Source organism: Anas platyrhynchos, chromosome 5, assembly GCF_047663525.1.
Source record: "Anas platyrhynchos isolate ZD024472 breed Pekin duck chromosome 5, IASCAAS_PekinDuck_T2T, whole genome shotgun sequence".
NCBI classification, from domain to species: Eukaryota; Metazoa; Chordata; class Aves; order Anseriformes; family Anatidae; genus Anas; species Anas platyrhynchos.
Genome location: NC_092591.1, coordinates 19,442,817 through 19,514,079, shown reverse-complemented (window position 1 = coordinate 19,514,079; position 71,263 = coordinate 19,442,817). Strand labels below are relative to the sequence as shown.

General features: G+C 46.8%; 3 long non-coding RNA genes across 11 annotated transcripts; 1 reads left to right on the top strand and 2 right to left on the bottom strand.

Annotated features, from left to right (window-relative positions):
• Positions 1-20,922: 20,922 nt before the first annotated feature.
• LOC140002589 (uncharacterized) lies at positions 20,923-29,006 on the bottom strand. Its single transcript, XR_011809558.1, has 2 exons — positions 26,898-29,006; positions 20,923-21,663 (listed from the first exon to the last, which is right to left on the bottom strand). It is a non-coding gene; the product is annotated as an uncharacterized lncRNA (long non-coding RNA).
• An 8,839-nt stretch (positions 29,007-37,845) lies between these two features.
• On the top strand, positions 37,846-53,138 carry LOC113843835 (uncharacterized). 9 transcript variants are annotated; one of them, XR_011809556.1, is made up of 9 exons: positions 37,846-37,916; positions 38,473-41,046; positions 41,224-42,482; positions 42,660-44,612; positions 44,796-46,054; positions 46,232-48,184; positions 48,368-49,626; positions 49,804-51,756; positions 51,940-53,138. It is a non-coding gene; the product is annotated as an uncharacterized lncRNA (long non-coding RNA). The 9 variants fall into 9 exon arrangements; XR_011809552.1 differs by lacking the exon at positions 37,846-37,916 and having other exon boundaries at positions 37,993-41,046; positions 41,227-42,482; XR_011809551.1 differs by lacking the exon at positions 37,846-37,916 and having other exon boundaries at positions 37,993-41,046; positions 42,663-44,612.
• An 862-nt stretch (positions 53,139-54,000) lies between these two features.
• On the bottom strand, positions 54,001-60,206 carry LOC140002588 (uncharacterized). The gene is made up of 2 exons (XR_011809557.1): positions 59,374-60,206; positions 54,001-54,741 (listed from the first exon to the last, which is right to left on the bottom strand). It is a non-coding gene; the product is annotated as an uncharacterized lncRNA (long non-coding RNA).
• Positions 60,207-71,263: the final 11,057 nt, after the last annotated feature.

Here is a 71,263-nt window from a genome sequence, read left to right as displayed (position 1 = left end):
ATCTGTCCTGAAGCAATCTAAGCTGGTTGATGCTGAGCCTCAGGCAGTGACTGACAGTGCGTGTGTATATGTATTTGTGTGTTCATGTATTTTCTCCCAAGAGGAAACTAAATTTCACCCTGAAGCTCTGCCTAGTCAGTACTTCAAGCGACTGTGATATATTTTTGGCAGGAAAATATGAAATAGAAAAGGACAGCTTGTTTACTAAAAGAAAGCAAGCAGAAACAAGATACATTTATACAGGGCTGAAAATGACTATACACAAGGTCCTCACTTTGTAAAAGTAGCTCATGGTGTGATATCTTAATGAAGTGAACTGTGCAAATAAACAACCAATTGAGTGGTAACCACAGGGTATGATCTGAAAAGGTTAGACTTGACTTGAGGATACTGACTGATTAGTAGGAATATTGCAATTTTTCTGTACAGCATGTCTAAGTAACTTTTGTCCTAAAACAGATTATTTTTCCCACATGCACCTGTGGACTTTTAAAATAAAAAGTACATCTTGCAATTGCTTTATCAGTTCTCTCCTGCACCTTATGCAATGTGTATAAGGGGGGGAACCAAGGTGAAAGTAACAATCTAGCAGTGTGATTCATCACAGAGCAAAAACTCTCAGGATGCTGAGTTTCTCAGAATCTTTTAATTTCTATGATTGTTTCATAATTCTTATAAACCCCACACAATAGCACACTTTCTTCACTTGTTTTTATGGCTTTTCCATTTTATAACATTCATGCTCTAAATTGTTTTCATTGATAAATGTCAGTTCTATTTGTGCCTTTATATGCAGGCAAAAACTTCTGACTGAAGCTGTGTGAGTCAAGATCTGTGCTAATCTAGCTTAGACCAACAACATGATTTTTGCTGCTTTATTCAATACCTTTTGTTCTCCACTGTCCATCTCTGTTGACAGTCAGATCAACATGTCACTTTATATCACATTCTTTATATTCTGTGAGTCACAGTCTTACTCCCTCAGGAGAAGAGCCGTATGAGCCAAACCCTAAATGGTTCCAGTTCCACAAACAGGACCTTGAAATTAGTTTATCTTAAGAGTATAGGCTGTCTCTGTATATGTCTTTGTGCAACACAAAGACCTTTATTCTATTAAAAGTAATAGTAGCATTAAACACGAGAGAAGCCTTTTTGACCATTCTTAACACATGAAAATCTGACCAGTAGAGAGAAATGAATGGTGCCAATACTGATAAGTTATCAGAGAAATACTTGTCACTGATTCCGTGATTTAAGGAAGCTTTGTCAAGACAGCAACAGTAAGCAGTATTTGTTAGTAACTGAAAATAATAGAAAAGTTTAGGTTGGAAATAGCCTCTCTGAGGCATGTAGGCCAGCCTCATGCTGGAATCAGATACAGTCTTTATCTTAGATCTTAATGCTTTCTTTCAACTTAACAGTTCTGTGTACATACATGTGTATATCTACATGTATATGTATGTCTATGTGTAAGGAAGGTTTTGACTAAGGAACTACAGAAAAGGTACTAATTTGAACTTCTCTGGTGCACCAAGTAGAACAGACTGCTTAGACAGAGCTTAATCCCATGTTGTGATTATTCTAGACACTGGCTAAGGTACAATAATGAGATCAGTTGAAAGCTTTAGTTGTGTCTTTGCTGGAGGCGATTAAATGATATGGTTTCTGTAATTGCTAAATAAGGCATTTTTACACATACATAAAGCTACAACAAACATATAGCATTTAACAATACGATATGAAAAAAACTGCTGAGAAAGACAAGAATCGCAACTAAACGTGCTTGTACTGCAAAAGCTTGGGCAATGTGCTGCAGCAAATAACTCAGTTTTCTGTATTTACTGAGAAAATTATGGGGCACTGAAAAACAAAAGGCATGCATAATCTAGTTACAGTTGATTTAGTCTGCAATGTCAATGGCAGAAAGTGTGAAAACTGTAGCAGACTAGCAAGAAATTAGAGACATTCGTGAATGGAGCTGACTGCTGACACCCACTGCTGTCTTTGAAAGAAATATTACTATTTAGCAGTGGGATAATGATTTTTGGTCATGTGTAAGGAAGAGGTTGTTGGATTCAGGAAGAATGCAGCAAGGGTCATGATGAAAAAGTAGAGACCAAATTAGTTTCTCCTGAGGCAAATCACAGTTTGGACTGACCAGTTAATTACCCTAACCTTATCCCAGAGGGGGAGTCTGACTTCTCAATAACTTACAGGTGATTCACTCTTTTCCACTAGTTGAGCTGTGCGTTTTGCCTCCTGAAACTAAAGCAATCCATTTGGATCAAATTATGCATGACAATTTTGGGATGTAAGTTAAGAAATGAATAGGAGCCAAGTTAAACCTTTCTTTTTGACAACACAGACTGAGGTTTCACAGGTGAAAGAGTTTATTTCCCCTCTTTATTATTTTTTTTCTCTTCAAGATTATCCTTTGCATTTTTGTTTACACAGTTGCTAGAAATTAAGAGAAGTTGAGATCACAAATGTTTATTAAAGTGGAGTGATGACATACAACATCCGCACAAATGGTGAGATATGAGATGTGATTCTGAATACCAAGCAGGTAGTAATTGAGAACTGGATAAATCAGTTACTAAAAAAATAAAAAAAAAATCTAAGTATCCATCCTGATTGCAAGCTGACCCCACCAGCAGTTCACTTAAGTATTTTTAAAATAGTTACACCTGGGCCTGGGTAGCCTGCTTAGTTTCTGCCTACAGCATTAATGAGATTTCCAAAATGGGGGACTCTCACCTGAGGAAAGATTATTAGTAGGAAACTAAGTTGTTCTAGTTAAAACACTTAGGAAAGTTGGAAGACCTTAAAAAATAAATAAAAGACTATAAACATTTAAGTTCTTCAAAGGACCCAGAAATGCTTTTAATTTAAAGAACACCTTCTGTGTATATTTGGTGAGTTTTGATAAAAGCAATAACTTATCAGCAGTGCTTTGTTCATGAAATGTTCAGAAATTATTTTGTTGTATTACTCCTTAATTTGCAAAACTTTGAAATATATCTAAACATGGACATTGCAAAAACATGTTGCAGAAAATCTGTAAAAAATTGTCTGTATTTTTACAGCAAAAAGTAATCCTAACCTCAGCAACTATCATTTTATGTTGCCTACTAATGAACTAAGTGCACAATTAATACTATCCTTTAGGCAAATTCTTTTATTTATTTATTTATTGATTTATTGATAGGTGATTTCTTTTGTGTCTAAGAAATTATTAAATTGATTTCACTTTTGTGCCACATATATGATGGCTATTTTATAACTATATCTTCCAGTAAGTGAAAAACATGAATAAGAGGGGGGGGAAGAATGATGTCCTGAGAGCTCTACATGAATATTTAGGTTGAAAACTGGCAAATTAGGTATGATGGCAGGACCTTTGTAGCTTGGGCACAAAATATTCCAAGAATGACAATATTTTTTAAAGAAGGAATAAAAACTATTTAGTGTTTAGTGTTGTTTTGGTCTATTCTGATCTTTGTGTCAGGAAGATACTGGAAACTGCAGTGGCTCATAGCAGTAAGTCTATAAATAGGCTATATCTAAACTCATCTACGTGCTTTTACTGAAAGACATGGCTGCAACTCTTCCTCATTTCTGCAAGAAACAAACGTTCCTTAATTTTGCTTTGGGTATACAGTATACCTATAGTCAGGCATACTGAAAACTGGCAGGTCTGTTGAATCAATTTATTGTAGAAACCTAGTCAAAACACAAATTCACATTTTAGCAAGGGCAATTCAGAATAGTAGTGCAGCTGAGATTCCAGTGGAGATGCTGGTTCCAAGTCTATGACACTCACAAATGAACAAAACTCAAGAAGAACCTTCTCATTTAAAATAAAGTAGTGCTCATACTTTCTTTGTTTCCAGTTAAATTTCAACATATCAACCTAAGCAGGATCAAAATTCTTATTTTATTAAACTGTCTCTGTGCATTGCATTTTAAGCTGTATATTTTATTTACTTTGTTACACAGAAAAGAGAAAACAAACAAAAAACACCATATGATGCAATATTTGTTAATCTACTGTTTATTGTTTTAGGAATCAAAACTCTTAAATCAGGCTGATGATATTTACTTTCTTCCTTTACTGTGAAGTATATTAGTTAAAGGATCTTTGCACTGTCCTCTTGAAATATCTAAGATCTTGCAGTTTTTATTTTTTCGAAAATCACCCTCTAGCTTCAATGTAGCAAATTTCAGTCTCTTTTGTGTTTTCATTAACCTCGTTAGGCTATTTAAACGATTCAACTGACTAAATGTTCCTTGAATGTTAATTTACTGTGGACACTGCAACATTTGAGCACTTTTATCTTGTAGATTTAAGATGCAGGGAGGCATGGGGGTAAATTACAAATCTTTTGTTTTGCTGTCTATAGTACTTCCTACTGATTAGGCAGCACTAGAGGTACTGGATGTCAGCTGTTTTGCCTAACTAGGAATCTAGGCAAAGTATAATTTTGCTTTTTAGATGAATTAAAAACAAGCAAATAATCAAACAAAAGCAGCTTTGTTCTAGGTCATAAAATGAACAAGCTCAACTTTGGGCTAGATCATCAGTTTATACAGATCAGCATAACGCTAAAGTCAGTTGAACAACATTGATTTACTTCATCTGAGAAGCTATCCCTTTATGGAAAACTATATCTTCCCATCAGAATGCAAAAATCAATATGGGTAAACTAAAATCAGATCTACCTGGAAGTCAAGCCAAATGCAAGTTTAAACTGCTGAGACAAAAATAAAAAATAATAAAATAAAAATAATAAAGAAATAAATCCCCAAACTACCTGCTCTAACTACTTTCTATTTTTGAGGATTCTAGATGGAAGTCAGCAATGACAAAATAATATCAGAAAAGGTTCTTTTGAAAATTTTACTCTGACCCCAGTCTCCGCCAGCCTTCCTCCCCCCTCCGCCCCCCCAAAAAAAAAAAGAAAAAAAAAAAAGAAAAAAGCAACTTCCAGAAATATCACAAGGAAGCCTAAGGTAATACATAGGATACACGTACAGTTTATATATCATCAGAGAAATGAGTGATTCTTTAAAAATAATAATAATAACATGAAACCTTCTAAAAATATTCATTTTAAGTTCAAGAGCTTTCATTACTCCTTTGTGGAAAAAGAAATACATACATTAATATATATATACATATTTAAATCCAGAACTTTCACTTTTCTGTAACTCATTGCTCACTGAATAAATCTTCTCTGCAAAGTTTTAACATTTTAGACGTATAAGGAGCAGATAAAGTCACTTGGATTGTTCAGCCTAGAGAAGAGGAGACTGAGGGGAGACCTCATTGCAGTCTACAGCTTCCTCATAAAGGGGAGTGCAGAGGCAAGCACTGATCTCTTCTCTTTGCTGACAGCAACAGGACTGGAGGGAACATCTCAAATCTGTGACAGGGAAAGTTCAGGCTGGATATCAGGAAGAGGTTCTTCACCAAAAGGGTGGCTAGGCACTAGAACAGGCTCTTCGGGGAAGAGGTCATGGCACTGAGTCTGCTGGAGTTAAAGACACATAATCTGATTTTTTGTTTGTTCATTTGTTTTTTGAGTGGTCCTTTGGGGACTCAGGAGTTGGACTCAATGATCCTTGTGGGCCACTTCCAACTTGGATATTCTATGATTCTATGATATATATGAGTTGCAGGCTCAGGTTCCAAAAGAAATAGAAATCTCTGATCCTCATAACAAAATCTGCATTCTTTGAATGAATTACCTGGGGTTCCCCATTAACCCATTCTGTGAATGGGTCCAAAAACACATAGCTTAGGAAACTTGCTAAACCAGCATACAGAGAAATCTAAGGAGAGGTTGTGTTAAATGTATTCAGTGTTACTGAGAAGCGTTTGTGTTCACCAGGCCCTCTTGCTGTACTTGGCATTTTTCACATCTTTTTCTAAATGGAACATGAGTCACTTCTTTCTGTAAGAGACAGCTGGAGGAGGCTGTGATACTGTGATGCTTTCATTTCCTACTGGAGCATCAGATAAGAGAACATCCTTATATAGGTTGTGGGAGTCCGGGGCACCAAAAACGGCATTTCACCTCCCACAGGAATGCCCTAATCAGCAGATTAAAGACAAGGATGTGAGGAGGAGCATTCTAACTCCCATTCCTTTCTCGTGATGCTGTTCTGCTTCAAGATTCACAGTGCCCAGAACTGCCTATCTGTCTGGCTTAGCTTTTAGTACCATTCCTCCTGCTGCCTCCTACACACACCTCATTTCCTCTGAAAAGAGTGGATATATATTTTGCAGGAAACCTTTTCTGTAACTATTTCACCTTTGTAACAACTGCATTCATCACTCAAGCCAGTGACTTTGACCTAGTGACTGCAGAGTTCTTTACAAGAATGGTGGATGATCCATTCCAAAATAGCTTAATACCTCATGGTTATGATGATCTTCTAGCTGAACCTTGAATTAAAAAATTCAGACTTGAGCCCATTTCTCTAAAATTAACACCTAAACTTTAAAATGCCAGGGAGAAGATAGAAATATGTTCTCTTCTAGTCCTCTTTTACATAATACATTTGCATAAAAATCCATAGTACAAATACATGCCATAACTTCTGTCCATCTGTAAAATCTCATTTTTTTTGGAGGGCACAAGGTTTAAGTACAAGTGCCACATTATTTGGTATTGACAGTCTTCCTTCATAATATCTTGAAGAAAACCTTAAACCTGGTGTTTGTATAAAAGTTAACTGCTGTCACTGAATCTGTGCACTTATGCTGTGTGGAACTTTAGCAGTAGTTTTGAGAACTGTAGCTTGGCATTTAACTGCTGATGATCACTGTGTCACCAACAATCCTCCAAAATCCTTGTTCCTTCTATATGACGTAAGAATAAATTTGGCTTAGGGAGGAATGGAAAGCCTATCTTGGACCTGTGTGTAAATGAAAGTCTGCAGGTGTCTTTCTGGAGCTTCTAATTCTGACGGACTAAGAAAAATTAGGTGAGCCTTTTCTGTTAGCTGTCTTGCCTGTAAGCAATAGTACAATTACACATTGCCATGCTACCTTAATTTAATTCTTTTCATTCAAATAGTTGTTTATACTAACTCTACCAACTAGCTGGAGTAAAGCCAATCCAGAGTCATTGCCAAATTTCCCAACCAGCATTTTTCTGATCAGAATACCCCATAGTGCTTCTTCATACATAAAAGGGCAAACAACATGTAACAGAAAGTAATATGCTCCCTCTCTATATATGTATACGTATATATTATATATATATATTGCTTCATATGTTTACCATTCCCATCAAAGAATTTTATTAATGAAAAACAGTGTGCCAGAAATTGTTAAAACGGAGCTGGGACTGATCATTTCAAATAAATATAACTTGTTTACTGAGGACTCTGGCTGAGACCTGCTAAGGGCGGTTTGTAGACATGCAAACAGCCTTGACTTTAATTTCACTCTGGAGACAGAAGCAGCCATCAAAACCCTGCAAACAAGCTATGAAGTATCTTCTCATCAGATCAATACTGAAATTGTGATAGAAATCAGCGTGAGCTATATCATTTCAGAAATAGATCCTGCCCTGGTCTCAAGTGTGTATTGATCTTGTATAATAGTATATGATGTCCTTTAATTACTTTGCAGCATGCAAGCTTATAGTGTTATCTACTTAAAACAGCACTTCCCCATTTATTCAATCTTATGGTACATTTATCTTTGTGGATGAAAATTTTACATGGGACAAAAACTATATTATTAAGCAAACCTTTAGTGATAGCTATTGCCTGTTGTTTGTTTGTTTTGTTTTGTTTTATAAATAAGGTTAGCAGATCAAGCCTTTGTGATAGACTCACTAGAGATGAATTCAGGGATTTATTTTAGTGACTTGCCCTTTACATTTTCTTCTACATAGTACATTTTCAATAAAGACATTTGGCAGACACCTTTGGGGTCTGGTAGATATGAAAGTGTTCAGGTTTACAGAGTTGCAAATGCCAGACAGCAGTTTATCTAGCTCTTGATAATTGTTCAATCACAAATCAGACCATGTCCTTGCTTTGCACCATTTTATCATACTTACCCAGATTCAGAGCTCTTTTCATTTTTCTTTCTTTCCTTTTTCTTCTATAGCTTATTCACTTTTTTTTTTTTTTTTTGCATCCCATCTGATAAAAAGGTAAACAGCACATGAAGTCAATGCAATTTTAACCCTTTCTGTACTTCAGGTTTTCTCAACATATATGTCTGTGGAGCAAATGCATTTTATCAAAAAAGCTGAGTAATCCACTTTATATCAGCCAGTGGATTAATGGACAATCCTGCCCCACAGAAACTTTAAAGTTTATATATAAACTGTAAAGTTTGTATTAAATGCACTGGTGACTCTGCAAAAATGGCTACAAGACTAGGTAGCAATGAAAAGCTGTAAAAAAAAATAATAATAAAAAATTAGAGAATTAGAAATAAGGTTCAGTTGCAAGACCCTAAAAATATCTTAGTGGCTGCAATGAAACAATGGCCTTTGCTCTTAAGTGCAGGTTTCTGCAGAATGTTAGGTGGTAGGGAATGGTCATCTATCCATTGCATGTAAGAAATCAAATTAATTGTTTGGAGGAAAAACTCTGATCTGCATTCTCAAGAAAAATAAATAAATAAATAAAACCTCCAATGCAATGCACAATATGAATACCAGCTCACAGAACTAGCTGAGTGAAGAGCTGTCTCAGTCAGATGTTATATCATTGCTATTTGATTTGAAACAACTAACATTTCTTCTCTGTGGCTCCTGTGATGTTGACGTATTTGGTTGGGAAAGATGTATTCAAACATGCCAACATGAAACGTTGGCATTACATATATAAAAGCACTATTTTTATGCTGCTGCTAACAGATTACAGAACTGAGTATCCAGATATTACTTCTCTATTCTTATGACAAATACAAGAGTAATTCTATTCAAATCACTATCTAAAATACATTCTTCTACATAAAAGAATGGGATAAAACCTCAGTTAATAGGAGATGGCAGAAGGACTTTAACTGTCAGATTTTGATTAATGTACCTTTATCGATATGTTAAACATTACCCTGAATACAAACTCATGAGAGAAAGATGTTGGAACAAAATGAAACAATCAACAAGATGAAAACCAAACCAAACCAAAAACAAGCAAACAAAAAAAAAGCAAATAATCATTTTTTTCTATCCTGTAATGCACATGAGTCTACTTCTGGCTACCTCCTTAAAAATCAATCTGTAATTTTATGTCACTAAAACTAGATAGACATTGAGGTTGTGTCCACACAGAGGCTTAGTAGGTCTATGAGAAAGCTAGCTTAGACTTAGCTAGGCAGGAATACCCAAAATGTGATTCTGTAATGACATAGACCTGAGCGTAAAATGCTAGCCTAAACACTTGTGCCAGACAAGTATGCCCAATTCATACCTGTGATCTTACTTTTCCTGATACACAAGATATTAGACTGGAAGGAAGTCAGGTTTATATCATGACTCTGCTTTTAGTATATCCAAATGTTGCGAAGCACGGACGAAAGCACGACAGACACCAGCAGAGTCAGATCATGCTTCACCATTTTATTGCCCGAATAGCCCAACTTTTATAGTGAATTTTACAGGGGTGGACAGTGTTTCACACAAGATTATTGGTCAAAAGCACCCAGACAAACCTTTAAGAAAATAACACCACCTTTTGATTAGAAATTAGGAAAACAACCCCCTTTGTGCTTAACGGTCGCGTAGGCCTAGTCCTTGAGGCCAGCTGCTGATAACAATATTTTCTGAGTTCCTTAATTGGGTGATGTGGGAGTCATTGCTGTGGGAGCTTCTCACAGTTACTCTGGCAGCTTGGTTTGCTCAGCTACAGCAGGCCCTGAGATTTCTAAGGCCTACCCCTGGTTGCTTAAAGCAAGCTTAGATCGAACAATTATGCCAATTCCCAACACCCCACCTCTGTCAAAAAGCACTGAAATGGAAAATTTCTAAGTAAACATTGTTATCATGTTATTATTAATGTGATATCCATGATTTCTCACTCCCACTTTCCTTCTCCCTTTCACCCCAACCTCATTCAAAAATGTCATATAAGCATTAAACAGGTGTCTTCCTCCATTTGGCCTTCTTTGAAGTTAAGTTGAATTTAAATTGCAACCAGTGGGGAATATCTAGGGCCTGATGTCCTCTATGCTGCTCAGATAATAACAGCAATACAGTTGTAATTATGGTGATAATGTTCAAAATTCATTTGCGTTTGCCTGAGTTGTGGTGATTTATTGTTTGATGATTATCTTGCTAGAATTTTGTGGATGGAATAATCTCCCTTATTTACATAATCAAGGCTTCAAAATCTTTACAGCAGGGCTTGCTATCAGCAGCTGGCTCTGCCATGTATCGTAGGATCCCTTAGTTTTTACACCTTGTGTTGCAAAGATCTCAGTATTCATTAGACTATACTGAAAATTTACTGTTTTCTACAACTTTTGTGTAAATCACATTAATATAAGGAGTTGCTCCTGTATTAGTGACAGCTACTAAAGGCAGTTCTGAGGCAGAATGTGTGTGCTGTTGCAAGGTAGAGCTGAGAAGGACAGTTGGAATGATACCTTTGTCAAAAACCAATAAACAAAGAAAAATACACAAAGCATTAAATTCGCAGGCAAGAACTGATATGTGGATATGACTTGTAATACGTGCTTTTGTGCAAGTTGCTGAAACATTAGAAACCATGTGGTAAGTGCTGACTTCGCCTGGGGGATATGCTCCAGGCTCCACAATCCACAGAAATCCTTTGGAACCCCCTGAAAAGCTCTTAGACCCCCTCTCTCCCAGTACAAGCCACAAGCTGTCATCAGCTGCAGGACAAGAAAACCAGGTACATCAGAATTTATGGGGGTGCAGCAACACCACCACATTTGAGAGGCTGCACGGCTAAAATCTACCCTGACCTGGGCCTGTTTACTTCAGCTTAACCGAAGCTTACCATTTTTCAATCAGTTACTTTTATAAAACCTTTAAAATTATTTGTATTTCTCATGACAAGTAGATAGTTAAAATACTCGTTTTCATTAACATGTTTGTAAAATGAAGTGCATTTTAGTATGCCTTCCACTCAAGAAAAAAGAGTCAAGAGCTAGGGATGCACAGCTGCCAAATAGATCTCAGCTGAGTGCTTTTTGCCACAGCTGAGCTGCTCAGACACTCTTGTGACCCTGGCAGTAAAAGTTCAAAAACTGCAGCCTGAAATTAAAGAATAAACTGCTGTGGTAGGATATGATATTTCTTTAGAGTTTTAAGAGCAAGTTGGATCAGAGTCTGTAAGAAGATTTGAGAAAGGGCTACCTGACATCAGGCTTCTTTTTTTAACTGTTTTCCCTGTAATAATATTCCCTTTTCTCAGAAATATTTCTGAGGTCAAAGGGATTTTTTTTGTGGAGGCAGTGATATTAGAAATTTCTGTGGAAAATTTATTAACCAAAATATGTATTTTTAATTAATTTGGGGCCACCTATTTCCTGGAAAGGGATGTATAACATGTTCCCGGACAGAACACTTGCAAACAGGCGGTTTTTAGCTTTTTATTTGGCCGGGTGCGCACGGGTTTTCCCAGGGCCCCTCCGCAGGGCGCGGGCCGCTGTGACGGACACAACCCCCTCATAATTGACAGAGTGACGGGCAGGGCCGCGGGCACCTCGGCGCCGCCAGCAACAGCCGTTACCCTCAGAGGCCTCGACCAATCAAAGCCGGCCGCGAGCCCATTTCCACCAATGGGCGGGCGCGATTGCCAAGGCAAAAGTGGCGGGTGCCGTTCCGCGTTGCTATTGGCTGGTGGGCGGGCCGGGCGGGTATATAAGGCTTTGTGAGGTAACCCGTCTGGTCAGTGCCTGAGCGGACGGTGGATGTGCTGCAGCTGCGCGCTCTGCCGGCCTGTCCTCCTGAGGAGATCGCGGTGCGCAGCCCCATCGGGGGGCGGTGAGGTGTCGGTACCGAGTGGGAGTGTGGTGGGGCGGTGTCGGGGGGCTGCACGGGACGATGTGGGGAGAAGAGGAGACGGTGCTGAGGAGCCCGCCTGGGCTGAGGTAATGGAGGGGGGGCGAGCGGTGAGTGAGCAGGGCCGTGCTGAGGGGACTGGAAGGGGCGGCAGCATGGAGTCGGTTTGGGATTTTTGGGTAGGCGCTAATACAACCAATGTCTGTAGGTGTGGTGGGATGGTTGATGGAGGCTTTATTTTTAATTCTCCTGATGAGGTTGTGAGAAAGTTGGAGAAAGCCTTGTTCAGATGTCCCTATTGGCTAACTCTCAGCGATAGCGTGGAGGAATGGATGATGTAAAAAAAAAAAAACAAAAAAAAAAAACAAAAAAAGAGTATATGAAAGAAGAAAAACAAGAATGCTAAGAAAAATGCAATGTGTAGTAATTTTTATTTGCTAGATAGCTGGTCTTTAGGAGCAGATACTGGTAGACAGTAATCTCCATTTAAGCTGTATGTTGTTCCTTTGGCAGCAGGTGCTAGGGGAAAAAAAACACAACATAAATCAAAGGGAATGAACAGTATGAATGAGTAAGAAGAGGAGAGTAGCAGCAATGATGAATGAAGGAAAAAACAGCCTGGACAAAGGTACTGCCCTGTCAACAGGTAAGGACTTCAGCTGGTAGCAGCCAGTGCACAAGAAAGAAGACGTGTCATGTGGAACTGTGACGCAACAATGGGTGACAAGAAGACCACCAGAAGACTGAAGAGGGGGAAAAGTAAAGGCACTGCCCTGTCAGCAGGGCTACAGTAAGCAGAACAGCGCTGGCACATTAGGTGCCCGGGTTGGTTTTCTACTGTGTGACCACTCTGTAAGCAAGGGTGCAGGTGCTCAGGCTGCTTCTGTGTGCGCCCTACCCTACTTACCCAGGGTTGGAGCCGCACGGCAGAAGTAGCTTGAGGAGCTCTGTGCCTCAGGATGGTGAGAAAAGTTGATTTAAGTTGGTGTTGGTAAGACAAAGCCAGGGATCCAAACGCAGCTCCTCAAAACAACCACCCTAATGAACACAAACTTGAAAGTCCTCCCCATTTCTTTCTGGCACAGGAGGTGGAGCTTCAAACCCATGTCTAATGGCTTGTGCTTTGTTTGCAGCAGCCAGCGCAGAAGAAGGAGGAGGCGTCGTGTGGAACGGCGAGGCAAGAGCGAGCGGGAAGAGGGAGCGGCAGATGGAAGACGGGTAAAGAGGAGGACACCCTGGGCAAAGGCTTCGCCCTGTTAGCGGGGCTGTAGGTAGAGGAGAGCAGTGCTGGCACGTGAGGTGCCTGGATTGTTTTGTGCTGGGCGACCTCCCTGTAAGCAGGGCTCGGGTCTTTGCGATTGTAATCGGCCTTTTGCCTTGTTGCTCCTTTGGCTGCCTGGGGGGAGCGGCCCCCTGTAATCAGGGGCACAGCTGCTCTCTCCGCACCCGGGAGGACTGTGGAGCTTGCCGGACCCCAGGGCCTCCCTGTAGTCAGGGCAGAGCCAATTCCCCACCCCCTTAATTTTAGCCGTCTGGCTCTTTGTCTAAACTATTTGTCTAAACGTGATGGGCTATGGAAACTTAGTATATGACTGATGCCTATGATATAATGCCAACTATTGCATAAAAAGCAATATAAAAGCGATATATATATATATAATATGACCTATATGAATACAGTGAAAACAGATTCTCTAAAGGAGATGAACGATAAATTCTGATGCATGCTGTGTTTCAGCACGCCGTAGCTGGGGTGCATTGTCCAATTGGGTCTCGGCAGAAGCCGTTTCGGCTTCTGGACGTCTCTGGCATCACTGTAATTTCTGGGCGGGTCTGAGATTCTCGCCTTATGCTCGCGGGTGGCGTCTTGCTGCCCTGTGGTTGGCTGCGCTGGTCTCCTTCCCCACAGGGACGTTGTCTGTCCCTTTTCTCTGTTCTTTGCTCCTTCTCCAGGTGCGTGTGAGCGAGCGATTGAGTTTTTCCTTAGGGCTCTCCTAGAAATTGCTGCAGCTTAGCCCACACTTCCCTGGGGGGACCGAGGCCTTGCAGCAGCCTGAGCACAGAGAATTTGATAGGGACGGCGGAGTCCGGGCTTGGCCCTTTTTTTATGGCATTCAAGCGACACAAGAGTAGGATGGGCGGCGGCACCCTGTAGTCAGGGCCTGGGTCTGCGCCCGTGTGCTTGTGTGTCTGCCGGAGACTAGTGCTCGTGACAACCCCGTCGTCGGGGTCTGTGTCACGAGGTGCGGAGCCCTCTGTCCCCGCGAGCAGGGCCGGCCTGTAAGCAGGTGCCGGAGCCAGTTGCTCTAGTCAGCCAGCAGGAACGAACAGCCCCCTCGCGGCCCTCTAGAGGGTGCGGGCTGGGGTGCTGCTGTTGTGGTCGGGGATCTGCTTGGAGTCGGTATTGCGTGGGCTTAGTCTGCCCGTAGGGCTCCTGAAGCGGTGGAGTTGTGGCACAGCCAGGCGGGCCGGTCCGGTCCGTGGGTGGGAGCCTCGTGCTCCACACAGTGTTGTGGCGCTGCTGGTGCATGGGGTACCGCCCTGTAAGCAGGGTCAAGCGTAGCCCCGTGTCTCTCGCTGCAAGGAGCCCCCAGTAGCCAGGTGGGTCTCCGTGTCCCCCGCTTTACATGGGCCTGGGGCCTCTAGAAGCAGGGCCGGGTTTTCACCCTCCCTGTAAGCAGGGCTTGGGGCCCGAGCCTCGGTATTTAGCCATCTCGCTCCGCTGGCGGGGGAAAGGTTGAGCTCTGCGGTTCCATGGGTGTTGCGGACCCGCCTTAAGCAGGCTTTGGTCCGGAGCCTTTTGCTCCGCTGGCAGCTGTGGGGTGCCTGACCCGTTAGCGGGATGCAGGCTTGTGGATTCCCCACTTTGGGGAGAAGGAGCCTCCCGCGGCCTCTGGGCCCAGGGCAGCCCTGTAACTCAGGGTGCTGATGCTCTGGTTCCCTGGGCACTTGAAATTGTCAATGGCTCCTCGGAGCCCCCCTGTTAGCCAGGGGTCCAGGCTCTTGGGCTGTTGCTGTGTGTGCCCAGCTTTCATTTGCCCTTGGTGCCAGCCTTGGAGCCCTGCCGCAGCGCCGCATGAAGGTCCTCTGCGTGTACAACACGGTAAGAAAAGCTGCTTTTGGTTGGCCTTGTTACTGCAAAGGGGGAGGAGGACCTCTGAGGCTCTCCTTGTCTGGGGGGTGGGTGGAGTGGGGCCCTGCCTTAGGGTCTTGGGTTCCATGTTTCTGTCGGGCACAGGAGCTTCGAACCCATGTCTAATGGCTTGTGCTTTGTTTGCAGCAGCCAGCGCAGAAGAAGGAGGAGGCGTTGTGTGGAACGGCGAGGCAAGAGGGAGCGGCAGATGGAAGACGGGCAAAGAGGAGGACACCCTGGGCAAAGGCTTCGCCCTGTTAGCGGGGCTGTAGGTAGAGGAGAGCAGTGCTGGCACGTGAGGTGCCTGGATTGTTTTGTGCTGGGCGACCTCCCTGTAAGCAGGGCTCGGGTCTTTGCGATTGTAATCGGCCTTTAGCCTTGTTGCTCCTTTGGCTGCCTGGGGGGAGCGGCCCCCTGTAATCGGGGGCACAGCTGCTCTCTCGGCACCCGGGAGGACTGTGGAGCTTGCCGGACCCCAGGGCCTCCCTGTAGTCAGGGCAGAGCCAATTCCCCACCCCCTTAATTTTAGCCGTCTGGCTCTTTGTCTAAACTATTTGTCTAAACGTGATGGACTATGGAAACTTAGTATATGACTGATGCCTACGATATAATGCCAACTATTGCATAAAAAGCAATATAAAAGCGATATATATATAATATGGCCTATATGAATACTGTGAAAACAGATTCTCTAAAGGAGATGAACGATAAATTATGATGCATGCTGTGTTTCAGCACCCCGTAGCTGGGGTGCGTTGTCCAATTGGGTCTCGGCAGAAGCCGTTTCGGCTTCTGGACGTCTCTGGCATCACTGTAATTGATGGTGCGTGGGATACCGCCCTGTGAGCAGGGTCAAGCGTAGCCCCGCGTCTCTCACTGCAAGGAGCCCCCTGTAGCCAGGTGGGTCTCCGTGTCCCCCGCTTTCCATGAGCTTGGGGCCACTAGAAGCAGGGCCGGGTTTTCACCCTCCCTGTAAGCATGGCCAGGGGCCCGAGCCTCGGCATTCGGCCATCTGGCTCCGCTGGCGGGGGAAAGGTTGAGCTCTGCGGTTCCATGGGTGTTGCGGACCCGCCTTAACCAGGCTTTGGTCCGGAGCCTTTTGCTCCGCTGGCAGCTGTGGGGTGCCTGACCCGTTAGCGGGATGCAGGCTTGTGGATTCCCCACTTTGGGGAGAAGGAGCCTCCCGCGGCCTCTGGGCCCAGGGCAGCCCTGTAACTCAGGGTGCTGATGCTCTGGTTCCCTGGGCACTTGAAATTGTCAATGGCTCCTCGGAGCCCCCCTGTAAGGCAGGGGTCCAGGCTCTTGGGCCGTTGCTGTGTGTGCCCAGCTTTCATTTGCCCTTGGTGCCAGCCTTGGAGCCCTGCCGCAGCGCCGCATGAAGGTCCTCTGCGTGTACAACACGGTAAGAAAAGCTGCTTTTGGTTGGCCTTGTTACGGCAAAGGGGGAGGAGGACCTCTGAGGCTCTCCTTGTCTGGGGGGTGGGTGGAGTGGGGCCCTGCCTTAGGGTCTTGGGTTCCATGTTTCTGTCGGGCACAGGAGGTGGAGCTTCGAACCCATGTCTAATGGCTTGTGCTTTGTTTGCAGCAGCCAGCGCAGAAGAAGGAGGAGGCGTCGTGTGGAACGGCGAGGCAAGAGGGAGCGGCAGATGGAAGACGGGCAAAGAGGAGGACACCCTGGGCAAAGGCTTCGCCCTGTTAGCGGGGCTGTAGGTAGAGGAGAGCAGTGCTGGCACGTGAGGTGCCTGGATTGTTTTGTGCTGGGCGACCTCCCTGTAAGCAGGGCTCGGGTCTTTGCGATTGTAATCGGCCTTTAGCCTTGTTGCTCCTTTGGCTGCCTGGGGGGAGCGGCCCCCTGTAATCAGGGGCACAGCTGCTCTCTCCGCTCCCGGGAGGACTGTGGAGCTTGCCGGACCCCAGGGCCTCCCTGTAGTCAGGGCAGAGCCAATTCCCCACCCCCTTAATTTTAGCCGTCTGGCTCTTTGTCTAAACTATTTGTCTAAACGTGATGGGCTATGGAAACTTAGTATATGACTGATGCCTATGATATAATGCCAACTATTGCATAAAAAGCAATATAAAAGCGATATATATATATAATATGACCTATATGAATACAGTGAAAACAGATTCTCTAAAGGAGATGAACGATAAATTCTGATGCATGCTGTGTTTCAGCACGCCGTAGCTGGGGTGCGTTGTCCAATTGGGTCTCGGCAGAAGCCGTTTCGGCTTCTGGACGTCTCTGGCATCACTGTAATTTCTGGGCGGGTCTGAGATTCTCGCCTTATGCTCGCGGGTGGCGTCTTGCTGCCCTGTGGTTGGCTGCGCTGGTCTCCTTCCCCACAGGGACGTTGTCTGTCCCTTTTCTCTGTTCTTTGCTCCTTCTCCAGGTGCGTGTGAGCGAGCGATTGAGTTTTTCCTTAGGGCTCTCCTAGAAATTGCTGCAGCTTAGCCCACACTTCCCTGGGGGGACCGAGGCCTTGCAGCAGCCTGAGCACAGAGAATTTGATAGGGACGGCGGAGTCCGGGCTTGGCCCTTTTTTTATGGCATTCAAGCGACACAAGAGTAGGATGGGCGGCGGCACCCTGTAGTCAGGGCCTGGGTCTGCGCCCGTGTGCTTGTGTGTCTGCCGGAGACTAGTGCTCGTGACAACCCCGTCGTCGGGGTCTGTGTCACGAGGTGCGGAGCCCTCTGTCCCCGCGAGCAGGGCCGGCCTGTAAGCAGGTGCCGGAGCCAGTTGCTCTAGTCAGCCAGCAGGAACGAACAGCCCCCTCGCGGCCCTCTAGAGGGTGCAGGCTGGGGTGCTGCTGTTGTGGTCGGGGATCTGCTTGGAGTCGGTATTGCGTGGGCTTAGTCTGCCCGTAGGGCTCCTGAAGCGGTGGAGTTGTGGCACAGCCAGGCGGGCCGGTCCGGTCCGTGGGTGGGAGCCTCGTGCTCCACACAGTGTTGTGGCGCTGCTGGTGCATGGGGTACCGCCCTGTAAGCAGGGTCAAGCGTAGCCCCGTGTCTCTCGCTGCAAGGAGCCCCCAGTAGCCAGGTGGGTCTCCGTGTCCCCCGCTTTACATGGGCCTGGGGCCTCTAGAAGCAGGGCCGGGTTTTCACCCTCCCTGTAAGCAGGGCTTGGGGCCCGAGCCTCGGTATTTAGCCATCTCGCTCCGCTGGCGGGGGAAAGGTTGAGCTCTGCGGTTCCATGGGTGTTGCGGACCCGCCTTAAGCAGGCTTTGGTCCGGAGCCTTTTGCTCCGCTGGCAGCTGTGGGGTGCCTGACCCGTTAGCGGGATGCAGGCTTGTGGATTCCCCACTTTGGGGAGAAGGAGCCTCCCGCGGCCTCTGGGCCCAGGGCAGCCCTGTAACTCAGGGTGCTGATGCTCTGGTTCCCTGGGCACTTGAAATTGTCAATGGCTCCTCGGAGCCCCCCTGTTAGCCAGGGGTCCAGGCTCTTGGGCTGTTGCTGTGTGTGCCCAGCTTTCATTTGCCCTTGGTGCCAGCCTTGGAGCCCTGCCGCAGCGCCGCATGAAGGTCCTCTGCGTGTACAACACGGTAAGAAAAGCTGCTTTTGGTTGGCCTTGTTACTGCAAAGGGGGAGGAGGACCTCTGAGGCTCTCCTTGTCTGGGGGGTGGGTGGAGTGGGGCCCTGCCTTAGGGTCTTGGGTTCCATGTTTCTGTCGGGCACAGGAGGTGGAGCTTCGAACGCATGTCTAATGGCTTGTGCTTTGTTTGCAGCAGCCAGCGCAGAAGAAGGAGGAGGCGTCGTGTGGAACGGCGAGGCAAGAGGGAGCGGCAGATGGAAGACGGGCAAAGAGGAGGACACCCTGGGCAAAGGCTTCGCCCTGTTAGCGGGGCTGTAGGTAGAGGAGAGCAGTGCTGGCACGTGAGGTGCCTGGATTGTTTTGTGCTGGGCGACCTCCCTGTAAGCAGGGCTCGGGTCTTTGCGATTGTAATCGGCCTTTTGCCTTGTTGCTCCTTTGGCTGCCTGTGGGGAGCGGCCCCCTGTAATCGGGGGCACAGCTGCTCTCTCCGCACCCGGGAGGACTGTGGAGCTTGCCGGACCCCAGGGCCTCCCTGTAGTCAGGGCAGAGCCAATTCCCCACCCCCTTAATTTTAGCCGTCTGGCTCTTTGTCTAAACTATTTGTCTAAACGTGATGGACTATGGAAACTTAGTATATGACTGATGCCTACGATATAATGCCAACTATTGCATAAAAAGCAATATAAAAGCGATATATATATATATAATATGGCCTATATGAATACTGTGAAAACAGATTCTCTAAAGGAGATGAACGATAAATTATGATGCATGCTGTGTTTCAGCACCCCGTAGCTGGGGTGTGTTGTCCAATTGGGTCTCGGCAGAAGCCGTTTCGGCTTCTGGACGTCTCTGGCATCACTGTAATTGATGGTGCGTGGGATACCGCCCTGTGAGCAGGGTCAAGCGTAGCCCCGCGTCTCTCACTGCAAGGAGCCCCCTGTAGCCAGGTGGGTCTCCGTGTCCCCCGCTTTCCATGAGCTTGGGGCCACTAGAAGCAGGGCCGGGTTTTCACCCTCCCTGTAAGCAGGGCTTGGGGCCCGAGCCTCGGCATTTGGCCGTCTGGCTCCGCTGGCGGGGGAAAGGTTGAGCTCTGCGGTTCCATGGGTGTTGCGGACCCGCCTTAAGCAGGCTTTGGTCCGGAGCCATTTGCTCCGCTGGCAGCTGTGGGGTGCCTGACCCGTTAGCGGGATGCAGGCTTGTGGATTCCCCACTTTGGGGAGAAGGAGCCTCCCGCGGCCTCTGGGCCCAGGGCAGCCCTGTAACTCAGGGTGCTGATGCTCTGGTTCCCTGGGCACTTGAAATTGTCAATGGCTCCTCGGAGCCCCCCTGTAAGGCAGGGGTCCAGGCTCTTGGGCCGTTGCTGTGTGTGCCCAGCTTTCATTTGCCCTTGGTGCCAGCCTTGGAGCCCTGCCGCAGCGCCGCATGAAGGTCCTCTGCGTGTACAACACGGTAAGAAAAGCTGCTTTCGGTTGGCCTTGTCCTCTTCTCCGTTTGCTGTAACCTCTGAGGTTGTCTTTTTTAGGGTGGTTGTTATGAGGAGCTGCCTTGGGTTTCCTTTTACCTTTAGTTACCAGATTGAGAACTGTGTTGTAAGCTCTAACTGTTTTGCCTTTGGTTTGCAACAGCGTATGCAGAAGAAAGAAATAACAGAATTCTAGGGCTTGGGAGCGACCTCAAGAGGCCATCGCATTCAACACCGTTAGCAAAAAAGGTTCCCTTGATGAAATGTCATAGGGAGGCATCCATACAAGTCAAAAATAACTGCAGAGAAGGTAGCTGAGCAGCCTCGTGCAGTATTCCGTCACCTTCCACCATAGTGGTACAGAACTTCCTCTGCTCCATTCTGTGGCCATTGCCCCTTGTCCTGTCCTCACAGACAGGTGAAATATTCTTGGCCATTTTCTTCTTCCTCTTACACTGCACTTACACTTCCTCTTACACACCACTGTAATTCTGCAGGAAGAGATTTAAACTCAGGTTATTACTAAAACTGAATGGAAAGCAGCTTCCCTGCTGCCCAGAGGAGAAACGATATACACTGTATGAAGCCTGGTTTGGAAGCCTGCTTATTAAAATAGCAATTGGGAACAAAAAAAACTCAATTTGTCTTTGAGAATTTGGGGATCTTTAGAAACTTTTTGTTTTCTGTTTAATGTCAACCTTTTTCCAAGAAAGACAATAATACAAGCATTTGAAAACCCCACTGTTGCGAAGCACGGCCGAAAGCCCGACAGACACCAGTAGAGTCAGATCATGCTTCACCATTTTATTGCCCGAATAGCCCAACTTTTATAGTGAATTTTACAGGGGTGGACAGTGTTTCACACAAGATTATTGGTCAAAAGCACCCAGACAAACCGTTAAGAAAATAACACCACCTTTTGATTAGAAGTTAGGAAAACAACCCCCTTTGTGCTTAACGGTCGCGTAGGCCTAGTCCTTGAGGCCAGCTGCTGATAACAATATTTTCTGAGTTCCTTAATTGGGTGATGTGAGAGTCATTGCCGTGGGAGCTTCTCACAGTTACTCTGGCAGCTTGGTTTGCTCAGCTACAGCAGGCCCTGAGATTTCTAAGGCCTACCCCTGGTTGCTTAAAGCAAGCTTAGATCGAACAATTATGCCAATTCCCAACAATTCCCCCGTTTTCTTTTTGTACAGGCAGTGCTTGGTTTTACAGCAGGTGTCAAATATACAACATAACACAACTATATAACTTAACCCTAATAATACTATAATTACTGTAAGCATTTAATGGTAACACAATCTAATAGTAAGTAACACAACTTAATAGTAACACACTTAAACCTAATCACTTGATGGTGATCAAAGGCTGTTCTTGACAGTCCTTGAGGTGTCACAGCCCACGTCATTGTCAGAATGATTATCAGGAACCTCTTCGTGGTCGTCTTCAGCGTGTGCAGATTCTAAAACTGCTTCAGTCCACTTTACAGTGATCCACTGGATACCTGTTCCCGGCACCACTTCAAAATCCCTATAACATTTTGCAAATAACCCTTTAACCACATTTATCACAATACTACGTGTAATGATGATTGACACTACAATGAACAGAATTCTTAATGCTCCTTTGACTAATCCCAGTAACCATCTATGTATTGTTTCAAACAAATCAGTGAACCATTGATTGAAAGGATTGATACCATATTGAATCTTTTTAATAAATCCATTTTTCTATGATTTTTGCTGGCACCAATTACCTATGCTTTTAGCCTGCACTGTGGTTATATCCTAGGATCCTACACTGTGGCAACAATAACCTGTACTAAGGCTATATTCTGGAATCCTGCACTATGGCAACAATAACCTGGACTATGGCTATATGCACTCTCACTCACACAGTACACAATACAATCACACATACAGAGCACAATCGTACACCCAGAGGCCTCTGGCACATCTCACTCTCAATCATACCATAACCTCAATCATACCACAAGAATATAATTTAGAATGATAAGCAAACAAACAAGTATTGTCTCTCATTGTGTTCCTCGTGAAATGACTTGCAACACTTTGTTTTAAAACCTTACCCTTACACAAATACTTTCAACACAAAATACCTGGACATTTAAGAATAACACATATAATTATTAATACTCCAGTTAGTATCCCTCCAGCAGCTGAAAACCTACTGTTTGTCTGCAGCTACAGGAGATCTTTGTCTGCTCCTGCGGTGAGCAGCTGAGAGTGGAGTCCCCTCCGAACAAAACGCTCAGGGTGCACCTAGGGGCGTCCACACCGCAGCTGATCCCCGCAGCCGAGCAGTTGTTACGTGCGGCCACAGATGCCACTCCAAGCACTTAAATTGCCAATGCCGCTCTAGCTGCAACCCCACACAATTCAACATTATCATTGCTATCCGGTGCAAGCAATGCCCATTTATGTCTGGTGATTTCATGCAACTGCAACAAGCTAGAAGCGAATACAATGAGTTTATCTAAGTAACATGGACTTCTGATAGCATTTGCAGTGATACCTTGCCAGGCCCTATCCCCACAAATCAGAAAAACATCAGCAGGTAAGGCCAAAGCTGTACAATTGTTCCAAACACTGTAGTTGTTACCCCTTGTCTCCATGCTATGAACCCCTAAACCCTGCTTAGCAGTGTCATTGTAATCACAGGTGTTATTTGTATTTTTGTACCGGTATGGTCTTTTCCAGGTTCCTGTAGCAGGAATCATCTGATATCCACGGCTACGTTCACATTTGTAGCCACCTTTCAGGTTGATACATATTTGACTACAGATACCAGGCTTTTGACATTCATCAAAATCTCCACAGTTTCTCTTGTCTACAAACTCAAACCCAGCTGGACAGTCACATTCAGTTTTGTTGCATTCCTTCAGGGGCTCATCACCCCAGTCCTTGCAGTCTCTCTGCTGGTTACACACTTTATTGATATCTGTGCATTCTCCACTTCTGCACTTGAATTTGCCAGGTCCAGAGCACTGAATAACATCGTTACAGTTTGCTTCATCAGTGCCATCCAGACAGTCTTTCACACCACTGCACTGCCTACTTCCATGGACACAGTTCCCATCTTCACATCTGAACTGGTCTGGCCTGCAAGTCTGAAAAGGGCGGTTAATTTCATCACTTCCATCCTTGCAATCAGGATCTCTGTTACAGTCTTTTTCACCATCACATTTCCAGGACACCAGGATACACTGGGTTGACTGAGGACCACAGCTGATTTCATTTACCTGGCATGTTCTCATATAACACAGATCAGCAATCTCATCAGACCCATTTTCACAGTCCGGATCCCCATCACACTGCCATCTGTTTGGCACACACTGACCACTGTTGCACACAAAGTCAGATTCAGCACACGTCTTCTTCACACAAGCACTCTCATCACTGCCGTCTGAGCAGTCTTCACATTTTGCTCTAGCACTGTCGGCAGCAGTGCACAGACAGGTGAGGGCGAGCAGCAGGCAGAATGCCCCACAGCGCGGCAGTGCCTGCCGCCGCCCTGCACCTATGTCACTTATACTACTACTATTACCCGTGCCAGTGTCAGTGTCAGTGGCATCCTCCTGGTACTGTTTCTGTCTTTGCCGCCCCTTACTCTCCCCCTTTTCTTTTTGCCACTGACCATTCACCACAAATGGATGAGACACATGATTACTAGTTAGGCAAGAGCGTGTAACATCTGCTATACGGCTGCAGGCAATCTGCTGGTTTTGGTAATACTCTAGCTGCCTCTCTGCCAGGTCCACGTGCTGCAGCAGGTTCTCAATGAAGTGCTGGAGCCTGGCTTTTCCCTGCAATTCTTTTTCTGCCTCCTCCTCGAACTCGCTGAGGCGCTGCTTCAAGGCCGCGATCATCTCCACCGCCACGTCCACCTGCCTGCTGAGCACCCGCTCCCTCCGCTGCACCTCCTGCTGCTTCTGCGAGAGCTTCACGAAGGCCTCCCGCATCTCCTGCAGCTCTGCCGTCTTCTGGGCCAGCTCCCCGGTCAGCCTGTCGAGCCGCTTCTCCATCGTCTTGTCCACGGCCTCCACCATCCTGCTGAACTTCGCCCTGACACGCGCACCGCGGCCGAACCGACCGCGCTCCCCGCAGCGCGGGCAGCGGAACGGCAGCGCCGGGCCGGCCACGGGCAGCGGCTCCGGCCACGGGAAGCCGCCCTGCTCAGCGCCATCCTGCTGCATCCTCCGCCTCGGCGGGGCGGGCTTGGGAAACTTCGGGCACAGGGACCGGGACCGGCCCCAGCCGAGAGGTGGCCGCCCGCGGCCGCGCTGCCCCGGTCGGTGCCGGCGCCGGGGCCAGGGCCGGGAGCGGAGCGGCCACGGGAGGCGTTTGCGACTCTTGCCGCTGTTCCGGCCGTTTCCCGGCATGTTGCGTCGACATGCCGCTTCCTTGTGATTGTTCGACTGACAATTTGAGCACCATACTGCCCCAGCTCTGCAGTTTCGTCTCACGTGTCCAAAAGCACCACAACGATAACATAGGCAGCGGTGTGGTAATTGGTTACTAGGGGGTGGTACTGGACCACCGGCGGTTTGCAAAGGAGCAAGAGCTGCAAGGACCTGACTCTGTGTAAACTCAGCATGCTCTTTCATAGCCTGTGCCTGCTCTCGCATGCTGTCACCTAATTGCTTTACTGCCTCTACTAACATAGTGTCCTGGTTTCAGTTAGCACAGAATTAATTTTCTTCCTAGTAGCTGGTGGAATGCTGTGTTTTGGCTTAGGATGAGAAGAGTGCTGATAACACCCCGATGCTTTAATTGTTGCAGAGCAGTGCTTATACTAAGCCAAGGACATCTCAGCCTTTTGCTCTGTCCTGCCAACGGGCAGGCTGGGGGTGCAGTAAGAGCTGGGAGGGGACAGACCCAGGACAGGTGACCCAAACTAGCCAAAGGGGTATTCCATACCATCTGACGTCATGCTAAACAATATATAGGGGTGGCTAGCCGGGGGGAGGGGGCCGGACTGCTCGGGGTTAGGCTGGGCATCGGTCAGCGAGTGGTGAGCAATTGCATTGTGCATCACTTGTTTGTACATACTATTATTACTTTCCTATTATCACCATTGTATTATTATTATTATTATTGTTATTATTATTTTGTTATTATTATTTTCCTGTCTTATTAAACTGTCTTTATCTCAACTCACGGGCTTCACTTTCCATTTCTCTCCCCCGTCCCAGAGAGGGAGGGGGGAGGGTGAGCGAACGGCTGCGTGGTGTTTAGCTGCCGGCCGGGTTAAACCACGACACATAGCTTGTGGGCCTACTGGTACCTGAGCCATTCTTTCCAACCCTTCCTCGATTGTCCATGTCCCGGGCAAGGAAGCCAATATATTGCGAGTAGAGGGGTTGCTATTCTGAATTGCGCACTGTTTTAATATCGTGCCCTGGAGGTAATCGGGCACCCCTGCCGCCTGTATTGCATTTGCAACGCGATCAATAAAAAGCCCAAATGGTTCCTCTCTACCCTGTTTGATTCCCATGTAGGAAGGTATTCCCCCTGGCCCCTTTATCCGATCCAATGCTCTTCTGGCAGTTCTCATTGATTCCTTGGCTTTATCAGGTCCCAGCAATGCCTGTGCTTCTGTCCTAAAATACGGTCCTATCCCCATCAACTCTTCCAGCGTGACCCCATGTAAAGGGTCCCCCGGTGCTCTTATCACTGCAACTGCTTCTTGACAAGCAGCGTGCCAATGGGCATTAAATAAAAGCTGCTGGTGTTGGGTCAAAATTAATTTCATTATGTTGCGTATGTCTCCTGGAAGCAAAATATTCGTTCCCCAAATGTAGTCCAGCATGTGTCTTGTAGGTTCACCTTTCAGACCTGAGTCATTTACTGTGGACCGCAGCTGAGTTAACAATTTCCAGTCCAAATTCACTAGATTAACCGTAACATTACCCTGGGTGTCCGGTGGTGAGTATATTACCGGGAAGGCCTCTGGAATCAATTGTGCAGCTATCTCGTGTTCACCCTCACGCAGGGCCTCATTTGCTATTTGGTTCCACATCCTCTGCCTCTGTTGAACACCGTCTGTAAACGGGCTTGTGTTTTTTCTGTCTGGTTTTTGCTCTCTTATTTCCTCGTCCATCTGAGGGTTAACACTACCAGCTCTTCCTGGCAATCCCAGTCGCTCTGTAGCGGCAGCAGCGACTCTCTGCTCGGCCTGATGTATAGCTAAGGCGTTAGTGACTGCTTTCCAAGGCTTCGATAATTTTTTAGCAGTCTTATTGTCATTGATAACTTCATCAAACAATTTGTCCCCAAATTTGCGCCACTCTGCTTGTTCAAAAACTGTATCCGGATTGATAAAACAACCCTTTGTTACTCCATATGCTAATAATCCTGGTAAATCTTTTTTGCAGTCTATACCCTGCGTGCTGCGGTTTTCTAAAAAGCATTTGAGCAAATCATATGCCTCCATGCCTTTATTTATGCTGTTGCAGCCTTTGCGAGACACATGACTGACAGAGACCCTCTATAGGTGCTCTCGGGTGCGGGGATTCCGCGTTTACGTCCCGTTCACCTGTCAGAGTGCAGGTGCGGGGATTATCGTCCCTTTTACCTCTACCGCAATTACTTCAGTGTCTCGCGATTACTTCAATGTCCTGCGCGGTTCCGTACCCCGCGTCTCTCACCGTGAGTCCCCGCGTCCCCGCGTCCCACCGTGTCCCGCGTCTCTCACCGGGAGTACCGCGTTTTCCGCGTCTCACCGGGAGTAGCGCGTCTCACCGTGAGTCCTGTGTACAGCGTGTGCGGCTCGGTGTCTGGTCAGCTGCAGCGCCGCTCCGATGCCCGCTCCGAAGTTCCGGCGGCGCTCCGATGTCCCGCGCCGCCCCGATGTCTCAGTCTCGGCGCTGTGACCCCGGCGCTGGTCCCCGGCGGCACTGGTCCCGGCGCCGCGCCGATGTCCCGGCGCTGCTGGTCCCGACGCCGCTGGTCTCCTGGTCTACCTGCGTTCGGATGTGCCGGCGCCGCTGGTGTCCCGCTGCGTTGCGTTGTTTGCCCCGGCGCCGCTGCGATGTCCGTGCTCGGCTGCGATGTCTGCTCCGGTGCTGCGATGTCCTGCTCCGGTGCGATGTCTGTCCCACTGCGATGTCCTGTTCAGGCCTTGTTCAGGTCTCAGCCTGTTCGGGCGCCATTTGTTGCGAAGCACGGACGAAAGCACGACAGACACCAGCAGAGTCAGATCATGCTTCACCATTTTATTGCCCGAATAGCCCAACTTTTATAGTGAATTTTACAGGGGTGGACAGTGTTTCACACAAGATTATTGGTCAAAAGCACCCAGACAAACCGTTAAGAAAATAACACCACCTTTTGATTAGAAGTTAGGAAAACAACCCCCTTTGTGCTTAACGGTCGCGTAGGCCTAGTCCTTGAGGCCAGCTGCTGATAACAATATTTTCTGAGTTCCTTAATTGGGTGATGTGGGAGTCATTGCCGTGGGAGCTTCTCACAGTTACTCTGGCAGCTTGGTTTGCTCAGCTACAGCAGGCCCTGAGATTTCTAAGGCCTACCCCTGGTTGCTTAAAGCAAGCTTAGATCGAACAATTATGCCAATTCCCAACACCCCACCTCTGTCAAAAAGCACTGAAATGGAAAATTTCTAAGTAAACATTGTTATCATGTTATTATTAATGTGATATCCATGATTTCTCACTCCCACTTTCCTTCTCCCTTTCACCCCAACCTCATTCAAAAATGTCATAGAAGCATTAAACAGGTGTCTTCCTCCATTTGGCCTTCTTTGAAGTTTGCAAGTGGTGATTTGCTTTATCTATGCTAGAAAAAAAATATTAGCTGGTACTAATAAATAATTCTGCTACAAGATTTCAACCCCGAGGCAGAAGACGACCCTGAGGACACTTTCGTATGGGACCAAAGATGTTCTTGTCCCATTCCACAGTTAAATCTAGACCTCACTGGGAATTTAGCTCCAGTGTGCCTTTCTGACGAATCATGATTTCAGAAGTACCTCTGTTAAATAACCTGTCTTGTTTTCTGGCTAAAGGAACACTGCTGAATAGCCCTCAAAATGTCTAATTTACCCTCATTGTGGGCTGCTGTAGTGGTTACTCAGTGGACAGCAATGCAGTCCATGTAAAGAGAGGCTTCAGTGGTGCTCTGCCTTGCTGATAGCACTTGTCTGAGCTCCTGCTGCTGGGTGAATTAATTGCTGGATCCTTGTGCAGTAGCATTGTAAAGGAAGCACACAGATATGATGCAAATTCCATTCTGATGCTATAATGAATGTTTGATGGCAATGTTAAATTGCCACTAGATGAACTATATATAGTGTAAAATGCAGCCTTGCAAGAGGATTGTCCTGGAGAAATACTTGTCTGCAATAAGCTTTTGCTTCCTAATTAAAAACAGAGCGAGTGCCAGCACCGGGTGTGGAGGTGAATCTGATTATATAAAAGAAAGTCACCGGTCAGGCACTGATTTGCAAGGAGAAGCAATCAGAAAGGGACACAGCAATGAACGAAACCAAGCCATTGGTAAATCCAATTTATTATTTTATTTATTAATAATATTAATAAATCCAATTTATTATTTTATGTATTTGCCTGAGTGTAGTGGGTTTACGTGGCAAGGTTTTGGTAGCAGGGGGCCATAGGGGTGGTTTCTGTGAGAAAGATCTAGAAGCCGCCCCATGTTTGGGAAGGGCCCCGTTGTTTTCCAGATCTGAGCCAATAAGCGATGTTGTTTTGCGCCTCTGTGAGAGCATATTTAAGACAGGGAAAAAAACGCTGCGCCACACAGCAGCCGGGAGAGTCAAGGGAGTGAGAAACAGCCTTGCAGGTGCCAAGGTCAGTGTAGAAGGAGGGGGAGAGGTGCTCCAGGTGCCGGAGCAGAAGTCCCCTGCGGCCTGTGGTGAGGACCATGGTGGAGCAGGCTGTCCCCCTGCAGCCCATGGAGTACCACGGTGGAGCAGGGTTCCACGCTGCAGCCCGTGGAGGAGACCACGGTGGAGCAGGTGGCCCTGCACCGACGGAGGCTGCCGCCTGTGGAAGACCCCTGCCGGAGCAGATTCCGGGCCGGACCTGTAGCCCGTGGAGAGGAGACCACGCAGGAGCAGGTGACCTGGCAGGAGCTGCTGCCCGTAGGGGAGCCAGGTTGGAGCAGTTTTCTCCTGAGGGACAGACCCCGTGGTACGGACCCATATCTGGAGCAGTTCTGGAAGAGCTGCTGCCTGTGGGAAGCCCACGCCGGATCAGTTCGTCAAGGACTGCATCCCGTGGGTGGGACCCCACAGCACAGGGGACGAGAGTGACCGAGAAGGAGCGGCAGAGAAGAAGTGCTGTAGACTGACCATAACCCCCATTCCCCCGTTCCCCTGCGCCGCTCGGGGGGAGGAGGTGGAAGAGGGTGGATGGGGGGGGAGGTGCTTTTGGTTTCTTTCCTTTGTTTCTCACTTCTCTAGCTTGTTAGTAATGAGCAATAAATCTTACTATCTGTCTTCTTATGCTGAGTCTGGTTTGCCCGTTACACTAATTATTGCGTGATTTTCTCGTCCTTATCTCAATCCTTGAGCCCCTTTCACATATTTTCTCCCCATTCCTCTTTGAGGAGGGGGAGTGAGAGAGCGGCTGTGGTGGAGCTCGGCTGCCCACTCGAGCGGAACCACGACACTGAGTAGCTGAGAGCTCTTTATCCACGTGGTATGGAGCTAAGTGAGCATCTCTCCCAGACACCAGCCGTGGTTTGCCACAATGCATACAGCAGAAAGGCCATCACATTTTTGAATAGATCAAGGTTTTGAGGCCCCACAGCAGTTTCAAATGAGCATAGTGGAGCCTTCCTGTTACACGTGGAGAGCGTCAGCTGCAAGTGGTGATTTTAGGGATCTGTGAGACCTCTGCCCATTGCATGCCTCCTTATCCTGGCTAACCTCTAATTGCTGTAGTTTATTTCTCCAAAATGGCTCTTTGGCAATTCCCCCTCAGACAAAGTAAGTGTAAAGTTTGTATTAATCATGAGGATTAACATTTATTGGTGCAGGAACACCTTGTAAAGAAACAAGTTTTGCCTTGATGTTCTGGAATTAGTAGTCAATCTGTGTAATTAACAGATTGGCTTGGCAGAAATCGACTTCCTTCCTGTCTCCTCCATACCCAAATGTATAGCACTAACTAAATGTATACCACTAACTAATCAAGCCTTCCTGCACTTTTCTGGATTACAGAGACATTTCCAAATCCTTAACTCTGCATTCCTATATTTTGTGCAGAGGGCGCTCTGCTAGCTCCTTTTTTTCGGAAATGAGATTCACAAGCTACCTGGATCCTCTTTGCAGTTAGGGAAATAATTACTTTACGCAATATAATTTGCTTAAAACCATGACAGTTTTAACTATAGTTTAAGGCTAAATGACTGCTCAGCAAGACAGCTGGTAAAATTCACCCTGTAATAAGACTGAAGCAATGTAAACAAGCCCAGCCCATTTAGGGCTTTAGTTAATATAGATGTCAAATTCTTCTTTCAATATCTCTAAATTTCCCAAGCCATCCGACATTTTCCTCCTCTATAAATGTATTTATAATAAATCTCATCCTTTGCCACCTAAATTCACAACATAGCTCTGTCCCAAATCCCTATAATCGATTATGTTTGAACATAAATTAACCTCCAGTGAAACATCATCTAGTTTGTTGAAACACTATAGGTACCTGTGACATAATGTACTGAGGAACTCCTGCTGCAGCATACTTCTAGGGAGCTCCAAGCCTGGCTTTTCTTACAGCTCGGAAAGTGGCTGTTCCAAGTAAAAGGCAGCAAATGACCATGCTTTACCCTTGAGAACATGCCATTTCGTGGGTGTTTGCAGTGGGGCACGCTCCAAAGAAAGCTGAGGGGATGTGTTAGTAAGAGTTAAGTGTGTGTATACCTGCTCTGCTGAATTGTGCTCAGATCTTAGAAAACTAGAGTCAGTTAGGGCTGACAATCAAACTGAGTTTATGTTGCGAAACCATTTGTTGTCGACGGAAGGAAGACACAGACGCTCAATATGAGTGATCAGTGAACTTCGATTTATTGGATAGCTCAGTCGTCTTTTATCTAATTCAATATAATTAGCTCATACATATTGCAAAAGCTAAGCTCATGATTGGTTAGTGCATTTCTCTATTCTATCAGCTAGTTTCCCACCAAAATAACACAGTTAGTACTTTCCCAGCATACCAACAGATATCACGTTCTTGTACCTGAAACCTCCCTGAAACCTCCCTAAAACCTCCCAGAACTTACATTCCTTCCCAGGCTGCATTTACGTATTTTCTCAGGCTCATTTGAGCTGTGTTCGATACTTTGTTACCTCGCGGCCTCCTAGCTGCTCAACATCCACATGACCTACTTCACTTACCCATTCCTCCACAATTCCCCCGTTTTTATTTTGGGCTACAAACACCTTCTTTGTGAGTTGTTCTAGTTTCCTAGATAAGCAGCTAAAGACTACCTGCGCAGCAATTATAATCAATACAATTATAAGCAAAAAGCGAAGTCCCTCTTTGATTAAGTTAAAAACCCATCCCCCTACATTTCCAAAGACAGATTTAAGCCAATCATCAAACCAATTATTCTGTATCGTAATTTTTTGTGTATGATCCATTAACCATTTTAATTGATTGTGAATTGATTGCCCATGATCAGAGAGATTAAAGCAACACATTCCTTCTACATCTTCACACCCATGTCCTTGAGCTAGTAGCAAGAAATCAATTGCAGCTCTATTTTGTAACACAGCATGTCTTATGCTCCCCATATCTTGCGACATTTCAGAAAGAACTTGTGTTGTTACATTTGATTGTTTAACAGCCCAACAAGCAAGCCTATTAATGTTAGTCAAAGCGTGTGCAGTTCCCACACCAGGCACTAAAGAAGCAAAGAATCTTTTTGCTGGACCCCACAATTCTACATTATCATTGCAGTCAGAACCCAAAGTTTTTAATTCTCGTTTAATTCTTCTGCTCCCTGTCGAGTTCTGCCACGAGTGCAAATCTGGAACGAAAAGTGTGAGTCGTCCTAGGTAACACGGTCCATTCAAATCTCTGATACGGTCCTTCACGATTTATAGCAGGAAGTGTAAAAGCAAACCTCTGTTTATCATTGTCATGTAATGCAATTGTAAAAAAGCAGTCCTTGAGATCCACAATTAGTAATTTCCACCCTTCTGGTATCATAGCAGGATTAGGTAATCCAGGTTGCAGTGCTCCCATAGCACACATCTGATTATTAACTGCTCGTAAGTCATGTAGCAAACGGTATTTCCCTGATTTTTTGGGAATCACAAAAATCGGAGTATTCCAAGGGCTTGTTGACAGTCTCAAATGCCCTTGTTGATACTGTTCCTGTACTAATTTATGAGCATGTAAAAGACTTTCCCGTTTTAGTGGCCACTGCTCAACCCATACAGGTTCATCAGTTTTCCATTTAAGTGGGATCGGGAAAGTCCAAGCAATGGCCACACCTAAAAATTTTGATGATCTGTCGTGAGAATTGCTCCCATTTGGGCAAGGATATCTCGCCCTACCAGCGCTTGTACTCCTTCAGGTAGTGATAAGATGGAGACACTGCATTGTACCACCTTATCACCTATTGTCCATTGTAGCACTGGTGACCGACGAGCAAGAGTCATACCTCCTACTCCCGAAACTGTGGCATTAGACTCAAATGTAGGCCAATGTGAGGGCCAATCCTTTGTGCTGATTATAGATACATCAGCACCAGTGTCCAACAATGCCTCAATCTGTATTTTCTCATCCTTTAAACACACAGTGACTTTTTGTCGTGGTCTGTGTCGCATACCAAGTGTCAACAAAGCCACTTTTCCCGTGGAGCCAAATGCTCCCAGTCCTCGATGCTTTGCAGATTCCGATGCTAATGATTCAGCAAGATGAGGCAATGGGATCAACTGTGCTATTTTTGTGCCTTTCGGCACATGAATTGGAGGAAACATTGCAGAAACCATAATTTGTATTTCCCCAAAGTAATCCTTGTCAATAAGTCCAGTTAATATTTGTAATCCATTCATGGTGGCAGACGATCTCCCTATTAACAAAGCTCCCACAGGTTCCTTATTAACAATAACTGGTCCAATAAGTCCTGTTTTTATCCTGGTGGGTCTCGAATCCAATAAAGTCACATCGACTGCGGTTGCCAAATCCAGGCCGAGGCTCCCTCTGGTGGCTGGTCGGAGAAAAAGGGATTCGTCGCAGCTGGTGCTGGTGCTGTTGCCGTCGCTGCCGTTGTCGTAAAAGCCACTTTTTGTGTCGTCGCGGGGCGGCTCCTCCCGCTGCTCCGGCCGTTTCCCGACGCATTTCGGCGGCATGCTGAAGTGCTGTGAGTATTTGTTTGACAATTTTGGCACCACACAGATTCTATTTTGCAGTTCCGTCTAATGTGTCCCGCAACACCACATCGAAAACAACGATATTGCGGTGTCGATACTCGTCCACCGGGGGTTTGCAAAGGAGCAAGGGCTGCAAATACTTTTGACTGTTCTTTCACATTATCACCTAATTGTTTTACTGCTTCTACTAACATAGTCTGTGGGCCTACAGGTACCTGAGACATTCTTTCCAATCCTTCCTCTATTGTCCAAGTACTCGGTAACGTAGCTAATATACTACGAGTTGAAGGGTTACAATTTTGGAGTGCACATTGCTTTAGTATAGTGCCTTTAAGATAATCAGGAACTCCCGCTGCTTGTATCGCATTTGCTACCCGATCGATAAACAACCTGAATGGTTCCTCCCTGCCCTGTTTAATTCCCATGTAGGACGGCATTCCCCCTGGCTCTCTAATTTGTTCTAATGCTCTTCTGGCTAGATTCATTGATACCTTAGCTTTGTCTGGTCCCAAGAGTGCCTGCGCCTCTGTTCTAAAATATGGTCCCATGCCCAGTAATTCGTCTAATGTAACACCATACAAGGGATCCCCAGGCGCGCGTATTATCGCTACCTCTTCTTGACAGATACCATGCCAATATGCATTAAACAAAAGTTGTTGATGCTGTGTCAAGATTAGTTTCATTATGCTACGAATATCTCCTGGGAGCAAAATATTTGTCCCCCAAATATAGTCTAACATTTGACGAGTAGGTTCTCCCTTTAATCCAGACTCATTTACTGTAGATCGTAATTGTGTTAATAGTTTCCAATCTAAATTAGTCAACTGAGCCTGTACATTTCCCTGTGCATCTGGAGGTGAATACACCACCGGATAGGCTGTTGTTATTTGTGCTGCTACTTCAAGATTCCCTTCCTTCATTGCTTCATGTGCTATTTTTTTCCATGTCTCCTCCCTGTCCTGTATATTGATTTTAAATGGACTTGTTGAGAATGAATTTGTACCTGACTCCTCACCCACCCTTTCTTTATTCTCTGATTGTACGGGCGGAGGTACAGGCGGAGCTGTCGGTGGCTGTGACTGTGAAGGTTCTTCTTCCCCTGATATGGGTACCGAAGTCCCTTGTGGAATTATAACTGTTCTATATGATGGTGGAGAGGGGTAAGCTTGTTCCTCAGCTCTTTGCTGAGTAGAGGAAGAAGCAGAAGCCCCCCCCTTCTGACTGGATGATCCTAATCGTTCTGTTGCAGCAGCAGCTATTTTTTGTTCAGCTTGATGTGTTGCTAATGCATTAGTTACCGCCCTCCATGGCTTCATCAATTTTTTTGCTATTTTATCATCACTAATTACTTCATCAAATAATTTGTCCCCAAACTTCCTCCACTCTGCTTGTTCAAACACAGTATCAGGATTTAAAAAACAACCCTTAACTACCCCATAAGCTAATAACTTTGGCAATTCCTTTTTACAACATATATCCTGTGTGCCCCGCTTTTCTAAAAAGCATTTGAGCAAATTATACGCCGCTTGTCTCTCCATACCTTTATATACGTCGGTACCGTTGCAGCCTTTGCAAAGACCTCAGCGACGCTTTCCGGCGGGACCCTCTATAGGCTCATCCCGGGTGCGAGGACTCCCTTTCCGAGCTGCAGGTGCGGGTGTGGTTCCATTCACCTTTCAGGCCTCGGGTGCGGGGATTCAGCAATTTGTAATCCTTTTCACCTCCTGAGCTGCGTTGCAGGACCGGTCCTTGTATTCCGTCCAACCGTGGCTCGCAGGTACAATTCCAGCGCAGGTTCAACTCCAGCGAAGTCCCTGTTCCTGTATTGCAGGTCCCTGTTCCTGTATTGCAGGTCCCTGTTCCTGTATTGCAGGTCCCTGTTCGGGCGCCATTTGTTGCGAAACCATTTGTTGTCGACGGAAGGAAGACACAGACGCTCAATATGAGTGATCAGTGAACTTCGATTTATTGGATAGCTCAGTCGTCTTTTATCTAATTCAATATAATTAGCTCATACATATTGCAAAAGCTAAGCTCATGATTGGTTAGTGCATTTCTCTATTCTATCAGCTAGTTTCCCACCAAAATAACACAGTTAGTACTTTCCCAGCATACCAACAGATATCACGTTCTTGTACCTGAAACCTCCCTGAAACCTCCCTAAAACCTCCCAGAACTTACATTCCTTCCCAGGCTGCATTTACGTATTTTCTCAGGCTCATTTGAGCTGTGTTCGATACTTTGTTACCTCGCGGCCTCCTAGCTGCTCAACATCCACATGACCTACTTCACTTACCCATTCCTCCACAAGTTTAGGCACGAGAGATTGAAAGAGTTTTTCTGCTGCGACTGTCGTATTTTTAACAAATGGGGTGGCCTAGGACTAGATTTTGGGTTTCTTGATAGCAGTAGGAAGGCTGGTGTTCCCTTCAGTATGCTTTGGATTAGGTCTTTGACGTGTCTGAATCAGCCAGAAACCAGGGTACCAGGCAAGTGGAAATCATGGCTGCAGAGAAGCCGAGTCCAATTTCGGAAAACTGAATCCATTTCTATACAATGTCCCTACAGACTAAATAATGTCAACCAATTTAAATTGCAACCAGTGGGGAATAATATCTAGGGCCTGATGTCCTCTATGCTGCTCAGATAATAACAGCAATACAGTTGTAATTATGGTGATAATGTTCAAAATTCATTTGCGTTTGCCTGAGTTGTGGTGATTTATTGTTTGATGATTATCTTGCTAGAATTTTGTGGATGGAATAATCTCCCTTATTTACATAATCAAGGCTTCAAAATCTTTACAGCAGGGCTTGCTATCAGCAGCTGGCTCTGCCATGTATCGTAGGATCCCTTAGTTTTTACACCTTGTGTTGCAAAGATCTCAGTATTCATTAGACTATACTGAAAATTTACTGTTTTCTACAACTTTTGTGTAAATCACATTAATATAAGGAGTTGCTCCTGTATTAGTGACAGCTACTAAAGGCAGTTCTGAGGCAGAATGTGTGTGCTGTTGCAAGGTAGAGCTGAGAAGGACAGTTGGAATGATACCTTTGTCAAAAACCAATAAACAAAGAAAAATACACAAAGCATTAAATTCGCAGGCAAGAACTGATATGTGGATATGACTTGTAATACGTGCTTTTGTGCAAGTTGCCGAAACATTAGAAACCATGTGGTAAGTGCTGACTTCGCCTGGGGGATATGCTCCAGGCTCCACAATCCACAGAAATCCTTTGGAACCCCCTGAAAAGCTCTTAGACCCCCTCTCTCCCAGTACAAGCCACAAGCTGTCATCAGCTGCAGGACAAGAAAACCAGGTACATCCGAATTTATGGGGGTGCAGCAACACCACCACATTTGAGAGGCTGCACGGCTAAAATCTACCCTGACCTGGGCCTGTTTACTTCAGCTTAACCGAAGCTTACCATTTTTCAATCAGTTACTTTTATAAAACCTTTAAAATTATTTGTATTTCTCATGACAAGTAGATAGTTAAAATACTCGTTTTCATTAACATGTTTGTAAAATGAAGTGCATTTTAGTATGCCTTCCACTCAAGAAAAAAGAGTCAAGAGCTAGGGATGCACAGCTGCCAAATAGATCTCAGCTGAGTGCTTTTTGCCACAGCTGAGCTGCTCAGACACTCTTGTGACCCTGGCAGTAAAAGTTCAAAAACTGCAGCCTGAAATTAAAGAATAAACTGCTGTGGTAGGATATGATATTTCTTTAGAGTTTTAAGAGCAAGTTGGATCAGAGTCTGTAAGAAGATTTGAGAAAGGGCTACCTGACATCAGGCTTCTTTTTTTAACTGTTTTCCCTGTAATAATATTCCCTTTTCTCAGAAATATTTCTGAGGTCAAAGGGATTTTTTTTGTGGAGGCAGTGATATTAGAAATTTCTGTGGAAAATTTATTAACCAAAATATGTATTTTTAATTAATTTGGGGCCACCTATTTCCTGGAAAGGGATGTATAACATGTTCCCGGACAGAACACTTGCAAACAGGCGGTTTTTAGCTTTTTATTTGGCCGGGTGCGCACGGGTTTTCCCAGGGCCCCTCCGCAGGGCGCGGGCCGCTGTGACGGACACAACCCCCTCATAATTGACAGAGTGACGGGCAGGGCCGCGGGCACCTCGGCGCCGCCAGCAACAGCCGTTACCCTCAGAGGCCTCGACCAATCAAAGCCGGCCGCGAGCCCATTTCCACCAATGGGCGGGCGCGATTGCCAAGGCAAAAGTGGCGGGTGCCGTTCCGCGTTGCTATTGGCTGGTGGGCGGGCCGGGCGGGTATATAAGGCTTTGTGAGGTAACCCGTCTGGTCAGTGCCTGAGCGGACGGTGGATGTGCTGCAGCTGCGCGCTCTGCCGGCCTGTCCTCCTGAGGAGATCGCGGTGCGCAGCCCCATCGGGGGGCGGTGAGGTGTCGGTACCGAGTGGGAGTGTGGTGGGGCGGTGTCGGGGGGCTGCACGGGACGATGTGGGGAGAAGAGGAGACGGTGCTGAGGAGCCCGCCTGGGCTGAGGTAATGGAGGGGGGGCGAGCGGTGAGTGAGCAGGGCCGTGCTGAGGGGACTGGAAGGGGCGGCAGCATGGAGTCGGTTTGGGATTTTTGGGTAGGCGCTAATACAACCAATGTCTGTAGGTGTGGTGGGATGGTTGATGGAGGCTTTATTTTTAATTCTCCTGATGAGGTTGTGAGAAAGTTGGAGAAAGCCTTGTTCAGATGTCCCTATTGGCTAACTCTCAGCGATAGCGTGGAGGAATGGATGATGTAAAAAAAAAAAAAACAAAAAAAAAAAAACAAAAAAAGAGTATATGAAAGAAGAAAAACAAGAATGCTAAGAAAAATGCAATGTGTAGTAATTTTTATTTGCTAGATAGCTGGTCTTTAGGAGCAGATACTGGTAGACAGTAATCTCCATTTAAGCTGTATGTTGTTCCTTTGGCAGCAGGTGCTAGGGGAAAAAAAAACACAACATAAATCAAAGGGAATGAACAGTATGAATGAGTAAGAAGAGGAGAGTAGCAGCAATGATGAATGAAGGAAAAAACAGCCTGGACAAAGGTACTGCCCTGTCAACAGGTAAGGACTTCAGCTGGTAGCAGCCAGTGCACAAGAAAGAAGACGTGTCATGTGGAACTGTGACGCAACAATGGGTGACAAGAAGACCACCAGAAGACTGAAGAGGGGGAAAAGTAAAGGCACTGCCCTGTCAGCAGGGCTACAGTAAGCAGAACAGCGCTGGCACATTAGGTGCCCGGGTTGGTTTTCTACTGTGTGACCACTCTGTAAGCAAGGGTGCAGGTGCTCAGGCTGCTTCTGTGTGCGCCCTACCCTACTTACCCAGGGTTGGAGCCGCACGGCAGAAGTAGCTTGAGGAGCTCTGTGCCTCAGGATGGTGAGAAAAGTTGATTTAAGTTGGTGTTGGTAAGACAAAGCCAGGGATCCAAACGCAGCTCCTCAAAACAACCACCCTAATGAACACAAACTTGAAAGTCCTCCCCATTTCTTTCTGGCACAGGAGGTGGAGCTTCGAACCCATGTCTAATGGCTTGTGCTTTGTTTGCAGCAGCCAGCGCAGAAGAAGGAGGAGGCGTCGTGTGGAACGGCGAGGCAAGAGGGAGCGGCAGATGGAAGACGGGCAAAGAGGAGGACACCCTGGGCAAAGGCTTCGCCCTGTTAGCGGGGCTGTAGGTAGAGGAGAGCAGTGCTGGCACGTGAGGTGCCTGGATTGTTTTGTGCTGGGCGACCTCCCTGTAAGCAGGGCTCGGGTCTTTGCAATTGTAATCGGCCTTTTGCCTTGTTGCTCCTTTGGCTGCCTGGGGGGAGCGGCCCCCTGTAATCAGGGGCACAGCTGCTCTCTCCGCTCCCGGGAGGACTGTGGAGCTTGCCGGACCCCAGGGCCTCCCTGTAGTCAGGGCAGAGCCAATTCCCCACCCCCTTAATTTTAGCCGTCTGGCTCTTTGTCTAAACTATTTGTCTAAACGTGATGGGCTATGGTAACTTAGTATATGACTGATGCCTACGCTATAATGCCAACTATTGCATAAAAAGCAATATAAAAGCGATATATATATAATATGACCTATATGAATACAGTGAAAACAGATTCTCTAAAGGAGATGAACGATAAATTCTGATGCATGCTGTGTTTCAGCACGCCGTAGCTGCGGTGCGTTGTCCAATTGGGTCTCGGCAGAAGCCGTTTCGGCTTCTGGACGTCTCTGGCATCACTGTAATTTCTGGGCGGGTCTGAGATTCTCGCCTTATGCTCGCGGGTGGCGTCTTGCTGCCCTGTGGTTGGCTGCGCTGGTCTCCTTCCCCACAGGGACGTTGTCTGTCCCTTTTCTCTGTTCTTTGCTCCTTCTCCAGGTGCGTGTGAGCGAGCGATTGAGTTTTTCCTTAGGGCTCTCCTAGAAATTGCTGCAGCTTAGCCCACACTTCCCTGGGGGGACCGAGGCCTTGCAGCAGCCTGAGCACAGAGAATTTGATAGGGACGGCGGAGTCCGGGCTTGGCCCTTTTTTTATGGCATTCAAGCGACACAAGAGTAGGATGGGCGGCGGCACCCTGTAGTCAGGGCCTGGGTCTGCGCCCGTGTGCTTGTGTGTCTGCCGGAGACTAGTGCTCGTGACAACCCCGTCGTCGGGGTCTGTGTCACGAGGTGCGGAGCCCTCTGTCCCCGCGAGCAGGGCCGGCCTGTAAGCAGGTGCCGGAGCCAGTTGCTCTAGTCAGCCAGCAGGAACGAACAGCCCCCTCGCGGCCCTCTAGAGGGTGCGGGCTGGGGTGCTGCTGTTGTGGTCGGGGATCTGCTTGGAGTCGGTATTGCGTGGGCTTAGTCTGCCCGTAGGGCTCCTGAAGCGGTGGAGTTGTGGCACAGCCAGGCGGGCCGGTCCGGTCCATGGGTGGGAGCCTCGTGCTCCACACAGTGTTGTGGCGCTGCTGGTGCATGGGGTACCGCCCTGTAAGCAGGGTCAAGCGTAGCCCCGTGTCTCTCGCTGCAAGGAGCCCCCAGTAGCCAGGTGGGTCTCCGTGTCCCCCGCTTTACATGGGCCTGGGGCCTCTAGAAGCAGGGCCGGGTTTTCACCCTCCCTGTAAGCAGGGCTTGGGGCCCGAGCCTCGGTATTTAGCCATCTCGCTCCGCTGGCGGGGGAAAGGTTGAGCTCTGCGGTTCCATGGGTGTTGCGGACCCGCCTTAAGCAGGCTTTGGTCCGGAGCCTTTTGCTCCGCTGGCAGCTGTGGGGTGCCTGACCCGTTAGCGGGATGCAGGCTTGTGGATTCCCCACTTTGGGGAGAAGGAGCCTCCCGCGGCCTCTGGGCCCAGGGCAGCCCTGTAACTCAGGGTGCTGATGCTCTGGTTCCCTGGGCACTTGAAATTGTCAATGGCTCCTCGGAGCCCCCCTGTAAGGCAGGGGTCCAGGCTCTTGGGCCGTTGCTGTGTGTGCCCAGCTTTCATTTGCCCTTGGTGCCAGCCTTGGAGCCCTGCCGCAGCACCGCATGAAGGTCCTCTGCGTGTACAACACGGTAAGAAAAGCTGCTTTTGGTTGGCCTTGTTACTGCAAAGGGGGAGGAGGACCTCTGAGGCTCTCCTTTTCTGGGGGGTGGGTGGAGTGGGGCCCTGCCTTAGGGTCTTGGGTTCCATGTTTGTGTCGGGTACAGGAGCTTCGAACCCATGTCTAATGGCTTGTGCTTTGTTTGCAGCAGCCAGCGCAGAAGAAGGAGGAGGCGTCGTGTGGAACGGCGAGGCAAGAGGGAGCGGCAGATGGAAGACGGGCAAAGAGGAGGACACCCTGGGCAAAGGCTTCGCCCTGTTAGCGGGGCTGTAGGTAGAGGAGAGCAGTGCTGGCACGTGAGGTGCCTGGATTGTTTTGTGCTGGGCGACCTCCCTGTAAGCAGGGCTCGGGTCTTTGCGATTGTAATCGGCCTTTTGCCTTGTTGCTCCTTTGGCTGCCTGTGGGGAGCGGCCCCCTGTAATCGGGGGCACAGCTGCTCTCTCCGCACCCGGGAGGACTGTGGAGCTTGCCGGACCCCAGGGCCTCCCTGTAGTCAGGGCAGAGCCAATTCCCCACCCCCTTAATTTTAGCCGTCTGGCTCTTTGTCTAAACTATTTGTCTAAACGTGATGGACTATGGAAACTTAGTATATGACTGATGCCTACGATATAATGCCAACTATTGCATAAAAAGCAATATAAAAGCGATATATATATATATAATATGGCCTATATGAATACTGTGAAAACAGATTCTCTAAAGGAGATGAACGATAAATTATGATGCATGCTGTGTTTCAGCACCCCGTAGCTGGGGTGCGTTGTCCAATTGGGTCTCGGCAGAAGCCGTTTCGGCTTCTGGACGTCTCTGGCATCACTGTAATTGATGGTGCGTGGGATACCGCCCTGTGAGCAGGGTCAAGCGTAGCCCCGCGTCTCTCACTGCAAGGAGCCCCCTGTAGCCAGGTGGGTCTCCGTGTCCCCCGCTTTCCATGAGCTTGGGGCCACTAGAAGCAGGGCCGGGTTTTCACCCTCCCTGTAAGCATGGCCAGGGGCCCGAGCCTCGGCATTCGGCCATCTGGCTCCGCTGGCGGGGGAAAGGTTGAGCTCTGCGGTTCCATGGGTGTTGCGGACCCGCCTTAAGCAGGCTTTGGTCCGGAGCCTTTTGCTCCGCTGGCAGCTGTGGGGTGCCTGACCCGTTAGCGGGATGCAGGCTTGTGGATTCCCCACTTTGGGGAGAAGGAGCCTCCCGCGGCCTCTGGGCCCAGGGCAGCCCTGTAACTCAGGGTGCTGATGCTCTGGTTCCCTGGGCACTTGAAATTGTCAATGGCTCCTCGGAGCCCCCCTGTAAGGCAGGGGTCCAGGCTCTTGGGCCGTTGCTGTGTGTGCCCAGCTTTCATTTGCCCTTGGTGCCAGCCTTGGAGCCCCGCCGCAGCGCCGCATGAAGGTCCTCTGCGTGTACAACACGGTAAGAAAAGCTGCTTTTGGTTGGCCTTGTTACGGCAAAGGGGGAGGAGGACCTCTGAGGCTCTCCTTGTCTGGGGGGTGGGTGGAGTGGGGCCCTGCCTTAGGGTCTTGGGTTCCATGTTTCTGTCGGGCACAGGAGCTTCGAACCCATGTCTAATGGCTTGTGCTTTGTTTGCAGCAGCCAGCGCAGAAGAAGGAGGAGGCGTCGTGTGGAACGGCGAGGCAAGAGGGAGCGGCAGATGGAAGACGGGCAAAGAGGAGGACACCCTGGGCAAAGGCTTCGCCCTGTTAGCGGGGCTGTAGGTAGAGGAGAGCAGTGCTGGCACGTGAGGTGCCTGGATTGTTTTGTGCTGGGCGACCTCCCTGTAAGCAGGGCTCGGGTCTTTGCAATTGTAATCGGCCTTTAGCCTTGTTGCTCCTTTGGCTGCCTGGGGGGAGCGGCCCCCTGTAATCAGGGGCACAGCTGCTCTCTCCGCTCCCGGGAGGACTGTGGAGCTTGCCGGACCCCAGGGCCTCCCTGTAGTCAGGGCAGAGCCAATTCCCCACCCCCTTAATTTTAGCCGTCTGGCTCTTTGTCTAAACTATTTGTCTAAACGTGATGGGCTATGGTAACTTAGTATATGACTGATGCCTACGCTATAATGCCAACTATTGCATAAAAAGCAATATAAAAGCGATATATATATAATATGACCTATATGAATACAGTGAAAACAGATTCTCTAAAGGAGATGAACGATAAATTCTGATGCATGCTGTGTTTCAGCACGCCGTAGCTGCGGTGCGTTGTCCAATTGGGTCTCGGCAGAAGCCGTTTCGGCTTCTGGACGTCTCTGGCATCACTGTAATTTCTGGGCGGGTCTGAGATTCTCGCCTTATGCTCGCGGGTGGCGTCTTGCTGCCCTGTGGTTGGCTGCGCTGGTCTCCTTCCCCACAGGGACGTTGTCTGTCCCTTTTCTCTGTTCTTTGCTCCTTCTCCAGGTGCGTGTGAGCGAGCGATTGAGTTTTTCCTTAGGGCTCTCCTAGAAATTGCTGCAGCTTAGCCCACACTTCCCTGGGGGGACCGAGGCCTTGCAGCAGCCTGAGCACAGAGAATTTGATAGGGACGGCGGAGTCCGGGCTTGGCCCTTTTTTTATGGCATTCAAGCGACACAAGAGTAGGATGGGCGGCGGCACCCTGTAGTCAGGGCCTGGGTCTGCGCCCGTGTGCTTGTGTGTCTGCCGGAGACTAGTGCTCGTGACAACCCCGTCGTCGGGGTCTGTGTCACGAGGTGCGGAGCCCTCTGTCCCCGCGAGCAGGGCCGGCCTGTAAGCAGGTGCCGGAGCCAGTTGCTCTAGTCAGCCAGCAGGAACGAACAGCCCCCTCGCGGCCCTCTAGAGGGTGCGGGCTGGGGTGCTGCTGTTGTGGTCGGGGATCTGCTTGGAGTCGGTATTGTGTGGGCTTAGTCTGCCCGTAGGGCTCCTGAAGCGGTGGAGTTGTGGCACAGCCAGGCGGGCCGGTCCGGTCCGTGGGTGGGAGCCTCGTGCTCCACACAGTGTTGTGGCGCTGCTGGTGCATGGGGTACCGCCCTGTAAGCAGGGTCAAGCGTAGCCCCGTGTCTCTCGCTGCAAGGAGCCCCCAGTAGCCAGGTGGGTCTCCGTGTCCCCCGCTTTACATGGGCCTGGGGCCTCTAGAAGCAGGGCCGGGTTTTCACCCTCCCTGTAAGCAGGGCTTGGGGCCCGAGCCTCGGTATTTAGCCATCTCGCTCCGCTGGCGGGGGAAAGGTTGAGCTCTGCGGTTCCATGGGTGTTGCGGACCCGCCTTAAGCAGGCTTTGGTCCGGAGCCTTTTGCTCCGCTGGCAGCTGTGGGGTGCCTGACCCGTTAGCGGGATGCAGGCTTGTGGATTCCCCACTTTGGGGAGAAGGAGCCTCCCGCGGCCTCTGGGCCCAGGGCAGCCCTGTAACTCAGGGTGCTGATGCTCTGGTTCCCTGGGCACTTGAAATTGTCAATGGCTCCTCGGAGCCCCCCTGTTAGCCAGGGGTCCAGGCTCTTGGGCTGTTGCTGTGTGTGCCCAGCTTTCATTTGCCCTTGGTGCCAGCCTTGGAGCCCTGCCGCAGCGCCGCATGAAGGTCCTCTGCGTGTACAACACGGTAAGAAAAGCTGCTTTTGGTTGGCCTTGTTACTGCAAAGGGGGAGGAGGACCTCTGAGGCTCTCCTTGTCTGGGGGGTGGGTGGAGTGGGGCCCTGCCTTAGGGTCTTGGGTTCCATGTTTCTGTCGGGCACAGGAGGTGGAGCTTCGAACGCATGTCTAATGGCTTGTGCTTTGTTTGCAGCAGCCAGCGCAGAAGAAGGAGGAGGCGTCGTGTGGAACGGCGAGGCAAGAGGGAGCGGCAGATGGAAGACGGGCAAAGAGGAGGACACCCTGGGCAAAGGCTTCGCCCTGTTAGCGGGGCTGTAGGTAGAGGAGAGCAGTGCTGGCACGTGAGGTGCCTGGATTGTTTTGTGCTGGGCGACCTCCCTGTAAGCAGGGCTCGGGTCTTTGCGATTGTAATCGGCCTTTTGCCTTGTTGCTCCTTTGGCTGCCTGTGGGGAGCGGCCCCCTGTAATCGGGGGCACAGCTGCTCTCTCCGCACCCGGGAGGACTGTGGAGCTTGCCGGACCCCAGGGCCTCCCTGTAGTCAGGGCAGAGCCAATTCCCCACCCCCTTAATTTTAGCCGTCTGGCTCTTTGTCTAAACTATTTGTCTAAACGTGATGGACTATGGAAACTTAGTATATGACTGATGCCTACGATATAATGCCAACTATTGCATAAAAAGCAATATAAAAGCGATATATATATATATAATATGGCCTATATGAATACTGTGAAAACAGATTCTCTAAAGGAGATGAACGATAAATTATGATGCATGCTGTGTTTCAGCACCCCGTAGCTGGGGTGTGTTGTCCAATTGGGTCTCGGCAGAAGCCGTTTCGGCTTCTGGACGTCTCTGGCATCACTGTAATTGATGGTGCGTGGGATACCGCCCTGTGAGCAGGGTCAAGCGTAGCCCCGCGTCTCTCACTGCAAGGAGCCCCCTGTAGCCAGGTGGGTCTCCGTGTCCCCCGCTTTCCATGAGCTTGGGGCCACTAGAAGCAGGGCCGGGTTTTCACCCTCCCTGTAAGCATGGCCAGGGGCCCGAGCCTCGGCATTCGGCCATCTGGCTCCGCTGGCGGGGGAAAGGTTGAGCTCTGCGGTTCCATGGGTGTTGCGGACCCGCCTTAAGCAGGCTTTGGTCCGGAGCCTTTTGCTCCGCTGGCAGCTGTGGGGTGCCTGACCCGTTAGCGGGATGCAGGCTTGTGGATTCCCCACTTTGGGGAGAAGGAGCCTCCCGCGGCCTCTGGGCCCAGGGCAGCCCTGTAACTCAGGGTGCTGATGCTCTGGTTCCCTGGGCACTTGAAATTGTCAATGGCTCCTCGGAGCCCCCCTGTAAGGCAGGGGTCCAGGCTCTTGGGCCGTTGCTGTGTGTGCCCAGCTTTCATTTGCCCTTGGTGCCAGCCTTGGAGCCCCGCCGCAGCGCCGCATGAAGGTCCTCTGCGTGTACAACACGGTAAGAAAAGCTGCTTTTGGTTGGCCTTGTTACGGCAAAGGGGGAGGAGGACCTCTGAGGCTCTCCTTGTCTGGGGGGTGGGTGGAGTGGGGCCCTGCCTTAGGGTCTTGGGTTCCATGTTTCTGTCGGGCACAGGAGCTTCGAACCCATGTCTAATGGCTTGTGCTTTGTTTGCAGCAGCCAGCGCAGAAGAAGGAGGAGGCGTCGTGTGGAACGGCGAGGCAAGAGGGAGCGGCAGATGGAAGACGGGCAAAGAGGAGGACACCCTGGGCAAAGGCTTCGCCCTGTTAGCGGGGCTGTAGGTAGAGGAGAGCAGTGCTGGCACGTGAGGTGCCTGGATTGTTTTGTGCTGGGCGACCTCCCTGTAAGCAGGGCTCGGGTCTTTGCAATTGTAATCGGCCTTTAGCCTTGTTGCTCCTTTGGCTGCCTGGGGGGAGCGGCCCCCTGTAATCAGGGGCACAGCTGCTCTCTCCGCTCCCGGGAGGACTGTGGAGCTTGCCGGACCCCAGGGCCTCCCTGTAGTCAGGGCAGAGCCAATTCCCCACCCCCTTAATTTTAGCCGTCTGGCTCTTTGTCTAAACTATTTGTCTAAACGTGATGGGCTATGGTAACTTAGTATATGACTGATGCCTACGCTATAATGCCAACTATTGCATAAAAAGCAATATAAAAGCGATATATATATAATATGACCTATATGAATACAGTGAAAACAGATTCTCTAAAGGAGATGAACGATAAATTCTGATGCATGCTGTGTTTCAGCACGCCGTAGCTGCGGTGCGTTGTCCAATTGGGTCTCGGCAGAAGCCGTTTCGGCTTCTGGACGTCTCTGGCATCACTGTAATTTCTGGGCGGGTCTGAGATTCTCGCCTTATGCTCGCGGGTGGCGTCTTGCTGCCCTGTGGTTGGCTGCGCTGGTCTCCTTCCCCACAGGGACGTTGTCTGTCCCTTTTCTCTGTTCTTTGCTCCTTCTCCAGGTGCGTGTGAGCGAGCGATTGAGTTTTTCCTTAGGGCTCTCCTAGAAATTGCTGCAGCTTAGCCCACACTTCCCTGGGGGGACCGAGGCCTTGCAGCAGCCTGAGCACAGAGAATTTGATAGGGACGGCGGAGTCCGGGCTTGGCCCTTTTTTTATGGCATTCAAGCGACACAAGAGTAGGATGGGCGGCGGCACCCTGTAGTCAGGGCCTGGGTCTGCGCCCGTGTGCTTGTGTGTCTGCCGGAGACTAGTGCTCGTGACAACCCCGTCGTCGGGGTCTGTGTCACGAGGTGCGGAGCCCTCTGTCCCCGCGAGCAGGGCCGGCCTGTAAGCAGGTGCCGGAGCCAGTTGCTCTAGTCAGCCAGCAGGAACGAACAGCCCCCTCGCGGCCCTCTAGAGGGTGCGGGCTGGGGTGCTGCTGTTGTGGTCGGGGATCTGCTTGGAGTCGGTATTGTGTGGGCTTAGTCTGCCCGTAGGGCTCCTGAAGCGGTGGAGTTGTGGCACAGCCAGGCGGGCCGGTCCGGTCCGTGGGTGGGAGCCTCGTGCTCCACACAGTGTTGTGGCGCTGCTGGTGCATGGGGTACCGCCCTGTAAGCAGGGTCAAGCGTAGCCCCGTGTCTCTCGCTGCAAGGAGCCCCCAGTAGCCAGGTGGGTCTCCGTGTCCCCCGCTTTACATGGGCCTGGGGCCTCTAGAAGCAGGGCCGGGTTTTCACCCTCCCTGTAAGCAGGGCTTGGGGCCCGAGCCTCGGTATTTAGCCATCTCGCTCCGCTGGCGGGGGAAAGGTTGAGCTCTGCGGTTCCATGGGTGTTGCGGACCCGCCTTAAGCAGGCTTTGGTCCGGAGCCTTTTGCTCCGCTGGCAGCTGTGGGGTGCCTGACCCGTTAGCGGGATGCAGGCTTGTGGATTCCCCACTTTGGGGAGAAGGAGCCTCCCGCGGCCTCTGGGCCCAGGGCAGCCCTGTAACTCAGGGTGCTGATGCTCTGGTTCCCTGGGCACTTGAAATTGTCAATGGCTCCTCGGAGCCCCCCTGTTAGCCAGGGGTCCAGGCTCTTGGGCTGTTGCTGTGTGTGCCCAGCTTTCATTTGCCCTTGGTGCCAGCCTTGGAGCCCTGCCGCAGCGCCGCATGAAGGTCCTCTGCGTGTACAACACGGTAAGAAAAGCTGCTTTTGGTTGGCCTTGTTACTGCAAAGGGGGAGGAGGACCTCTGAGGCTCTCCTTGTCTGGGGGGTGGGTGGAGTGGGGCCCTGCCTTAGGGTCTTGGGTTCCATGTTTCTGTCGGGCACAGGAGGTGGAGCTTCGAACGCATGTCTAATGGCTTGTGCTTTGTTTGCAGCAGCCAGCGCAGAAGAAGGAGGAGGCGTCGTGTGGAACGGCGAGGCAAGAGGGAGCGGCAGATGGAAGACGGGCAAAGAGGAGGACACCCTGGGCAAAGGCTTCGCCCTGTTAGCGGGGCTGTAGGTAGAGGAGAGCAGTGCTGGCACGTGAGGTGCCTGGATTGTTTTGTGCTGGGCGACCTCCCTGTAAGCAGGGCTCGGGTCTTTGCGATTGTAATCGGCCTTTTGCCTTGTTGCTCCTTTGGCTGCCTGTGGGGAGCGGCCCCCTGTAATCGGGGGCACAGCTGCTCTCTCCGCACCCGGGAGGACTGTGGAGCTTGCCGGACCCCAGGGCCTCCCTGTAGTCAGGGCAGAGCCAATTCCCCACCCCCTTAATTTTAGCCGTCTGGCTCTTTGTCTAAACTATTTGTCTAAACGTGATGGACTATGGAAACTTAGTATATGACTGATGCCTACGATATAATGCCAACTATTGCATAAAAAGCAATATAAAAGCGATATATATATATATAATATGGCCTATATGAATACTGTGAAAACAGATTCTCTAAAGGAGATGAACGATAAATTATGATGCATGCTGTGTTTCAGCACCCCGTAGCTGGGGTGTGTTGTCCAATTGGGTCTCGGCAGAAGCCGTTTCGGCTTCTGGACGTCTCTGGCATCACTGTAATTGATGGTGCGTGGGATACCGCCCTGTGAGCAGGGTCAAGCGTAGCCCCGCGTCTCTCACTGCAAGGAGCCCCCTGTAGCCAGGTGGGTCTCCGTGTCCCCCGCTTTCCATGAGCTTGGGGCCACTAGAAGCAGGGCCGGGTTTTCACCCTCCCTGTAAGCATGGCCAGGGGCCCGAGCCTCGGCATTCGGCCATCTGGCTCCGCTGGCGGGGGAAAGGTTGAGCTCTGCGGTTCCATGGGTGTTGCGGACCCGCCTTAAGCAGGCTTTGGTCCGGAGCCTTTTGCTCCGCTGGCAGCTGTGGGGTGCCTGACCCGTTAGCGGGATGCAGGCTTGTGGATTCCCCACTTTGGGGAGAAGGAGCCTCCCGCGGCCTCTGGGCCCAGGGCAGCCCTGTAACTCAGGGTGCTGATGCTCTGGTTCCCTGGGCACTTGAAATTGTCAATGGCTCCTCGGAGCCCCCCTGTAAGGCAGGGGTCCAGGCTCTTGGGCCGTTGCTGTGTGTGCCCAGCTTTCATTTGCCCTTGGTGCCAGCCTTGGAGCCCCGCCGCAGCGCCGCATGAAGGTCCTCTGCGTGTACAACACGGTAAGAAAAGCTGCTTTTGGTTGGCCTTGTTACGGCAAAGGGGGAGGAGGACCTCTGAGGCTCTCCTTGTCTGGGGGGTGGGTGGAGTGGGGCCCTGCCTTAGGGTCTTGGGTTCCATGTTTCTGTCGGGCACAGGAGCTTCGAACCCATGTCTAATGGCTTGTGCTTTGTTTGCAGCAGCCAGCGCAGAAGAAGGAGGAGGCGTCGTGTGGAACGGCGAGGCAAGAGGGAGCGGCAGATGGAAGACGGGCAAAGAGGAGGACACCCTGGGCAAAGGCTTCGCCCTGTTAGCGGGGCTGTAGGTAGAGGAGAGCAGTGCTGGCACGTGAGGTGCCTGGATTGTTTTGTGCTGGGCGACCTCCCTGTAAGCAGGGCTCGGGTCTTTGCAATTGTAATCGGCCTTTAGCCTTGTTGCTCCTTTGGCTGCCTGGGGGGAGCGGCCCCCTGTAATCAGGGGCACAGCTGCTCTCTCCGCTCCCGGGAGGACTGTGGAGCTTGCCGGACCCCAGGGCCTCCCTGTAGTCAGGGCAGAGCCAATTCCCCACCCCCTTAATTTTAGCCGTCTGGCTCTTTGTCTAAACTATTTGTCTAAACGTGATGGGCTATGGTAACTTAGTATATGACTGATGCCTACGCTATAATGCCAACTATTGCATAAAAAGCAATATAAAAGCGATATATATATAATATGACCTATATGAATACAGTGAAAACAGATTCTCTAAAGGAGATGAACGATAAATTCTGATGCATGCTGTGTTTCAGCACGCCGTAGCTGCGGTGCGTTGTCCAATTGGGTCTCGGCAGAAGCCGTTTCGGCTTCTGGACGTCTCTGGCATCACTGTAATTTCTGGGCGGGTCTGAGATTCTCGCCTTATGCTCGCGGGTGGCGTCTTGCTGCCCTGTGGTTGGCTGCGCTGGTCTCCTTCCCCACAGGGACGTTGTCTGTCCCTTTTCTCTGTTCTTTGCTCCTTCTCCAGGTGCGTGTGAGCGAGCGATTGAGTTTTTCCTTAGGGCTCTCCTAGAAATTGCTGCAGCTTAGCCCACACTTCCCTGGGGGGACCGAGGCCTTGCAGCAGCCTGAGCACAGAGAATTTGATAGGGACGGCGGAGTCCGGGCTTGGCCCTTTTTTTATGGCATTCAAGCGACACAAGAGTAGGATGGGCGGCGGCACCCTGTAGTCAGGGCCTGGGTCTGCGCCCGTGTGCTTGTGTGTCTGCCGGAGACTAGTGCTCGTGACAACCCCGTCGTCGGGGTCTGTGTCACGAGGTGCGGAGCCCTCTGTCCCCGCGAGCAGGGCCGGCCTGTAAGCAGGTGCCGGAGCCAGTTGCTCTAGTCAGCCAGCAGGAACGAACAGCCCCCTCGCGGCCCTCTAGAGGGTGCGGGCTGGGGTGCTGCTGTTGTGGTCGGGGATCTGCTTGGAGTCGGTATTGTGTGGGCTTAGTCTGCCCGTAGGGCTCCTGAAGCGGTGGAGTTGTGGCACAGCCAGGCGGGCCGGTCCGGTCCGTGGGTGGGAGCCTCGTGCTCCACACAGTGTTGTGGCGCTGCTGGTGCATGGGGTACCGCCCTGTAAGCAGGGTCAAGCGTAGCCCCGTGTCTCTCGCTGCAAGGAGCCCCCAGTAGCCAGGTGGGTCTCCGTGTCCCCCGCTTTACATGGGCCTGGGGCCTCTAGAAGCAGGGCCGGGTTTTCACCCTCCCTGTAAGCAGGGCTTGGGGCCCGAGCCTCGGTATTTAGCCATCTCGCTCCGCTGGCGGGGGAAAGGTTGAGCTCTGCGGTTCCATGGGTGTTGCGGACCCGCCTTAAGCAGGCTTTGGTCCGGAGCCTTTTGCTCCGCTGGCAGCTGTGGGGTGCCTGACCCGTTAGCGGGATGCAGGCTTGTGGATTCCCCACTTTGGGGAGAAGGAGCCTCCCGCGGCCTCTGGGCCCAGGGCAGCCCTGTAACTCAGGGTGCTGATGCTCTGGTTCCCTGGGCACTTGAAATTGTCAATGGCTCCTCGGAGCCCCCCTGTTAGCCAGGGGTCCAGGCTCTTGGGCTGTTGCTGTGTGTGCCCAGCTTTCATTTGCCCTTGGTGCCAGCCTTGGAGCCCTGCCGCAGCGCCGCATGAAGGTCCTCTGCGTGTACAACACGGTAAGAAAAGCTGCTTTTGGTTGGCCTTGTTACTGCAAAGGGGGAGGAGGACCTCTGAGGCTCTCCTTGTCTGGGGGGTGGGTGGAGTGGGGCCCTGCCTTAGGGTCTTGGGTTCCATGTTTCTGTCGGGCACAGGAGGTGGAGCTTCGAACGCATGTCTAATGGCTTGTGCTTTGTTTGCAGCAGCCAGCGCAGAAGAAGGAGGAGGCGTCGTGTGGAACGGCGAGGCAAGAGGGAGCGGCAGATGGAAGACGGGCAAAGAGGAGGACACCCTGGGCAAAGGCTTCGCCCTGTTAGCGGGGCTGTAGGTAGAGGAGAGCAGTGCTGGCACGTGAGGTGCCTGGATTGTTTTGTGCTGGGCGACCTCCCTGTAAGCAGGGCTCGGGTCTTTGCGATTGTAATCGGCCTTTTGCCTTGTTGCTCCTTTGGCTGCCTGTGGGGAGCGGCCCCCTGTAATCGGGGGCACAGCTGCTCTCTCCGCACCCGGGAGGACTGTGGAGCTTGCCGGACCCCAGGGCCTCCCTGTAGTCAGGGCAGAGCCAATTCCCCACCCCCTTAATTTTAGCCGTCTGGCTCTTTGTCTAAACTATTTGTCTAAACGTGATGGACTATGGAAACTTAGTATATGACTGATGCCTACGATATAATGCCAACTATTGCATAAAAAGCAATATAAAAGCGATATATATATATATAATATGGCCTATATGAATACTGTGAAAACAGATTCTCTAAAGGAGATGAACGATAAATTATGATGCATGCTGTGTTTCAGCACCCCGTAGCTGGGGTGTGTTGTCCAATTGGGTCTCGGCAGAAGCCGTTTCGGCTTCTGGACGTCTCTGGCATCACTGTAATTGATGGTGCGTGGGATACCGCCCTGTGAGCAGGGTCAAGCGTAGCCCCGCGTCTCTCACTGCAAGGAGCCCCCTGTAGCCAGGTGGGTCTCCGTGTCCCCCGCTTTCCATGAGCTTGGGGCCACTAGAAGCAGGGCCGGGTTTTCACCCTCCCTGTAAGCAGGGCTTGGGGCCCGAGCCTCGGCATTTGGCCGTCTGGCTCCGCTGGCGGGGGAAAGGTTGAGCTCTGCGGTTCCATGGGTGTTGCGGACCCGCCTTAAGCAGGCTTTGGTCCGGAGCCATTTGCTCCGCTGGCAGCTGTGGGGTGCCTGACCCGTTAGCGGGATGCAGGCTTGTGGATTCCCCACTTTGGGGAGAAGGAGCCTCCCGCGGCCTCTGGGCCCAGGGCAGCCCTGTAACTCAGGGTGCTGATGCTCTGGTTCCCTGGGCACTTGAAATTGTCAATGGCTCCTCGGAGCCCCCCTGTAAGGCAGGGGTCCAGGCTCTTGGGCCGTTGCTGTGTGTGCCCAGCTTTCATTTGCCCTTGGTGCCAGCCTTGGAGCCCTTCCGCAGCGCCGCATGAAGGTCCTCTGCGTGTACAACACGGTAAGAAAAGCTGCTTTCGGTTGGCCTTGTCCTCTTCTCCGTTTGCTGTAACCTCTGAGGTTGTCTTTTTTAGGGTGGTTGTTATGAGGAGCTGCCTTGGGTTTCCTTTTACCTTTAGTTACCAGATTGAGAACTGTGTTGTAAGCTCTAACTGTTTTGCCTTTGGTTTGCAACAGCGTATGCAGAAGAAAGAAATAACAGAATTCTAGGGCTTGGGAGCGACCTCAAGAGGCCATCGCATTCAACACCGTTAGCAAAAAAGGTTCCCTTGATGAAATGTCATAGGGAGGCATCCATACAAGTCAAAAATAACTGCAGAGAAGGTAGCTGAGCAGCCTCGTGCAGTATTCCGTCACCTTCCACCATAGTGGTACAGAACTTCCTCTGCTCCATTCTGTGGCCATTGCCCCTTGTCCTGTCCTCACAGACAGGTGAAATATTCTTGGCCATTTTCTTCTTCCTCTTACACTGCACTTACACTTCCTCTTACACACCACTGTAATTCTGCAGGAAGAGATTTAAACTCAGGTTATTACTAAAACTGAATGGAAAGCAGCTTCCCTGCTGCCCAGAGGAGAAACGATATACACTGTATGAAGCCTGGTTTGGAAGCCTGCTTATTAAAATAGCAATTGGGAACAAAAAAAACTCAATTTGTCTTTGAGAATTTGGGGATCTTTAGAAACTTTTTGTTTTCTGTTTAATGTCAACCTTTTTCCAAGAAAGACAATAATACAAGCATTTGAAAACCCCACTGTTGCGAAGCACGGCCGAAAGCCCGACAGACACCAGTAGAGTCAGATCATGCTTCACCATTTTATTGCCCGAATAGCCCAACTTTTATAGTGAATTTTACAGGGGTGGACAGTGTTTCACACAAGATTATTGGTCAAAAGCACCCAGACAAACCGTTAAGAAAATAACACCACCTTTTGATTAGAAGTTAGGAAAACAACCCCCTTTGTGCTTAACGGTCGCGTAGGCCTAGTCCTTGAGGCCAGCTGCTGATAACAATATTTTCTGAGTTCCTTAATTGGGTGATGTGGGAGTCATTGCCGTGGGAGCTTCTCACAGTTACTCTGGCAGCTTGGTTTGCTCAGCTACAGCAGGCCCTGAGATTTCTAAGGCCTACCCCTGGTTGCTTAAAGCAAGCTTAGATCGAACAATTATGCCAATTCCCAACAATTCCCCCGTTTTCTTTTTGTACAGGCAGTGCTTGGTTTTACAGCAGGTGTCAAATATACAACATAACACAACTATATAACTTAACCCTAATAATACTATAATTACTGTAAGCATTTAATGGTAACACAATCTAATAGTAAGTAACACAACTTAATAGTAACACACTTAAACCTAATCACTTGATGGTGATCAAAGGCTGTTCTTGACAGTCCTTGAGGTGTCACAGCCCACGTCATTGTCAGAATGATTATCAGGAACCTCTTCATGGTCGTCTTCAGCGTGTGCAGATTCTAAAACTGCTTCAGTCCACTTTACAGTGATCCACTGGATACCTGTTCCCGGCACCACTTCAAAATCCCTATAACATTTTGCAAATAACCCTTTAACCACATTTATCACAATACTACGTGTAATGATGATTGACACTACAATGAACAGAATTCTTAATGCTCCTTTGACTAATCCCAGTAACCATCTATGTATTGTTTCAAACAAATCAGTGAACCATTGATTGAAAGGATTGATACCATATTGAATCTTTTTAATAAATCCATTTTTCTATGATTTTTGCTGGCACCAATTACCTATGCTTTTAGCCTGCACTGTGGTTATATCCTAGGATCCTACACTGTGGCAACAATAACCTGTACTAAGGCTATATTCTGGAATCCTGCACTATGGCAACAATAACCTGGACTATGGCTATATGCACTCTCACTCACACAGTACACAATACAATCACACATACAGAGCACAATCGTACACCCAGAGGCCTCTGGCACATCTCACTCTCAATCATACCATAACCTCAATCATACCACAAGAATATAATTTAGAATGATAAGCAAACAAACAAGTATTGTCTCTCATTGTGTTCCTCGTGAAATGACTTGCAACACTTTGTTTTAAAACCTTACCCTTACACAAATACTTTCAACACAAAATACCTGGACATTTAAGAATAACACATATAATTATTAATACTCCAGTTAGTATCCCTCCAGCAGCTGAAAACCTACTGTTTGTCTGCAGCTACAGGAGATCTTTGTCTGCTCCTGCGGTGAGCAGCTGAGAGTGGAGTCCCCTCCGAACAAAACGCTCAGGGTGCACCTAGGGGCGTCCACACCGCAGCTGATCCCCGCAGCCGAGCAGTTGTTACGTGCGGCCACAGATGCCACTCCAAGCACTTAAATTGCCAATGCCGCTCTAGCTGCAACCCCACACAATTCAACATTATCATTGCTATCCGGTGCAAGCAATGCCCATTTATGTCTGGTGATTTCATGCAACTGCAACAAGCTAGAAGCGAATACAATGAGTTTATCTAAGTAACATGGACTTCTGATAGCATTTGCAGTGATACCTTGCCAGGCCCTATCCCCACAAATCAGAAAAACATCAGCAGGTAAGGCCAAAGCTGTACAATTGTTCCAAACACTGTAGTTGTTACCCCTTGTCTCCATGCTATGAACCCCTAAACCCTGCTTAGCAGTGTCATTGTAATCACAGGTGTTATTTGTATTTTTGTACCGGTATGGTCTTTTCCAGGTTCCTGTAGCAGGAATCATCTGATATCCACGGCTACGTTCACATTTGTAGCCACCTTTCAGGTTGATACATATTTGACTACAGATACCAGGCTTTTGACATTCATCAAAATCTCCACAGTTTCTCTTGTCTACAAACTCAAACCCAGCTGGACAGTCACATTCAGTTTTGTTGCATTCCTTCAGGGGCTCATCACCCCAGTCCTTGCAGTCTCTCTGCTGGTTACACACTTTATTGATATCTGTGCATTCTCCACTTCTGCACTTGAATTTGCCAGGTCCAGAGCACTGAATAACATCGTTACAGTTTGCTTCATCAGTGCCATCCAGACAGTCTTTCACACCACTGCACTGCCTACTTCCATGGACACAGTTCCCATCTTCACATCTGAACTGGTCTGGCCTGCAAGTCTGAAAAGGGCGGTTAATTTCATCACTTCCATCCTTGCAATCAGGATCTCTGTTACAGTCTTTTTCACCATCACATTTCCAGGACACCAGGATACACTGGGTTGACTGAGGACCACAGCTGATTTCATTTACCTGGCATGTTCTCATATAACACAGATCAGCAATCTCATCAGACCCATTTTCACAGTCCGGATCCCCATCACACTGCCATCTGTTTGGCACACACTGACCACTGTTGCACACAAAGTCAGATTCAGCACACGTCTTCTTCACACAAGCACTCTCATCACTGCCGTCTGAGCAGTCTTCACATTTTGCTCTAGCACTGTCGGCAGCAGTGCACAGACAGGTGAGGGCGAGCAGCAGGCAGAATGCCCCACAGCGCGGCAGTGCCTGCCGCCGCCCTGCACCTATGTCACTTATACTACTACTATTACCCGTGCCAGTGTCAGTGTCAGTGGCATCCTCCTGGTACTGTTTCTGTCTTTGCCGCCCCTTACTCTCCCCCTTTTCTTTTTGCCACTGACCATTCACCACAAATGGATGAGACACATGATTACTAGTTAGGCAAGAGCGTGTAACATCTGCTATACGGCTGCAGGCAATCTGCTGGTTTTGGTAATACTCTAGCTGCCTCTCTGCCAGGTCCACGTGCTGCAGCAGGTTCTCAATGAAGTGCTGGAGCCTGGCTTTTCCCTGCAATTCTTTTTCTGCCTCCTCCTCGAACTCGCTGAGGCGCTGCTTCAAGGCCGCGATCATCTCCACCGCCACGTCCACCTGCCTGCTGAGCACCCGCTCCCTCCGCTGCACCTCCTGCTGCTTCTGCGAGAGCTTCACGAAGGCCTCCCGCATCTCCTGCAGCTCTGCCGTCTTCTGGGCCAGCTCCCCGGTCAGCCTGTCGAGCCGCTTCTCCATCGTCTTGTCCACGGCCTCCACCATCCTGCTGAACTTCGCCCTGACACGCGCACCGCGGCCGAACCGACCGCGCTCCCCGCAGCGCGGGCAGCGGAACGGCAGCGCCGGGCCGGCCACGGGCAGCGGCTCCGGCCACGGGAAGCCGCCCTGCTCAGCGCCATCCTGCTGCATCCTCCGCCTCGGCGGGGCGGGCTTGGGAAACTTCGGGCACAGGGACCGGGACCGGCCCCAGCCGAGAGGTGGCCGCCCGCGGCCGCGCTGCCCCGGTCGGTGCCGGCGCCGGGGCCAGGGCCGGGAGCGGAGCGGCCACGGGAGGCGTTTGCGACTCTTGCCGCTGTTCCGGCCGTTTCCCGGCATGTTGCGTCGACATGCCGCTTCCTTGTGATTGTTCGACTGACAATTTGAGCACCATACTGCCCCAGCTCTGCAGTTTCGTCTCACGTGTCCAAAAGCACCACAACGATAACATAGGCAGCGGTGTGGTAATTGGTTACTAGGGGGTGGTACTGGACCACCGGCGGTTTGCAAAGGAGCAAGAGCTGCAAGGACCTGACTCTGTGTAAACTCAGCATGCTCTTTCATAGCCTGTGCCTGCTCTCGCATGCTGTCACCTAATTGCTTTACTGCCTCTACTAACATAGCTTGTGGGCCTACTGGTACCTGAGCCATTCTTTCCAACCCTTCCTCGATTGTCCATGTCCCGGGCAAGGAAGCCAATATATTGCGAGTAGAGGGGTTGCTATTCTGAATTGCGCACTGTTTTAATATCATGCCCTGGAGGTAATCGGGCACCCCTGCCGCCTGTATTGCATTTGCAACGCGATCAATAAAAAGCCCAAATGGTTCCTCTCTACCCTGTTTGATTCCCATGTAGGAAGGTATTCCCCCTGGCCCCTTTATCCGATCCAATGCTCTTCTGGCAGTTCTCATTGATTCCTTGGCTTTATCAGGTCCCAGCAATGCCTGTGCTTCTGTCCTAAAATACGGTCCTATCCCCATCAACTCTTCCAGCGTGACCCCATGTAAAGGGTCCCCCGGTGCTCTTATCACTGCAACTGCTTCTTGACAAGCAGCGTGCCAATGGGCATTAAATAAAAGCTGCTGGTGTTGGGTCAAAATTAATTTCATTATGTTGCGTATGTCTCCTGGAAGCAAAATATTCATTCCCCAAATGTAGTCCAGCATGTGTCTTGTAGGTTCACCTTTCAGACCTGAGTCATTTACTGTGGACCGCAGCTGAGTTAACAATTTCCAGTCCAAATTCACTAGATTAACCGTAACATTACCCTGGGTGTCCGGTGGTGAGTATATTACCGGGAAGGCCTCTGGAATCAATTGTGCAGCTATCTCGTGTTCACCCTCACGCAGGGCCTCATTTGCTATTTGGTTCCACATCCTCTGCCTCTGTTGAACACCGTCTGTAAACGGGCTTGTGTTTTTTCTGTCTGGTTTTTGCTCTCTTATTTCCTCGTCCATCTGAGGGTTAACACTACCAGCTCTTCCTGGCAATCCCAGTCGCTCTGTAGCGGCAGCAGCGACTCTCTGCTCGGCCTGATGTATAGCTAAGGCGTTAGTGACTGCTTTCCAAGGCTTCGATAATTTTTTAGCAGTCTTATTGTCATTGATAACTTCATCAAACAATTTGTCCCCAAATTTGCGCCACTCTGCTTGTTCAAAAACTGTATCCGGATTGATAAAACAACCCTTTGTTACTCCATATGCTAATAATCCTGGTAAATCTTTTTTGCAGTCTATACCCTGCGTGCTGCGGTTTTCTAAAAAGCATTTGAGCAAATCATATGCCTCCATGCCTTTATTTATGCTGTTGCAGCCTTTGCGAGACACATGACTGACAGAGACCCTCTATAGGTGCTCTCGGGTGCGGGGATTCCGCGTTTACGTCCCGTTCACCTGTCAGAGTGCAGGTGCGGGGATTATCGTCCCTTTTACCTCTACCGCAATTACTTCAGTGTCTCGCGATTACTTCAATGTCCTGCGCGGTTCCGTACCCCGCGTCTCTCACCGTGAGTCCCCGCGTCCCCGCGTCCCACCGTGTCCCGCGTCTCTCACCGGGAGTACCGCGTTTTCCGCGTCTCACCGGGAGTAGCGCGTCTCACCGTGAGTCCTGTGTACAGCGTGTGCGGCTCGGTGTCTGGTCAGCTGCAGCGCCGCTCCGATGCCCGCTCCGAAGTTCCGGCGGCGCTCCGATGTCCCGCGCCGCCCCGATGTCTCAGTCTCGGCGCTGTGACCCCGGCGCTGGTCCCCGGCGGCACTGGTCCCGGCGCCGCGCCGATGTCCCGGCGCTGCTGGTCCCGACGCCGCTGGTCTCCTGGTCTACCTGCGTTCGGATGTGCCGGCGCCGCTGGTGTCCCGCTGCGTTGCGTTGTTTGCCCCGGCGCCGCTGCGATGTCCGTGCTCGGCTGCGATGTCTGCTCCGGTGCTGCGATGTCCTGCTCCGGTGCGATGTCTGTCCCACTGCGATGTCCTGTTCAGGCCTTGTTCAGGTCTCAGCCTGTTCGGGCGCCATTTGTTGCGAAGCACGGACGAAAGCACGACAGACACCAGCAGAGTCAGATCATGCTTCACCATTTTATTGCCCGAATAGCCCAACTTTTATAGTGAATTTTACAGGGGTGGACAGTGTTTCACACAAGATTATTGGTCAAAAGCACCCAGACAAACCGTTAAGAAAATAACACCACCTTTTGATTAGAAGTTAGGAAAACAACCCCCTTTGTGCTTAACGGTCGCGTAGGCCTAGTCCTTGAGGCCAGCTGCTGATAACAATATTTTCTGAGTTCCTTAATTGGGTGATGTGGGAGTCATTGCCGTGGGAGCTTCTCACAGTTACTCTGGCAGCTTGGTTTGCTCAGCTACAGCAGGCCCTGAGATTTCTAAGGCCTACCCCTGGTTGCTTAAAGCAAGCTTAGATCGAACAATTATGCCAATTCCCAACATCCAAACACTTGAAGGTGAGCTAAAGTCATGCTCAATTTTGCATTATTTGCGGTAAACAGACTGCTACCCAAAGCAAAAAGTCAAGAGCCTAAAGATGGTATTTTTGTTACAGCTTCAGGCTCTATCTTAATGCAGACACACCAATTTTGACAAGTTGAGACAGAGCTGTAGAAAGAAGTAAATCAAACTTAAGGAGCAACTTAAGTTTTAAATCTGCTTTTTGTGTAGATCTGCTTTTTTGTGTAGAAATGAACTCTCCTCTAATACAGTCATAGAATCATAGAATTATTAAGGTTGGAAAAGACCTCCAAGATCATCTGGTCCAACCATCCCCCTGCTACCAATATCACTTACTAAACCATGTCCCTAAGCAACACGTCCAACCTTTAACACTTCCAGAGACAGTGACTCCACCATCTCCCTGGGCAACACCATTCCAATGCCTGACTACTGAGAAGAAATTTTTCTTGTATCATTTTTTCCAATATAATATTTTGACCATCACTAATGATTAGAAAAGCATTTATTCTGTAGGTAATAACTAGATTTTCTGATGAGTAGGTATTTTCATCAAGGTAAAAGGTGAAATTAGCTTAACACACAAGGCAAATAATTTCTATTTTATCTATTTATTTATTTTCTGTGGAGCTTTGGCCATACTAAATAGAGGAACAAATTGAACTGTGACTAAATTAACTGTGATAAGTATGATTTAATCTGGTATAAAAGTAAAATCTTTTATATTCTTTGAAATGAGGATTACTTTCACACAGCTGAAATATCTCAACTCCAAATATGAACAGCTTAGACATCATAGTGAATGGGACTGAGTTATAATGACTGTGTGAAAAATAACTTTCTACTATAAAATGCAAAGAATTTTGAAACTGTCCAGCTTTTCCCCCAACCCTTTTCCAAAATATCTATCACCTATCTAAACATATAAATTTTGCTTGCAAGTATATAAATGTATATAAACAGTGCATTCACAATCCTGTTTACGGGCAAGAAGAAACATACTTTATATGTATATGAGTAAAGCCATGAATTGTTGGTATAATGGAAATCTTAAGCCTAAATCAAGAATCATTATTACTACAGATCTAATTATTACATAAAATTAAGAATAATAATGTAGACAGAATACTTAGGTAGAGATAAAAATGCAATAATAATAACACAGTTTTATTTAGAACAACACTTCCAGCCCATTTCCTGATGTTATATTCACCTTTACACTGCTCCTGTGGGTCCTAAGGTTGGTGCTTTCATACAGATTTTGGAAGTGGGAAGTGTTATGGCTAGTTGTCAGCAACTATAGTCCTTTGCCATGACAAATGTGATGTTCTGATGATTTCTTCTTCCTCTCTTCTTCTTACTTTTTCCTTCTTGTTTTTCAATTGACTGCAGATGAGCTCTGGAACCTCCAGTACTGCCTCAAGTCTGATAATCCCATGTCTCCTCATCCTTTAGCTGTGCTTCTCCAGGCTCACAATATCATACCCAGGTTGGTATTTCTCTACACTACATTGTGTGAGTCGTAAGTATCTTATTCTACCTGGAACAACTACTTGTTTCTGTTACCTATGTAAAACTGTAGCTATATCACACACACACAAAAAATATATATAATAATATTATAAATGTAAACGTAAATATAAAACTAATGATATATAGACACCTGTTCAATTAGAGTAATTATGATCACAGCTAAATGAAATACAACAATGCCACAGGCATTGCAACCACATTGCAATCAATTGCAGTAAAGGCAACACTGTGATACAGGGCCACATGGTTGCTTATGCACTCCTGTAATGTGCTTGTCAAAGTGACCAACACAAGTGGCTTCAAGAGAATGTGTAGTAAACCTGAATTAGGAAGATGTGAGGTAACTGCATTGCTGCTTCTGCTAGGGTATATTGGCAATTATAATAAATGGGATTATACACATTTATGGGATTAATGGAAACATATCGCCTATCTAGATTTATTGCCTTGCCCCTCATTTATATGTAAACAGGGTTAGAATTAAAGTGATCTTCTAGAGAAAATCACAGGTTTTTCAACTATAGGTAGTTTTTCAACTATATGTTGAAGCTCATTTAGGGCTTAATTGAGCATGCTGATTTTAAAAGTTCAGTAGGTTTTGAGTCTATCTTTCTAATCTAAAATTAATTATCTAGGCTTTCAGAATTAAGTCACTAATTGTCTGCCTTAGTGTACTTAAATCGCATCCAAAATTGTATCAATTTGTTAATTTTCACTACTAAAATTTGATCCAGTAGTCAAACAGGAACACAAGGAGCTGCATTTGGTCTGGCAAGCAAATCTTTGTTGTGTTTTCCGGAAAACATTTCTCCAGTAAGTTTTGATTTATGATCCAAATCTAAGCTCTATAACATGGTGACTTGGGACAGGAACTGTACTATTTCTAATTTGGCTCTTTATATGACTTGAAATGTGTTAGATTAGGCACTTAGTTTGTAGCAACTTGAGTTTTGTTTATAATGTTCATGAACAAATAATCAAAATCTATACATAAGTGCAATAGCTATTTCACTGAAATTAACTGAGCTCTGTTCTCACAAAGAAGTTTGAAACAGAATCCTGTGAACACACAACTGCTCAAAATAATTGCACTAAAATTAAAGCCATTTTATCACAGTATGAAAAACTGACGGACAGTTGCTTCGTGAGTGTTCTTTTCATCAAGCTATTGAATTTGGCTTTGAGTCATGCTGATTATTTCTGCAAGTTAAAGCAGTTAAGTGAGAAGCAAATCTCTTAAACATATAGCAGGTCTGATTATCACATGAAAGCCAGGCATGCCAAAGATTTGGAAAATGCATTGCTCTAAAAGGACTTGAAAATGAAAATGAAATACCCTACTGGAAGAACATACAACTTTCCTGAGGACATATGCCAAGACTTAGGAATCATGTAAACATTTTGATTTCACATTTATTAAAAACAGAGATTTATTTGAATCTCTGTCCTTATCATAGATGGCTTATTTGGTAAACTCTGACAGCCACATATGCTGAAAAGAGGGCGACCTTGTTCCAGTGCCTCACCACCATCTAATAGTGAAGAATTGCTTCCTTACATCTAATCTAAATCTTTCAATCTAAATTCTTTCAGTTCAAAGCCATTATGCCTTGTCCTATCACTACATGCTCTTGTAAAATGTCTCTCTCTAGATTTCTTGTAGGCCCCTTTAGGTGCTGGTAGGTTGCTATAAGGTCTCCCTGGAGCCTTCTCTTCTCTTGGCTGAACAGCCCTAACTCCCACAGCCTGTCTTCATAAGAGAGGTGCTCCAGCCTTCTGATCATTCCTGGGCCTTGAGGCTCACTCCAACAGGTCCATGTCCTTCTTATGTTGAAGGCCCCAGAGCTCAACACAGTTACTTTGGGTGGGGTCTCATGAGAAGGGAATGAAAGACACAGCCTTAAATCCAAAACACCACTCTGTAGAAGCACCCAGAGTATTGCCCATTGCCTGGAGAGCAGCCTGCTTATTTATTTCTACATCTTTTTAGAAATACATTTTTGTCCAGTGCATTGGGTCTGGCTGGGATGGAGTTAACGTTTAAAAAGATATTAATTCTTGATCATAAGAAATTGTGGATGCCCCATCCATGGAAGTGTTCAAGGCTAGGTTGGATGTGGGCAACCTGATTCAGTGAGAAGTGTCCCTGCCCATGGCAGGGGATTGTTGGAACTAGATGATATTTAAGGGTCCTTCCAACCTAAACCATTCTATGATTGGTTCTATCATTCTATGATTTATTCTCCGATAGGCCAGGAATTATTCAATTATTCTTGCTCATTACAAAGGGTTCTTAATCAACTAGTCTAAATTCTAAATCTTAGAGATACAATATAATTCTTCTATTACTATGTGAATTATGGGATACTACAAACAGCTGAAATCCCAGTAGCTCAAAAGTACAGAAATGTCCTAAAAGTCTTCTAAAACACGTTTTAAAGCTTGCCACAGAAGATACTTGGGCATATGCATATAGGATGTTTTGCTTGGAAGATAAAGATAAAAGCAAGTCCAACAACGTTTGGTGGTAGTGGATGGATTTCTACAAGGAATATGGATGTACAGATCTGTAGAACTTTGGAAATTAGTTAGTGCAGGAATTATTTGAATACAAGTAGAATTCCAAAATTTAAATAAAAATAATATATGTGGAAGGATCCTTCTATGCCTTTGAATGTTAGTAATAACCAGTACAAATATTGTTGAGAAGTAGGTGGGAGAATTAATCAACATGACAATGGATTTTTATTTTCAGAATTACATTGTGTCATTGACAGTTTGAGAACTTATTAAAGAAAGTTTACACAGGAATTAAATCCTCTTTGTCGTAGGTAAATGTCCAATTTAATCTTTGATCATAATCATAACCCTCTCTGCATCAGTTAAATGAAATTCTCTAGATTTCAGTTTTGCTCTTCACTGGTCTTGAATTTATTCAAAAAGAGGTTTTTTTTGGCATGCCAGATGCTGTGGATTTTTTTCAAAGTTTGTTTCATACTGTGAAGGCTCAAAAAAAAAAGACAGGCAGAATTGTTGTTATAGAATTAGTCTAGTTTTGTGTTTCAGAGATTATCTGTTACTGTTTTTTTGCTCTAAGGCACGCATTCTATAAAAAAATGTATGTTTGAATGATTAAAAAAAGAACAACAAAAAAAGAACAGCATCTTCAAGACAGTATCATTAACAGTATTTTGGAACAGGATGTAATAAAGTGTAATATCTCACAAGAAAAACAGCAGGAGGATATCAGGTAGGCAGAATGTAATTATCCATTTTGGAAGATGGCCCGTACACCAAACATAGAGGATGTGTCATCCAAATGACAATACTCTGTACTCTTCTGTAGAAATGTTTCACAATATGAAATCCTGATTGTTTATGGTTTGGTCTTTCATTATTTTGAGCCCATTAAAAAAAAAAAAAAAATTTTTGATTTTTTTTTTTTTCACTTTTATTATATCGAAGAATATCTGCATTAAAAGAAAGTATTATAATCAAAAAGTGTTGAAATGATTCCTTTTTTATTTCTTTAAAAGTATATTCAGAAGTGTCTTCTTTTTTTTTCCCTACAAAAATGTGTTCCTTTGAAAAGCAGATCAATTCTGATTTATTTACTCTATACTTATACTACTTTAAGCTGACTGACATCCCTAGTTAACATAATTTCAAGTGATTGCAAATATCCACCTAGAGTTTCTCTGTCCCTAAATAACTGGATCATATTGATTTAAAGTAACTAAGGTTCTCTATTGTAACACTAATGCTTCTATTTCTTTGAAGGTTCCACTTCTAATCCCAAACTAGATAAATTATGGTGTTCCACTTGAAAAGGTGGTTGCAAACATACACAAATATAATGAGAAATAAATAACTGCAAGCTATCTTTTTTTTTTTCAAAAAGAGTGCAGAGAGTTGCTGTTCACCAACACAAAGATGTCATTCCAATGACTAAGAAAATTCATTGATGAGCTCAGTTGCTGCTACCTTTCCAGCAACTGCTAACTTCTCATTGAACTATTGAAATCCGCGACATCAGGGTTGTGTGAGTCATTAGAAGATTGATTTCTCACACTCTTACTTTGTCAGTGGTGAAGTCTGTATGAACACAAGCCTACGGCTAAAAAGGCATCATGTTTAGCTATAGAACCTATTATATATGGAAATAAAAAAATTATAGCCTCTTGAACAGGGTATCCACTGAACCTGAACAACACCTTTTAAAGGGATTTCAAAGGCAAATGAGAAGATTGTTATAGGCTAATAACTATTTGGGTCATTATTACCACCTCTTTTGAAAGCACAGATTAGCAAACAAGTAAATGCTGGGACATGAGGGGTAACAGATTGAATATAACTCCAGGTTTGTAAATCTGCTTCAGTATGGTAAAGCCTGTATTTTGAAAATAAACATCTAGTGGCAAAAGCTGTGATGTGTTTTTATCCTTTCCTATGGCTGATGCTGTTGCTGCTTCTGCTGCTGTTGAGCTTTAGCTTCCTTTTCCTTCTTCCAGCCTTCTCCTTTTTGAGGAATAAAACAAGCAAGCAAACAAACAAGTGAACAAATAAGAAAGATCTCACCTGCATGCATGACTTCCCAATTGTTATTTTATGTAGATAGCATGCTAGAAAGTACTGGATGTGATTAACTATAATGTTCAATCCCTTTGCAGGGACAATTACGTATATGCTGTCTTTATTTTCTGTCTTTGTAGTCTTTCTTTGCTTGTGAACTGCAGAATACTTTGCAATACTTTGTCTACCCTTCTGGTTCTGGAAAGTTCAAAGATATAATTGACAATCAATTTTACTATTTTTTTTTATTATTATTATTATTTTCAATGTAAACGACTTCCTACTTATGCATGGGTTAAGTACTAGTTTGCAACTTCTGTGGTCATAAGTTTAAGTCTTATAAAGTGTTTCCTGCTGAAATGTCATGCTGGCTAGAATTCAGCAGCAAATAAATATTGCTGTCCTCACTAATTTGAAACAGTGTGAGTTTTAAACCTTTAGCTCCAGGAGATTTATTAAGATTGCAGTTTTCATCACCCTCCCTTCAGTCTAGCAAGATAGGTCAAAACTGCATAAACCATATTTTTCTTAGCATTATTTCAGTTACTGCAAATTCCCTTGCTTTAATTTCTGTCTTACAATACTGCATGAGAGCAAGCTTTTTTTGCTTTTTTTTCCTAGCTAAACTAGAAATAAATGTATCCATGAAAATGTTTTAACCTTAAAGTAAACCAACTAATTTTATCAAAAATGTCTCTGAGTTTTAACTTTGTAAAAAGCTGACAGATTCTGATGAACAGCTTGCCTATTAAATTTTGGGTTACCACTGCATTATTATTATCGATTTTTTTTAAATGCTGAATATTCTTTGGGTCATATATAAGAATGATATGTGCTTCCACTGTGTACAATAAGATTTTCTGCATAGAAAATGAACTGTATGTGACTTCAAAAATTTTTACTGACTTCCTATCAATTCTGTCTTTTATTAATGTATTTAAAACTTCTCTAACATTGTAAAACACTAGTCTGTGGCTGAAGGCATAAATTAATGAAATTATTTCTGTTGTTCTAACAATTTTTAATATTCCTTGTTAAACAGATTTATCACTGCAACCTTATCAATATCACTTGCACCTTTTTCCTGTTGAAGAAATACCAGTGAAGTGCTTATGGATAGCAATTCATTTATTCAGGCTATCTATAGATAGTTTGGTCCTAGGCAACCAAAATACTTCTAAATAAAACTGCAATTGTTTCAAAAGAGAAGGTCAGTGAAAGAGTTCAGAGAACTTCATTGGAGCCTTTTATCACAGAACATTAGACAGACATTCTGAAACTTTGAAAAGTCATCACTATTTTTTAACGTTTTTTAAAAGAACATGAGTTTTATTCTAAAATAAGACAAAAAAGTTAAAGGACAAAATGTCTGTAAAACGTCCATTCATTTCTTCCTTTTGCCATTATCTAGAGAGGCCCTGCCTAAATGTAATTTTGACTGGATAACAGCAAAAAGCATATCAGGACACTTTTAAGTATAGAAGAGTCTTCTTTTTGGTATATTGATGAAAGAAGGATGAAGAGAGAGAATGGCTAGATGTGAGTTTGAATTAGTCAGGACAGGGTGTTCCTTTCTCTAAATTTAGCTCTCAAAGAGAAATAAATCAATTCACAGAAGAAGTGAATAGAACAAATGCTGAAAAGTAAACACAGGTCTGTTTCATTACCTTTTTTATTCTTTCTCACTAATAATTCCTTTTTTTTTTTTTTTTTAAATACAATATCACATCCAAGATTTTTGCAATCATGTCATAAATGCAGAGGTCTAGGTCTCCTGCTGCTTGTTTATCTTTGTATAACATTTATTTAGGTTATTGCTTGAGCATTTATATAATTCTGCTTATACACATTTATATTCATAAACCATTCATATATATTAATTCAATTCCAGTAACACAAGTTTTGTTCATTTGTTAATGATATCAGTTGTTAAAATGGAGTAATTATTTCACTTAGATATCTAACCTTTACTGTCAGTCAGTGTAGACAATTGACTACTACAAGTAAATTGTTAATTAAAAAAAAAAAAGGATAATGACAGAAGATAATAGGAGCATGTTACCACTAATTTGGGGGGGAAAAAAAAAAAAAGATGTTTTTGCAGTACTTAATGGAATATTTTATATTTAAAATACAGAATATTTGATATGTAGAATACTCATCTGCTGTACTAAAGAAGCAATTACTCGTTCTTAAATTACAATGAAGTAGCCATCAGTATTACCCAAAGTAATTCTTACCTTCTTTCCTAAAGTCTATTTTTAAACTATTGAAAGGCTTGAAAAATTCACTGGTTTTAGACTTGATCACTACAAGAAAAAACTATTAACCTATGAATTTCAGAACTTACGTATTTTTGTCAGAAGATTTAGGAAGACTTTTAGACACCTTCTGTAAGAGACCTATTTGAACATGTGAAAAGAAGGAGAATATTAATAGACCCGAATGAAAGTTTTGCAACAAAACTTTGTTTTGTTGTAACATATTTTGGCTTTTCAAAGACATATTCCTTGACTGAGAATTATTTGCTTCAAACTTTCTTTTAAAAAGGCAACTGTATGTGAATGAATGTTGTCATGGATATACCAGCTGTTCTGTTCAGAGACTGGCATTCAAGTGGTTTATAGAAAGTGATGTGGAGGAAAATGCTCTCCCTATTCAAAGACTTGGAAGTAGAAGTGGGATTCCTCCCGCTGACATTTAATGTCTATAGTTATCCATCTCCTTCTGACACAGAGTTGTGTGTCAGAACTCCATATTACTAAATGGAGACCAAGGAAATACAGACAGTAGATTTTAAAGTTATAGCCTTCTGCCTTAGAAAAAGATCAACTTCTGTCTAGATTCCACTGACCATATTGGCCTGATGTCCTCTTCTTAAAATGTGAACTAAGTACTGAAAATCAATCAGTACTTTGTAAACACCAGACACTTGGTTTAGGCCAGTCTCCTTTGGAGAAAGCTGAGGAGCATGCTAGGCATCACTGACTGCATTGACTTGCACCCCGTGGACCACAGTGAGAGCTTACATGCCTGGTTCAAATGCAAACAGGTATCTTAGCTTCAAAATGAATCCTTCCTTATGAATTTGACTCATTGCCCCCACATAGGTGCATAGTGCCACAGAGCACCCAAAGGTGCCCAAGAGCATCCAAATCCAAGAAGTCTACACTCATTTGACAGAAGTGTCAAAAAATCAGGAGTCCTGCATTATTCTGGAACAGCTGGGTGTCAACAAAGAATATTTCAGATGGCACCACACATCCATGAGTGGGCATCCACATTGAATCCAACATCTTAATTTGGAGATGAAATACATCCTTGAATTTAGACAAGCTGAATCCTACAGTACATTTTATATTTCAAAGATTAGTAACCTTTAGTAATAAAACTGGAGATAACTACATGAAATATTAACTCCCACACTTCTTTTTTAACAAGCATATGATGGACATGACATTTGTTTGAATAAAACATAAAAGCAAATTTTGAAATACCAAAAGTTGTCCTGAAGTAGATTTTTCTTTGCTCTATTCTAGCTAGAAGGAGGATTCAGGCATAGTAAGCACAGAAAGTGGCTTTATGGTAGGGAGTATACAAACAAATAGGAAAGCATACAAACAAAGCTGCTGTTGTGGTTTATTTTAGTGCTGAAAGTTTCTAAACAATGAAGTTGATAGATTTTTCTGTAAGTATATATTTTATATTCTCACTATAAAGATTTCTTTCTTACTCCTCATTACTTACTTGCCCTGAATTGCAGATGAATAATTTGGATCTGGAAATAGCAAAAAAAAAAACAAAACAAAAAAAAAACCAAAACATATAAATATGTTTTTAATCTGCATTCCTTAACAATCTCTCCACTCCAATAACTCCTTCTTCAGCCTATGCCACAAGACTGTTACTTTTCTGGTGACAGAACTTATTCCTTTGGATTGTTAGACAATGTATTACAAAAAGTGGTTTTCTTCACATTTGTTCAGACGTTTAAACTTTGCACTTATACCATGGTGAATAAGAGTGTTTGATTTTCTGCAGCTAAAAATAAGAAAGTCAATACCAAAACTGAAATCCTATCAAGGAATGTAGGTTTATTTTTCACTAACTGAATGATTTAAAATATAATTAATTATATCTTTATTTATCCTTTAACTGTTTCTTAAAGGACAACCTTGGGTGACAAAGAATGTATTTTCTGTTGGACAGTTAAAATTGTTTTGAATTTCAGGTTCTCAGGTTATATTAATTAAAAACCTTATTTATTTATTTATTACTTTGAAATTTCTGTTTCCAGTTATAACTGTTTTAAAAAAATGTAGAATAGGAACGTTCACAAATATGTAAAATTTTCTCTCATGCTTGCCATTTTGGTAATTGTAACAGGAGAGAGAACGGTGGGCTTTGGGGATTGCTTTTTGTCTTTTGGTGCTTTTGTTTGTTTTTGTTTGGATTAGTCTCATAGTTAAAAAAAAAAAAAAAAAAAAAAAAAAAGAGCATGGGGTGGAGGGAGAAATGTGAAAAGTATTAACACAAGGCCTGATTTTGATCTAATTTAGAACATTTACCTCAAATACAACTTCTTAACAATGTGAATGAAAACAGAGTATTCTACTAAAACTGAAAGTAGGTCTAAGCACACAGATTTCCATCTGTCATGTTTGATTACTGCAGCATGAATGAAACAAATTCCTTTGAAATACTGCATGCTTCTAACTTTTGGAAAGTTACAACTGAGAGTAGATATGAAATTAATCTCCTCATTTAAGTTCACCATCTAAAGATGCAACAGCCTTAGAAACAACAGCAACAACAAACAGATCAGTTTGTATTTGAGGTGAAGGTCTGTAGTTGGATGTAGATAATTTCAATTAGTTGTTAAAATGTAATGTTGATCCTCATTTGTCTTCACAGTTCAGATCTGGA